Source organism: Carcharodon carcharias, chromosome 16 (assembly GCF_017639515.1).
Source record: "Carcharodon carcharias isolate sCarCar2 chromosome 16, sCarCar2.pri, whole genome shotgun sequence".
In the NCBI taxonomy this organism is placed as follows: domain Eukaryota; kingdom Metazoa; phylum Chordata; class Chondrichthyes; order Lamniformes; family Lamnidae; genus Carcharodon; species Carcharodon carcharias.
Window position 1 is genome coordinate 62,375,039 of NC_054482.1, and position 72,089 is coordinate 62,447,127.

Below are 72,089 nucleotides of genomic sequence, written 5' to 3' on the forward strand. Positions count from 1 at the left end.
TTTGCTTTGAGATTCAATGGAACACTGTAGGAACCCAAGGACATAAAGGTCAGAATGGAGTCCCCCAAATACAAGTACATTAGTTACCTCAACCAATTCCCACAGTAATGAGTACCACATTCTCACAGCTCTCTGGATAATGAAGTTTCTTCTGAATTCCCTTTTGGATTTCTTGGTGACTGTCTTATATTGATAGCCTCCAGTTATGCTTTTCCCCACAAGAGGAAACATTCTCTCTGTGTATCAGTTCCAAAGAAGAGTCATATCCAGTTGGAAATGTTAATTCTGTTTCTCTCTCCAAAGATGCTGCCAGGCCTGGTAAGATTTTCCAGCATTTTTGGTTATATTTCAGACTTCCAGCAGCCATAGTATTTTGCTTTTATTTTGCTTTGACTCTCTCAAACAAAATCTTTTGAAGGCCTGCCAGTGCATTGCCTGCTGCTAGTCAATGATTTTTTGTTGACAACTATCAGTGTACAGCTGGACTCGTAGAGGACTGCATCCTCTAACATAGTCACTCCACTGTTGGCCCTGATTCCACCATCTGCTCTTACTCACTTGGGCTGTGTGAGACTCTAGGTGAGAAATTAACTTTCTACCTTACTGAAGTGTGGGTATCTCAGCTGGAGTATCATCTGAATGAATCTGTGATGGTGCAAACTCAGAAGAGGTCATCTCCTCTGAGAACCCATCAACAGGTATGTCCACTGAATCCTGCTGCACACGTGATGGCTCAGAGGGAGATAAAAGACATGAATTAGTCCTAGCAATTTCAAAATGTTGCATGTTATCATCATGAAGATGATCATTTTCACTCGCTGTTGAAACCAAGTCAATGTGACAGAGTGTCATATGACAAATGGGTTGCTTTTATTAATTGTGTCAACAAATAGTTGGAGCTCCCCATCGCTGACAGCCAGAACTCCACCTATTTCCAGCTCCTCCTCCTTTCTTATTGATCTATTGGGGACATCTAGTTCCTTCCCTCTTCGTTGTGTTCAGTGCTGCTTCTCTTTTTTTTATTCATTCATGGGATGTGGGCTTTGCTGGCTGGGCCAGTATTTATTGCCCATCCCTAGTTGCCCTTGAGAGGGTGGTGGCGAGCTGCCTTCTTAAACCACTACAGTCCATGTGGTGTAGGTACACTCACAGTGCTGTTAGGAACGGAGCTCCAGGATTTTGATCCAGCGATAGTGGAGGAATGGCAATATATTTCCAAGTCAGGTTGGTGAGTGGCTTGGAGGGGAACTTGCAAGTGGTGGTATTCCCATCTCTCTGCTGCCCTTATCCTTCTAGATGTAATGGTCAATAGGTTTGGAAGGTGCTGTTGAAGGAACCTTGCTGAATTCCTGCAGTGCATCTTGTAGATAGTGCACACTGCTGCTAAAGTGCGTCAGTGGTGGAGAGAGCAAATGTTTGTGGATGTGGTGCCAATCAAGTGGGCTGCTTTGTCCTGGATGGTATCCAGCTCTTGAGTGTTTTTGGGAGCTGCACTCACCCAGGCAGGTGGGAAGTATTCCATCACACTCCTGGCTTGTGCCTTGTAGATGTTGGACAGGCTTTGGGGAGTCAGATGTTGAGTTACTTGTTGCACGATTCCTAGCGTCTCACCTACTCTTGTAGCCACAGTATTTATATAGCTCGACCAGTTCAGTTTCTTGTCAATGGTAACCTCCAGGATGTTGATAGTGGGGGATTCGGTGATGGTAATGCCATTGAACATCTAGGGGCGATGGTTGGATTCTCTCTTGGTGGAGATGGTCATAGCCTGACACTTGTGTGGCATGAATGTTTGTTGCCACTTGTCAGCCCAAGCCTGGATATGATCCAGGTCATGCTGCATTTGGACATGGGCTGCTTCAGTATCTGAAGAGTTGCAAATGGTGCTGAACATTGTGCAATCATCAGTGAACATCCCCACTTCTGACCTTATGATGGAAAGAAGGTCACTGATGAAATAACTAAAGATGGTTGGACCTAGAAGACTACCCTGAGGAACTCCTGCAGTGATGTCCTGGGACTGAGATGATTGACCTACAACAACCACAACCATCTTCCTTTGCTGGTTGGAGTCATGCCTAGCACAAAAAGTTTTCCCCCTGATTCCCATTGGCTCTAGTTTTTCTAGGGCTCCTCGATGCCACACTTGGTCAAATGTGGCCTTGATTTCAAGGGCAGTCACTCTCACCTCACCTCGGGAGTTCAGCTCTTTTGTCCATGTTTGAACCAAGGCTGTAATGAGGTCAGGAGCTGAGTGGCCCTGGCGGAACCCAAACTGGGCATCAGTGAGCAGATTATTGCAAGCAAGTGCTGCTTGATGGCACTGTTGATAACCCCTTCCATTACTTTACTGATGATCGAGAGTAAACTGATGGGGCGGTAGTTGGCTGGGTTGGATTTGCCCTGCTTTTTGTGTACAGGACATACCTTGGCAATTTTCCACATAGCCAGTTTTGTAGTTGTACTGGAACAGTTTGGCTAAGGGTGCAGCAAGTTCTGGAGCACAAGTCTTCAGTACTATTGCTGGAATATTGTCAGGGCCCATAGCTTTTGCAATATCCAGTGCCTTCAGCCATTTGTTGATATCACGTGGAGTGAATCAAATTGGCTGAAGACTGGCATCTGTGATGCTGGGGACCCCTGGAGGAGGCCAAAATGGATCATCCGCTTGGCATTTCTGGCTGAAGATTGGAGCAAATGCTTCAGCCTTATCTTTTGCACTGATGTGCTGGGCTCCCCCATCATTGAGGATGGGGATATTTGTGGAGAATCTTCCTCCAGTGACTTGTTTAGAAAGAGAGGGATGGATGTGTATGCGAGATAAGTGAGTATGAGGAGTGATGTAATGGAGTAGGTTTGACAAAGCAGAATGAGCGGGTGGATGATGCGCATAACAGGACATAGGAGGAATGTGCCACTGTACACACCTTTCATGATCTGCTTAGGTCATTAAAGTGTTTTCTGCACTGAATCCAGAAGCAGGCATCACAACCCTGCTGCCGACTGCCTGTGCCATCCTCAACCGTACATTCTTGGTCTCGACAGCAGGTTTCTTCCTCCTGTTGTTGAGCAAGTTTATCTTTGTCCTACTCGCCCCTGACAGATCCCAGCAGCACATTCATGGAGGGATCTGTGAAAAGGCCTTTGCCTGTCTTGACTTTATTCTGACACTTCCAGTTCTCTTTCTTTGAAACAAAGAGTGCGGTGAGCATGTGGACTTCATTTAAAACAGAGAGTGGGTGAGCGTGTGGACTTCATTTAAAACAGAGAGTGGGTGAACGTGTGGACTTTATTTAAAACAAAAAGTGCGGTGAGCGCTTGGACTTCATTTAAAACAGAGAGCGGGTGAGCATGTGGACTTCATTTAAAATAAAGAGCACGGTGAGCGGGTGAACTTCATTTAAAAAGAATGTGGAGAGGAGCTGATTGGTCAGTTGGATTAGTGAGTATTTCTAGTCTTTGGATTAAAATTAAGGTCTACAGTCAGTGTTTAGATCTCTAGTCTTTATTTTCTCTTTCTTAAAAATAGCTTGTTAAGTATAAGATCAATACTGGCGTAAATAATTAATTTCAGTAAAGTATAAAGAGTAGGGATACCAGAGTAATTAATTAATAAATTAAATAAGATAGTGATGGCAGGATGGGTGATGTGTTGTTGCTGCAGCATGTGGTGGACACCAAGGTGATCGGAGCAAACACCTGCAGAGGTACTTTGGATCTGAGTTGAGAAGCTGGAGTCTGAATTGCAGATATTGCGCCACATCAGGGAGGGGGAAAGTGACCTGGACACTTTGCTCCAGGAGGCGGTCACACCTCACAGGTTAGATAATTCAAATTTGGTCTGTGATCAGTAACAGGAGGGTGTAACTGCAGGTGAAGCAGGTGTGGGGACCCAGGGGATAGTGCTGAAGGAGCCTCAGCCCCTGCAATTGTCTAACAGTTACGAGGTTCTTGCAAGCTTTGTGGACGACAGCAGGGAAAGGTTTAAAAATCAACAGAAGATGACCAAAAAAATAATAAAGAAGGAGAAAATAAACTTTGAGGGTAAACTAGCAAGTAATATAAAAATGGACAGTAAGAGCTTCTTTAAATATGTAAAAAGGAAGAGAGGCCAAAGTCAATACAGGCCCCTTAGATAATGAGACTGGGGAAATAATAATGGGGGGAACCAGAAAATGGCAGAGGAGTTGAATAAATACTTTACATCAGTCTTCACAGTAGAAGACACTAATAGCATATCAAAAATACTAAATAATCATGGGGCAAAAGAGGGGGAGGAAATAAATACTATAACTAGAGAAAAGGTACTAGGGAAACTAATGGGGCTAATGGCCAATAAGTCCCCTGGACCTGATGGGTTGCATCCTAGGATATTAAAGGAAATAGCTGCAGAGACAGAGGATGCACTGGTAGTAATCTTCGAAGAATCCTTAGATTCTGGAAAAGTCCCAGAGGATTGGAAAGCTTTCAATGTAACACCCTTATTCAAAAAGAGAGGGAAACTAAAATCAGGTAACTATAGGCCAGTTAGCATATCATCTGCCATTGGGAAAATGTTAGATTCTATTAAAAAGGGTGTAATAGCAGAGCATTTAGAAATACATAATATAATCAAGCAGAGTCAGCATGGCTTCATGAAGGAGAAATCATGCCTAACAAATTTATTAGAATTCTTTGAGGAGGTAACAAGCAGGATAGATAAAGGGGAACCAGTAGGTGTAATATATTTGGAGTTCCAAAATAAGTTTGATAAGGTACCACACATAAGGTTACTTAATAAGATAAGAACCCATGGCGTTGGGGGTAGTATATTAGCATGGATAGAGGACTGGCTAACTATAGAAGACAGAGAGTTGGGATACGTCGGGGGGGGGGGGGGGGGGGGGGCATTTTCGGGATGGCACCTGTAACTAGTGGAGTGCCACTGGGATCAGTGCTGGGGCCAAAATTATTTGCAATATATTAATGACTTGGATGAGGGAAATGAATGTACTATTGCCAAGTTTGCTGATGACACAAAAATAGATGTGGTGAGGGTGACACAAGGAGCCTACAGAGGGATCTAGGCAGGTTAAGTGAGTGGGCAAAAACTTAGCAGATGGAACATAATGTGGGAAAATGTGAGGTTATGCACTTTGGCAAGAAGAATAGACGAGCTGAATATTATTTAAATGGAGAAAGACTGAAGAAAGCTGCAGCACAGAGGGATTTGGGGGCTCTTGTGCATAAATCCCAAAAAGCTAGCATACAAGTTCAACAGGTAATAGGGAAGGCAAATGGAATGTTGGCCTTTATTTCAAAGGGAATGGAGCATAAAAATAGGGAAGTCTTGCTAAAACTATACAAGGCACTAGTTAGACCACAGCTAGAATACTGTGAACAATTTTGGTCCCCTTATCTAAGGAAAGATATACTGGCATTGGAGGCAGTCCACAGAAGGTTCACTAGGTTGATGCCTGGGATGGAAGGATTTTCTTATGAGGAGAAGTTGAGTAGATTGGGCCTGTACTCAACGGAGTTTCAAAGAATGAAAGGCGACCTTATTGAAACATATAAGATTCTTAGGGGGCTTGACAGGGTAGATGCTGAGAGGTTATTATCGTTTGTGGCAGAGTCTAGGACCAGATGGCATAATCTCAGAGTAAGGGGTCGTCCATTTAAAACAGTGATGAGGAGGAATTTCTTCTCTCAGAGGGTAGTCAATCAGTGGAATTCTTTACCGCAGAGGGCTGTAGAGGCTGGGTCGTTAAGTATATTCAAGGCTGAGATAGACAGATTTTTAATCAGTGAGGGAATCAAGGGTTATGGGGAAAAGGCAGGAAGAGGGAGTTGAGGATTATCAGATAAGCCACGGCCTCATTGAATCGCAGAGCAGACTCGATGGGCCGAATGGCATATTTCTGCTCCTGCATCTTATGGTCTTATGGTCTGACAGCCAACTCCAACTCCTTTAACCTTTATTTGGATTGTCTCTTTAAATGCCAGAGTTGAGATCATGTCATGTAGTCAACACCAAACCTGTTGCCAGTGATTATATGGGAAACCTGGGTGAAGTAATAAGACAGCTGAGTTAAAAAGCCCCTCACAGGCCATACTGAACATACGTCTAGTATCAGCCCACCAGCTGGCTCAAATTTAAAATTGGAGATAACCTTTGAAAGAGAATTGGATAAATATTTGAAGGAGAAAAATCTGCAGGGCTAATAGTGTGGGATTGGATAGCTATTCCACAACCATGTTAGGCCAAAAGGACATGTAATATTCCGGTCTTGAGAATGGCTTTTGAAAACCTGCTTCTTACCATGCAATTATTTTGTTGGCTTACTAGTCAATTGATGAAGAAGAAATGTACCAGGGTGGCATAAGGATGTTAGTATTAAGGCACATTGTCAAGGGAGTTTGACTTCATAATTTACTGCACTTTATCTGACTTTGGAGTGTTGAGTTGGTGCCAAGACAATAAAACATCAATTCTGCAGTGCCTGACAATCTTCATTTTAATGATAATAAAAATGATCATTTTAATAAAAAAATTAAAAATATATTTCTTAGCTAACAAAATTGCAAATCTTTATGAAGTAGATTTGTCAATTATGCATGACTTCAAAACAGAGTACAATTTTACACTGTTAAAGAATATACATGAAAGTATTCTGACAGATTCAGCTCAGTCAGAAATCAATAGCACTCAATTAAATATTCTGATGACAAACCAGCCAGAATAAGAATGCATTTTATGTGGAGGATGCTGATTTTTTTTGTAATTCATCATCCCGAAGAACCTATTATTCTGTGATGTCCCACATCATTTTATGTCACCAGCCTGATATTTTGAGTTCCCATGTTACTTTGAATTATCACAACAGCAGCAGCAGAAAATAAATGGTGGCAGAGGTTAATAATAATCTTGAATTTCTCTTTTGCTACACGCATGATTGATAAACCAATTGCTGCAATAAAAATGGGCAACAAAAATTGCTAATTGGCTGGCTGAGATTTTCAAACAATAATTCAATCTTTGGTCCCAGGTGATGTCAATGGGGCTTCTTATTAGTTTATCGCTGTTCATATCTTTGCTTGAGAAACTCAACTTGAAGCCAAGTTGAAGGTGTCAAGTTGGAGGAGTGAAGGCTCAACTCACTGGTGTGCTGGCCTGAGGCGAGACCTAAATTCAACTTTGGGTATCATTTAAACAGCACCAGTGAGCTACATGCACCAAAGAGTGACCCAACTGTAGCTCAATGGTTGGGTAGCTGGTTGGGAAATTAGCTAGCTCCAATTCTGAGAGACATGAGAATCAATGGAATTTGGTCCTGAGCCTCACAAACGTTCCCGACCAGCTCCTCCACAGGCAACTTGCCTGAGTGATGTTATCGATGCCAGGCTACCTGCTTGGTTGGCACTGACCCATAGTTAAGTCCTAGGAGGAGGATTGGAGCAGATTACGGGGGAGAGTGGGGAGCAGGCAGGTGGTAGCGGCAGTGAGCAATCATGACTCCTGTGGTATCGGGAGAGCACTCCTGCTCCTCCTGGCTCCGCAGGATGGGTTTTTATAAACACATGATTTACCTGCAGTGTACCCATGGGGGCTGCTGAAGAATCCTAAGTGAAGTCAACGGAAATGAAAAGCATTGATTGATTTCTCAATGGGGTCCTTTAACTGCCATTATGTGCCTAATTTACACACTTCATGGACAAGTCAAAAAATGACCACATGAATTTAGTTGGGTGCAGACCATCCCACTTCTAAATTGGTATGTTTTGAGTCCATTTATGCCTGCAAAATGCCCAAATGAATACCAAGTACTCACCGTTGTAATACAGGAAACATGGCAACCAAATTGAGCACAGCAAGATCCCACCAGCAGCAATGAGATAAATGATATGATAATCTGTTTTCCATATGTCGGTTGAGGAATAAATGTTAGCCAGGACTTCAGGAGAACTCCTTTGTTCTTGTCCAAATAGTGCCATTCATCTGAGAGGGCAGACAGGATCTCAATTTAACATCAAATCTGAAAGATGGCACCTTTGACAATATAACATTCCTCCAGTACTGCAATGAGGTGTCAGCATACATTATATACACAAGTCGATGAAATGGAGCTTGAAAACACAACCCTCTGAGTCAGAGGCGAGAATGCTACCTCTGAGCCAAGGCTGACACCTAGACAGCAGCTTGTTTCAAAAATCAAAGCTTTCCTTTGCTAGTAATGATGACACCAGCTGGTTTTATTGCTACTGTGGCAGTCACTTCCTGATCCCAGGGTGCCTCTTGCATCAGATATGGTTGAAATCCTGTTTTTAGCAGGTCAAGGCTCCATCTGTTCATTGTATTGGTAATAAAACCAGAAAGTAACATCTTTCTAATTAAAAGTACTGTAGAAATATTATGCTTGGTTACACTGCCAATGAGCACCAGCCGGAATGCAGAAAATCCACCAGGAGGACAAAAGGCACTTTCAGAGATTGCAGAAGGAGATTTTTTTCAGAATACTCAGTCAAGGGAGCTCTCGGCTGCATCTAACCGCACTGTTCCTGACCTGTACTGTTTACAAGCACCAGGTAGCAAAATGTGGGAAGAGCTTCATTTCTCATCCTGACATTCCTCAACTTAATGAGCATAAAATTCCTCCCCCCACCCAAGAGCCTCAATTCCTTAGATGACATCTCCTTACTTCCCAACTGTTCTATATACTCACAGAACTACAAAATTAATATATATATTGAAAAATGCAAAACATCAAGGCGATGGCAAGATATATCTGAGCTTAGAAAAGATGAATTATTGCAAATGGAATGAAGAAAAAAAACACTTCTAAACTAACATAGCCAGTTGCCCAGCAACAAGATCCTTCACCTTGGCCGGTTGTAAAAAGCCTTTCTAAAAAAAACCTCCTGGCTTCTTTCTACTTTCTGGTAATCTCAATGCATGTTTTAAAATAAGCAGAAAGAATTCAGAATGATTTCATTTGGAGAACTTCACTCGTGTTGCTCCCAGAGTAAACCGTGATAGATTAATGTGTAAAAATACTAAGCATGGTCCCTCCAGTCATTGAACAGTCTGCTTAGTATTAATGGCAGCGTTTTGGCATCTTGAGCATCATGAAATGCAAATTACGCTCACAAAAGGATTGACTAACAATTCATGAAGTGCTTCAAAAACACTGCTGATCTTTCTGCCTTAAATCATTTCTGTTGGTAAGTACTTTTATTCAGCACTGTCTTCCCCATTCTCCTCTTATGTACTTCCAATAGAAGATAGAATAGATAATCCTCTGGAGAAGTACAGATGCTAAACAATTACCCCCTTATTTGGGGGGATTTATTTAATGGTCATTACCTTGCTTTCACAAAGCCCAATGAATTTGCTTTTATCTTTCAAAGAGCTGACTCAGGCACAATAGGTTGAATGGTCTCATTCCCTGCTCTAAGATTCTATCTGATGTACTTCCTTTTGTATATTCTGCTCCTTCGCTCTCTTCATTTATGTTTGGAATGTCTGTTGGAAATGCATGAAGCTTTGTTAAAATAGGAGATGTAAGTTATTGGGGGTGTTTAACCTCCAAATCCATGAGTCTGCACCCACTCAGTGTTAATTAGTTCTTTTCAGACTTTAAATGTTTCAGACAATAGGAGGCAATCCAGTGATATAACACGGGAAACATTTATTAAGAAATAAAGGTAATACTTAAAGTTAGGCAGCAACTTTAATGGCTTAACATAGTTCTTGCTTCCCAATTCAGCCTAGGGTGTAAGGCAACACGTGGTCTCTGTCAGTCCTGTGGTATTCAGCTCCCAGCTGGAAAGCAATCTTTCGTCTTCTGTTTCCAATTCAGTGCACCTGGCAGCCAGCCACAACCCATGTGCATGATCAGTGATGTTCCTGAACTCTGATTGGCTCGAGCAGCACATGATCGATCCCTGATTGGTTTAGGTGGCGCATGATCAGTTTATGATTGGTTTCTTAAGGAGGAATGATCCTCTACTGATGTCATTTCCTATTGTCTCCTGACTGGCTCTCTAATGTGTCAGCTACTTGTGGGACCAGCCTCTAATTATGGCTTTCCTGTTTTTTTTCCACTAAATTTTATGGCTTTCTACTGAGATTGTGAAGTGCCTCAAGGTATTTTCTTTGTCCGCTTATTTGAAATAATAAGAACGTGTGATATCAAGCTCCACCGTTTGACATTTGGATTCATTGTCCAAAATGTCTAACTGATGTATAGATATCCTGTAGAATTCTCATGAGGGCAGGCGCCTATCAATATGTTTTGGTTACAGGAACTGCTTTGCTAGTATACACTTTTGTCTTATCTGCCAGTGCTTTGGACAAGTTAACTAAAAGAATTCAAAGGGGTACATAGCCTTAAACTAATACAAATTGCAAAGTACATATAAAATGAATGCATAAAGATAATGAGTATGTTAACGTTGAGATAGCAAGATGCACTTACAAAATACAGTAGGACACATTCAATTAATGCATGTTCCTATGTTCCTAGTAATAAAAGTTGTGAGAACTACATAGTTGCACAAACTAATTACAAACTTAACTCTAAGCTTACGGAACCAAAGATTGTTATATATTGTGAAGGAAAGTGACTGCTTTTTTTAAAGTATTATAGGTTAAAAGACTAAACTAATTCTCTGGGCATAGAACTAAAGGTTTGAAGCCTCAGCTGTTTTACTTCACACAATAGGCTTCTGAATCTTAGGGGAATACAAATTAATAAGTGTCAATTTGTCGGGAGTATAACGGCACGATATCAGATCCAATCAATCTTGACTGACTTCATAGTACTTGCTCTGTGATAAAACCATAAAGATAAAGCAATGGGTCTCATGACATTTGTCCAGGAATCAAACCATAAAAGTAGAGCTTTGCATGAATTGGGGCCATGTGGTGTTTTTCACTTGTCAAGTGAGGATGTGACTACAAATGAAGAGCCAGTCATGTGATTCTAGTGTCTTACATTGTTTGCAATTAAGCAGAATATCATATTGGGTTAATTGATTAATATACGTATAACTAATCTACAAATTAATTGTAACTAATTATTAAACCTAAACTTCTGTACACAAGCAAACAACATTGCAACATTTAGAGCCAACATTGTGGTAAACGTAAAAGAAATTATGAGAATGGTGCACTTAGAATTAACCTGCGGCCCAGATCTGGCTTGGACAGATATGATGATAAAAGCAAAAAACTGAGGACACTGGAAATCCAAAGCAAAAACAAAAACACCTGGAAAAACTCAGCAGGCCCGGCAGCATCCGTGGAGAGGAACCCAGCCAATGCCTCGAGTCCTGTTCTGTTGAATTATGCGGACTCGAGGCATTGGCTGTGTTCCTCTCCACGGATGCTGCCAGGCCTGCTGAGTTTTTCCAGGTATTTTTGCTTTTGTTTCAGATATGATAATGTTCGGTTTTCCTCCCTTCCTCCCCTGAATGCACTGAGCCCAGATGCTAGTTACTCTTGTGCAAGTGGCGATTATGCAAGTATGAACGCCATTAACCTAAACCACCTGGCCTAAAATCAGGCAGTGTGTAATATGGGCATCGGGCCTGGTGGGTTAGATTAAAATCAATCCTTGGGTATTATCAGACTATTACGGCCAAGGCGTATCCAATCTTTACATGACACATAGAAACGGTCGCTAAATAGTAATAACCAGTTAGAACCTTGGTGTCCCGTGACTCAGGCATACAAAGCCAATTGTAGCATCTTTCTTGTTGCCCCAACTGAGATTATCTAGACAGGGAAGCTGATATTTCTGGTCCCTCTGCCTCAGCTACTGATACTGCACTTGTGAGGCTGGTGCCACAATTTTTATTTTGATGGTACCAAAAGTGCAATATTAAGCTAATGGTGCCAGCCCACCTTGTACTAAATGGATCATGGATAGATTACCAACTGGCATGACAGTGATTCTTTAATTTCTTTTGTTGAACTTCCACTGACTCCTCCATGACAATATATTTTCCTGTAATTGAAAAAAATGGATTGTCCCATCACCTCTTTTTAAGGCAGAAGAAAATGGAGCAATGGAATTTCAGGACAACACAAACTGGAGAACTTACATTATGTAGCTCTGTTACATCTCTTCCTTCTAAATGATGTGAGCAATGACTACAGTTCAATGTCCTCACTTATACCACAATGTAATGAGAACTGATATTTCAACAGCATGACTAATATTATGGGGATATTATTACACTGAGATCTGATTTGAGCTCTGGCCTTTGGCTTTGCCATGCCAATGTGGATTCAAGTTTTCACTGCAATTGCAGTTCAGAGGCCATATTGCTCATCCTCAGCGGTCTGACATGGGTTCTGTGATTAACCACAGAATTCAGAAAGATTCTCAGCTTTACTCAGAGGATCGAAGAACAAGTGAACAGAAGAATGAAGAGAAATTCAGAATTCCCTTCACAAAGTAGATTAAGATCAGAGCCTGCTGCAGAAAAGGCACAGCATCTCTGGCTGAGTTAACAGTTTCAGGGGAGGAGAAGAGAAGAAAATTGGAGCTAGAAATAAACCTATTTTAAAAGTGAAAAAGAAGTAAAAGATAATAATTCTGAATTATTAAATTTAAAGGTACAAGAGCTTATCTCACTCCAGCCAGCAAAATGGTGCCTGATACTCTATCAACCATTTCTGTCCGTTATCATGGTGCTGTGGCCCTGGATCCTTAGAAATAGCCACCTCTTGAAGTAGTGCTGCACACTGCAAAAGATATGGACATCATTACATTTATATTGAATTGTCATAAATATGGCACAGATAGGAAATGACTCCAAAATAGCTAATTTATCAAGTAATCACATTTATTTAGCCATTTTAAAACAGTAATACACAGCAGATCAAAATGAAATTTTGAAATAGCTTTGTAAATAAAATGAAGTTTAACTATTTAACACACACATCTTTAAATCATCTGCCTTTGTTTACTCCAATATTCAAAAATGTATTGTGTAGTTAATTAAAACTGCAATATTTTCAAACTGATCTAATTCAAACTATCAAATATTCTAATGGAATTTTGGCTTCAAAGCAGCTTTAGTATCCCTTTCAAAATTATATTTGCCAAACATCATATTTTTGATTGATCTTTCCTTGTTAAAACATAAGAAACTATGGATAAGAGAACCAATAGGTGAATCTATTAATATTTTCCTCATTTTGTACCATCATAAACTTCACGAAATGTATTTAATTTCTTGAGGGAGCTGATTAACTACGGGTAAAACCAGGAAACAAAAAAAAAATCAAACCATAGGATCCTGCTCCTAATCATTTCCAAGGGCAGGATTTTCCATCTGTCGGGGGCGAAGTTGAAGAGTGGGCGCGCTTCCGATCGGCATGGCGCCATTTTATGTGGGCGGGCCAATTGAGGCTATGGACTTCCTGTGCGGGTGGGAGGGAATCCCAAAATCGAGAGTGCGCTCTTTCGTGCATGCACACAAAAGAGTGCACTCATCTCCCTGAAGCTAAGTGCAGTCTCAGGGAGATCAGCTGTAAATGTAAAAAAGCTAAAAATAAAAAAATAAAATTTTCCTAACATGCCCCCTCATGTGACACTGTCACATGAGTTGGGACATGTCCATAATTTTTACAAAAACTTTATTAAAATTTTTAAAAACCTACATGAAACCTCATCCCGCCGGGAATGAGGTTTCATGCTTTTTCTAATTCGCGCCTGGGCTCCTGGACTGCCCGCCAACCTTAAGGTTGGAAGGGCAGGTCCTTTAATTACTTCATTGACTCTGTCAATGGCCTCAATTGACCATTGATAGGTCACGCAGCTGACTTTGCTGTACCCTCGTCTACCTGAAAATTCAAATGGGGCGTGGTGATGTCAGGAGTTCTGCCCGAAGTCACCGCGCGTCATTTTACGCGTCGGCGAGCAAGCCCCACCTGCTCGCCGACACGTAAAATCCTACCCCAAGTAGCCAAAAACCTACACGTGTGGAGACAGGGAGAAAAGGATCAAACTTGAAATATTTAGGCTTACAAGTGAAGAATGAAGAACGAGACTAGGAAAAATAAGACTGGGCCTTAGCCAGTGTCAATTTTTTTGCTGAAGTAAACCTTGTCCTCCTAACCACATTAACATGAACATCACAATTTTTGCTATTCTCAATTGGACTACTGCATCATATCGCTATTTTAGAAACATGTTTCTATCATTTTTATCTGTATTGAAATGCGGTAATGAATTTTGTTCCTTTTGTGCAATTCAGGTCTCTCCACATACTACTTGCCAAGATTCAGCTCTGAATTCACTGCCCTTGTACCTGTCAGCTTCATATGTTCCCTATTTACAGGAAGCATATGGAAGAATTGTTGTCACCCCCCAAGGCCTTCTTCCTGTCATCACTTCATGGCCCTGGAATGTGCACTTTTTCTCTGTTCTCTGACTCAATCTCCCAGGCTCAATGTGTCTCAGTTATTTGCTGGTGCCAGAAGGTCCTGATATTAAGTCAAAGACATGCTCTCGGTGGTATGGTTGGGTTGGGCAGTGGCTTGAATTGCATAAGCCAAGTTTAGAAGAAAACTTAGCAGCAGCAAAATTTGGTTCTATAACATCATTGGAGCCGATGCTATAGCGACTGGAGGCCCTAAAAATGATAGGTGTCAAGCTTCCAATCACTTCAAGTATGGCCCATATTGCACCCCATGCTTGGAAGAATGCTGTAGAGTGGCCGTGCATACACCAGAAACCTTGAATATGGACAGATCATGTCATCATGCAACCTCTCAGGCTGATTTGGTGTACATTCTGCAAACTTGGACCACACAGATCCAGTGAATGTCATGGACTAATCACTCACAACTGAACGTATCTTCAGTTGCACAACGGACCTTCAGTTAACACTATTTAAAGGACCAGCCATCTAACTTGCAGTGAGGGGCTTTTAACTTACTAAAGTACAATGGAAGTACTGTGATGTGGTCTTCTCAAAGAGTTCTGGTGACTTGCTGGTTTTGGAAGGGAGTGTTGCTATGTTCTGACAAGGTGGTCAGAGATGTTTTGTGACCTGTCCATAGAAAGGCTGCTGCAACAATGGAGGCTGTAATTTCAATCCCTCTTGTTCTACAACATGACAGTGAGATGAAGTAGAGGCTGTAGTGAGGGGGCACAGATGAAGGCGGAAGAGGGTTCTCCACGTACTGCCTTACCCCCCAAGGGTTTTCAGAGAGTTCTTCTCCTATCTCCACCTCAGCCAGGGACAAGGCTTGAGGCACCTACAATTCACCAAGTAGATGGTCATATAACTGTGCCACTTTCTTCAAAAGGACAGGCTGAGAGCAGGGCAAGGACGTCACTCCGAGTGGTTGTGAAGGTCATCATTGCACTCAATTTCGACACAACCAGATTCTTCCAAATGGGAGTGGGCAACATTTCCCAGTTCACTGTCCAGGTCTGCATCTGAGAGGTGAATTATAGGCCTAGAGAGGAGACTTCATCATCTCTCTAACCAAAGAGAAGCAGGAGGTGTGGGCTGATCACTTTGCCAGGGTAGCTGGATTCCCAATGGTACAGGGAGTCATTGAAATTAGCATTATGAAAGAGGAAGTATTAAGAGATTTAACATCTTTGAAAGTGGATAAATCCCAAGCTTGAATGAAATGCAGCCTAGGCTGTAAGGGAAATAAGAGAATAGCTGAGGCCCTGAACATTATTTTCAAATTAATTCTGTGTACAGGATTGGTGCAAGAGGACTGGCGGGAGCTAATTCTGTACCATTATTTAAAAAAGGGAGAAAGGGATAGATGGCGTAATTATAGACCAGTAATCCAGGGGTTTAACATTAACCAGAAACTGAACTGGACTAGCCATATAAATACTGTGGCTACAAAAGCAAGTCAGAGGCTAGGAATCGTGCGTTGAGTAACTCACCTCCTGACTCCCCAAAGCCTGTCCATCTATAAGGCACAAATCAGGGGCATGATGGAATACTCCCCTGGATGAGTGCACTTCCCACAACACTGAAGAAGCTGGACACCATCCAGGACAAAGAAGCCCTCTTGATTGGTACCACACCCACAAACGTTCACTCCATTCACCACTGATGCACAGTGGCAGCAGTGTGTACCATCTATAAGATGCACTGCAGGAATTCAACAAGGCTCCTTCAAAAGCAACTTCGAAACCTACGACCACTACCATCTAGAAGGACAAGGGCAGTAGACACATGGGAGCACCACCACCTGGAAGTTCCCCTCCAAGTCACTCATCATCCTTACTTGGAAGTATATCGTCATTCCTTCACTGTCGCTAGGTCAAAATCCTGGAACTCCTTTCCTCGCAGCACTGTGGGTGTACCTACACCACATGGACTGCAGTGGGTCAAGAAGGCAGCTCACCACAATTTTCTCAAGGGCAACTAGGGATGGGCAATAAATGATGGCCCAGCCAGTGAAGCCCACATCCCATGAATGAATTTTAAAAAATGAATAAAAAGTCAGCCTAACCTCGGTGGTGGGAAAAGTATTGGAAAAATTTCTGAGGGACAGGATAAATCTTCATTAACAAATACACTGATTAATCAAAGATGGTCAACATTGGTTTCTTGAGGTAACATTGTGTCTGACTAAAACGATTGAATTTTTTCAGGAGGTAACATGGAGTGTCAATGCATTTGATGTAGTCTACATTGATTTTAGCAAGGCTTTTGATAGGTTCCCACATGGCACTTGTCACAAATGTAAAAGCCCATGGAATCCAAGGCAAATTACCAAGTTGGATCTAAAATAGGCTAGGACGCAAAAAGTAAAGAGTAGTGGCCATTGGGTATTTTTTATATCTGGAAGACTGTTTCCAATTGGGTTCCACAGGGCTCAGGACTATGTCCCTCTCTTTTTGTTGTAAACTGTATATCAATGATTTGGATTTGAATGTGGGGAGTATGATTAAGAAGTTTTCTGTGTGGCTGATAATGAAGAAGAAAATTGTAGATTTAAGGAAAACCTCAATAGGCTAACCACTAGGCTAGGTGGAACAGTGGCAAACAGAGAGTTCAATCTGAAGAAGTGTGAGTAAATGCAGTTAGGAAAGGCTAACAAGGCAAAGGAATGACCAATAAATTATAGGATACTGAGGGACAGAGGAACCTTGCAGTGCATGTCCACAAATCTCTGAAAGTGGCTGAACAGGTTGATAAGATGGTCAAGAAGGCATACTAGATACTTGCCTTTATTAGCCAAGGCAGAGATTATAGGAGCAAGGAAGTTATGCTGGAATTGTGTATAATGCTGGTTAGACCACTGCTGGATATCATGTTCTGGTCACCACACTGTAGGAAAGATGTGATTGCACAAGAAACAGAACAGGGAAGATTTATGAGGATGTTGCCTGAACTGGACAATTTTAGTTATGAGGAACAATTGAAACACTACAATTGTTTTCATTGAAACAGAGGAGGCTAAGGAGAGACCTAATTGAAGTGTATAAAATTATGAGGAGTCTAGATAGAGTGGAAAGCAAGGACCTATCTCCCTTGGATAAGGGATTCAAAACCAGGGGGCATAGATTTAGGGTAAGAGGTAGGAGGTTTGGAGAGGATTTTAGGGGAAATATTTTCACCCATGGCGTAGTGGGAACCTGGAACCCACTGCCTGAAAGGGTGCTAGTGGCAGAAGCACTCATAACATTAAAAAGTATTTGGATATGTACTTGAAGTGCTGTAACCTACAAGGCTATGGACCAAGTGCAGGAACGTGGGACTGGGCTGGATGGCTACTCGTTGGTCAGCACAGACACGATGGCAGAATGGTCTTCCTATGTGCTGTAAATTTCTATGATTTGTTCTATGATCCTCCACCTCCTTCTCCCCCTCTAAGACCCCTTCTCTTCACAAAGCTTTTGGTTAACCACCCCCCCATATCTATTTTTTTCCCTTTTTACCTCTGTGAATGGTCTTGGGACTTTTAAGGACAGTATCTAAATGCAAATTGTTTTTGTGGTTCAATGTCCATTACACTCCTGGAGTTTGCAATAAATAAACTCTGTTGATTAACATTCAATTATACAAATTGTGCCATATGTCTTCCTCAGTCTTTACAGTTAGACTGTTAATATGTAAAATTTAAATAATGATGGTCATCTTCATTTCTTAAAAGCCATTTTTGTCTTAAATGGTTTGTGAGCTTTAATTAAACAATTTGACCCGTGGCTTTAACAGTTAATTAGTAAGGCAGTAATTTATTGCCTCATACATCTTAATCAAACAGAAGTTCTCCTATATAATTTCTAATCCCTCAGCGTCTCTACTAAATTACACGTTGATCAACTCTTGAGTCATTAGGAAGGGAAGTTTCTACAGAGCACTGCTGGCTTGTCCACCATTTTCCATCTTTTTGATAGCCTTCCGTCAAAGTTTGGTGGACAAACTGCAGCAGAAATTCACCCAAAGGAGCCCAAACAAAATTTAAAATGTCCAAGCGTTAGAAATTAGTTGCAGTCACTTTCTGGGTGCAGAGCATGCCTAGGCTCATTGCCATGGAGGTAAGCACCTCGCAAACTTAGTACTGCCTCTTTATTTATCTGTGTTGGTTCCAGCAGGGCCTGCACTGCTCGCTGCCTGATTGTTATATCTTAGTATACCTGCATCCATTCAGGCAAGTGGTGAATAATCAATCACACTTTTAACTTTTGGCGGTGGATATGCACTGAGAGGTCAGCTTGTGGGTCATTCATTGCAGAATACACATACTCAGCCCTGTTCTTGCAGCCAATGTGCTAATATAGTTGGAACAGTTCAATGGTGGCCCCTTAAAATGTTGATCATGGTGCCACTGAAGGTCTGTCTTCCTCTTATTCAAGGTGATCATTGGTTGGCACTTTCATGGCACAAATATTACCTGCCACCTGTCAGTCCAAACCTGGATATTACTCTGGCGCTGCTGTAGGCTGGCATGAGTTGCTTCATTATTGCAGGAACAGTCGTCATAGCTGAACATTGTGGAATCTTCAGTGAACAGCCGCACTCCTAAGCTCATGATGATGGTTGGGCCAAAGATTCTTCTCTGCAGAATTCCTGGAGTAATGCCTTGGGCAATGTTGACTGGCTGCTGATAACCACATCCATCATCTTTTGCCTTAGATATGATACTGAGCATGGAGGTTTCCCCCTTTGATCACCATTATTGACTTAAGTTTTGCTAATCCACTTATTGGGTCAATTGATGGCTTCACATTGAAGACAGCTATTCTGTCCTCTCCTCTGGCATTTAGTTCTTGAATCCATCTTTAGAGTTTCTCTGCTGTTGAGTTCTACAACTGCTATTACACTAATTAGAATTAATGCAACCGTGGACAGCAAAGACTTCAGAGTGAGTAGCATAAGTGAGTAGATGAATCGCAGAGGAGAAAAGCATTCTCAAAATTTCTGGGAATTAATGAGTTTGCAGAGTGGGGGGGTGGTGTTGGGGGGCAGGCGCGGTTGTGTCGGGAGGTAGGTAACAATAACCTTCTGAATTGTGCTGGTAGGGAGCACACAAATGTGGGCAGTTAGCTGTTATATCATGGTTTTCCAGCTCAGATTTCCTGTTGGATATAATCATCCCTGACTGAAGTTAAGAACAGTTGCTTGTACAATTTGGAGAGCTCTTCCCATGCCTAATTTCTCCTGGGCAAACATCAAAAAAACTGATGAGTTCCCTTCACAGACAATTAAGGGGTTGGGAACTTATTCAGGTATCACTCTTCCCCAGCTTTTCCTTTTATAATGATATCAGATTCAGGCAGTCACACAGGGATTATTCCGTTAAATATAATGGATTTCTTATCCTTCTCCGTTCATTTGGTAGAGCATTAGTGAATGTGTCTGTTTACCCACATCAAATTGGGCCTGTCCATGGGCTGCATTTCCCTTGGGTTATTTGTCATGAGTTTCCCCTAATTGCTGTCATTGATCTAGTTTGCCCTCAAGATCACCAGGCCTGATGATATTTCCATAAATCACCTTGGGTGAGATAGGTTTCACCGATTCCCCAGCCTCTCCTTGGTATGATTATTATTCCTTTTCCATGACACTCAATCACTAAATTTACAGAAAATTACAAGAGATGAAATACTGCTAACTAGGTTTAACTTTGCATGAAGGGACAGTGGCACTTAAATGACTGCATTGACATTTGAACTTTAGTTCCAAAGAACTAAAAATCAAAAGAAGCCATCAGTGGGAAGTGTTTACTGCTCCACTCTCTCCTCATCCATGATCAGTAACTTGTCCCAGAGGTATCAATATCTTGTACACCGCTTACCTAAAATGTTGTTATGTCTGATTAATGGTCACCTTTCAGCCTGAAGCAGTTTAATGCTTTCCCCAAACATTAATCTACCATGACAGCTCGGCTCAACATTTGGGTTAGAAATGGATTCAAGCCCCATGTCAGAGCTTGAACACATAATCTAGGCTGACACTTTACTGAGGGAATTCTGCATTTTCAAATGTGTTGTCTTTGAGAGAGATGTTAAACCAAGCCCTATCTGCCTGTTTGGTGGATATAAAAGTCTTATGGCAGTCCTTTGAATAAGACCTAGAGGTTCTCCCAGTATCTTTGCTAATTTTTGTTCCTCAGCCACTGGAATAGATGAGATACCACTTCATTGTTGTGTGTCGGACCTTTCTGTGCACAAGATTGGTTGCCATTTTTATTTCTACATAATTCATTTGTTGTAAGTGCCCTAAGGAGACGAGGATATTTTGGGGTAGAGAATATGAAACTGAACAAGCAGAGCAGAGGGTGCATAATGTTGAAAGAGGAAGTATTGATATCGTGGAGGGACTTACAAATGAGAATCAGGATTTTAAATTCAGTGCATTAGGAGGCAGAGAGACGAAAGATGCTGATGAGGACAAAGATGATAAGAGTGAAGGATTTAGTGCAGCAATAGAATTTTAATTAAAGTGGAGTGTTTATGGGATGGAAATCAGAAGCCTGAAGCTGACAAAAGTCATAGGTGATGATTGCAGGGAATTAGTGCAGAATGAGATGCAGATAGTGTGGTTTTGGAGTACATGATCTACAACTGAGGCCTTGTCTTTTGAAGATTTGACCAATGTTCTTTCCCTTTAATTTTTAAAGTGACTTCCTTTGTGAGGGGGGTGGGGTAGCGTGATCACAGGAAGACCAACATGTTTTTTATTTCTTGTGCTTTTGGATCTGTAGTTGCCCTTCGTCCTGATTTTTAACTGTTCTGGTGATTTTTAACAATGCTGTACCTGTAAGAATCAAGCAATATAATTTGCAATTTTAGAGAAATGCAATGACAGGTACATCATTTAGCACCAGATTTCTGCTTTTCTCCTTCTTTCTGTAAGGAATCACTTTACTCCTTATACTGTGATTTGTCCAAATTGCTCAGAGGATTTTATTTAAAAGATCCATTGCTGACTAATTCATTGCTCCCCTGAGGCACATGTAGATGGAACCTTGGGTAACTGTTCAGATTGTAAACTGGACAGCTTTATTCTAGGAATCCTTTTCTTAGCTAATCGCTAGCTGTGATCTTTCACTTGGGTTCTTCAATATAAAAAAAGAAAATAAATTGGGCAACCTTTCTCTTATCACATTCATCAAAGATTATTATGCAGCTTCAGGTTAGACTTTCGCCCTCTTGAAACCTTTTACATTGATGTATGTGTGGTAGTATTGGTTGCTCTGTCTAGTAGTATCTGGGGACATATACCTGTTCTCTTTAATTTTAGTTAACCAAACTTAGAGCAATTATTTTTAGTATAGATCAAATGCATGCACATGCTATGAATGAAAACTTGCTAAATCAATTTTTGATTAAGGCTCTAATAAGATCAATGTCATCCATCTCTGCCTTTTGATTTACAGAAATGCATTGCAACTTATTTTGAAGCTTATCAAAGCAGGTTACCAATTTTGCCACACTCAGAAATGCAGCAAGATAGACTTTTCTCTTTTGCAACTGGGAGAAGGGCTTGACAGAGTGAAAACATTTTTCTCATATTCAGGCACAAGCTGCTCATGATAATCTGCCCTGCAAGCTGTTATGCACGGGGAAAAATTTGCCCTTAATGTCATGACTCCTGGGGAAGTGCAACAATTCAGCTTTCAATAATTTACTATCTTTGTAAAGTTTCACAATTCAATTAACCTTTTTTCATGTTTGAAACCTTACAGAAAAAAGCCTAATGTTCTTAGTTTAGCAAAAGTGGATGTCAGCTGATCCATGGTGCATTTGAAAAGGATACTGGCACTCCATTACAGAAAAGACATTAAAGCCTTAGATAATAGCCAGAGTGAATGCAGCAGGATGATGACCAGAACGGAAAATTCTATTATGAAGAGAGGTACAAGTTTTTGAGACTCTTTCCATTGGAAAAGAGAAGACTAAAAGAAGGTATAATAGTGTTTTTTAAATCATCAGTAGTGCATTCAGGGAAAGTCTTCCTTTTAGCAATGGAGTCAGTGATAAGGTTTATTGTCAGTAAGGGTTGTTGGTGGATTAAATATTTTACCACAGAAGGGGGTGAGGAAAATTGAAATAAATATCTGAGGCAGAGGAAGACACAAGGCTATGGGGATGCTCTTTTTCTGTGCTGTAAGCTTCTATGGTTCTATGAAAATGTTGTTAGCAGAGCTTGGCATGTGGTACACTTGGGGAGCAGAAATGTTGACAAAGCAGCAGTTCTGAAGGGGTTTCATCACTCCATTAAAGGAAAGATTAAAGGTAACAAAGAGATTCAGACGGCACAGCTAAACCTTGTAATGGAGAGCCCCTATTGTAGTAAGTGCACAAACAGAGGGTGGCTCTATTTGGGCATAAAAATGCTTTCCAGTTAAAGGAAGGATGGATACACAAAGAAAGGTTTCCAACTGAGTCCAATCCATTGTGTCTGATTCCAAAAGGGGAAGAACTTTGCTAGTATCAGGAGCAGATTAAGGTAACTGTACTATTCCGTTTTCCATTTCTTGTGGAGCCTAACAATCAGGAATCTAAATTGGGATCAGGGAGGGTACCATTTGAAGTACTGTACACAATTGTTGTCTGCTTCCTGTTCCCTGGCTGTCATGTCCCCCTTTAAGAAACCTGGTTCGAGCAGTGTACGCAGAATGAAAGCATGTAGAAAAGGGTGATGATATTCAACTGAAGTTCAAGGTTTCTCAATGGCATCTGCAGCCATTAAGGATAGCCTTGTTCTCCTAAAAGCCACACAACTATTGTATCTTCTCCTTCAATAAATGCAGACACCATGAATTTCTCAGGTCAGATGCAGCTGAAATGCAAATGAGTGGAAAATCTCTCTCTTCATAAAGATCATGGACTTGAAACAAAAAGCTCTAATGACCACTTGGGTGCCACCTACAGCATCTTGCTCTCAAGGGAACCCTGTTACCCAGTGAAAACAGTTCTCCCTATGCAGCTGATGCTGCTTCTCCACAGGAAAAGTGATAAAATCATTACTTGTTAAAAGCATTTTGTCACTCACATATTACAGGTGACTACAGGCTGTCTGAGGGGGGCATGTGTCCCCTGTGGTGAATTAGAAGGATGTGGTAGGTGGAATGAAGGCTTAACATGATAGGAAACTCTCTTTTATGATTAGAGCTGTGGCTGTTCCATGGATACTTGAAGATTGCACTGTCGCAGCTAGTCCAATAAAGTGGACTAACTTATATTGTATTTGATCATCCTCCTCACTTTGTTCAGTGTAATTTAAATACTGACAATAATAACTTTGTAAAGTAGCGATCAACATGGATTCAGAAGGGAAATTTGCTTCTCAACCTCTTTAGCTTTTTTTTGAAGAAGTGATAATCCAAGTAGAGTGTGGAAAGCCCTTAAATATGATCAATGGACTTCTAAAAGGCACTGGATAAAGATGTGCACTAAAGGCTATTCATTAACCTTGAAGTTATGTAAATTCAAGATAATCCTTGGGTATAGAAATTGACAAAGTTCAGAAAGCAAATGAATAGTTGTTAAATGAGTTATGTCAGGCTGGAGGGCATGTACTGAACAGTGCTGAGTGCTCTGAGGTTAAGATCACTCCTGCTTCTAATTAATGCAAAGTTATCAAATTTTCAAATGTTGCCAAATCAGGTGAGGCATTAGGATCACAGAAGACCACTATTTTTTATAGCAAAGAAAGAGAGCCTATTGTCCAACTTCTCCCACCAGCTCTTCACTGGAACAATTTAATGCTTATTGCACAGCCCTTCTCTTTTCCCTATGGAACCATGAAATTGCAGAAGGCAACTTGGAAATTTTTAAAATTCATTTACGGGATGTAGGCATCATTGGCTAGGCCAGCATTCATTGCCGTTCCCTAATTGCCCTTGAAAAGATGGTGCTGAGCTGCCTTCTTGAACCACTGCTGTCAAGGTGATGTAGGTACACCCACAGTGCTGTTAGAAGGGGAGTTCCAGGATTTTGAACCAGCGATAGTGAGCAGCTTGGGGGGGACCTTGCAGGTGGTGGTGTTCCCATGAGTCTACTGCCCTTGTCTTTCTAATGGGTAGCAGTCATGTGTTTGGAAGGTGCTGTCTAAAGAGTTCCTGCAGTGCATCATGTAGATGGTACACACTGCTGCTACTGTGCATCGGTGGTGGAGGGAGTGAGTGTTTGTGAATAGGGTGCCAATCAAGTGGGCTGCTTTGCCCTGGACGGTGTCAAGCTTCTTGAGTGTTGTTGGAGCTGCACCCATCCAGGTAAGTGGAGAGTATTCCATCACACTCCTGACTTGTGCCTTGTAGATAATGGACAGGCTTTGGGGAGTCAGGAGGTGAGTTGCTTGCTGCATGATTTCTAGCCTCTAGACCTGCTCTTGTAGCCAAAGTATTTATATGGCTAGTCCAGTTCAGTTTTTGGTCAATGGTAATCCCCAGGATTTTGATAGTGGGAATTCAATGTCAATGGGCAATGGTTAGACTCTGTTATTGGAGATGGTCATTGCCTGGCACGTGTGTGACGTGAACATTACTCGCCACTTTTCAGCCCGAGCCTGGATATCATCCTGGCCTTACTGCATTTGGACATGGACCGTTTCAGTCCAAATGACATAATGGCATGAATTTTCATCTTCAAGGCAGGTTGCAAGAGTCAGGAAAATTCCTGGCTCGACCCACTCACCTCGGGAGAAAATGCCCACAAAGGCGGGATCTTTATTGCCAGGGACTGGTCTAGGCTGGATTGGGCCTAGCCAACCTAGGAAGAAGTTTGGAGGCAGCCAACAGGGGCTGCCAGGTGTGAAGTGGGCTGTTTAAAAAGGCCTGCTTTGATGCTCTGGGACTTAGTCCCAGTTAAAATAAAAACAAAAAGGCTCTCCAGCCCTCACCCTTCACACCCCCTCATCCCCCAAACACCCTATGCTTCGTCCACGCCACTTCAACCATCCACCCACTCGCTAGGGACCCTCATGCCCCCATGCCAAGCTCTGACCTTTCACCTACCCCTAATGGCTCCTCATTCCAAGCCAAGGCACTTCCATGCTCATTGGCCCTTGTTATGCTGAGGTATTTTAGTGAGGCTCAGTTGTTTTATTACTCTAATGGTTGTCTGGGCTCTCAGCCAAGCATATATAATGAGGCTTGGCTTAGAGCCCAGACATCAATTAAGTTTATTGAAACAGCTGTGTCCCAGAGAAAACATTGTTTGGTTAACAGCTCAGGCTCTCTGATCTATGCTGTCAATTCCACAATGTTTGTTTACGAAAGGTTAAGTGGTTTCAAAGGTTTATGGTTTTTGTTATTTATACTTTAAAAAGTCTGGATGATTGACACTTTTATCAGCTGCAGTAAAAAGACTTTTTTCAGCATAAAAGAAAGTTATGAATGAATTACTTGTTTAAAGCTTTTTTTTATTTACACATTCTACTGTCACTACAAGGTCCATTGGTTCCAGACAATGTATCAGCATAGAAGTGTCATAGCTTGGCATAGGGAGCAAGATGGGCCATGGGGGTGGATAGAAGGGCAAAGCTTAGTATGGGGCATGAGAGAGCATGGGGGTGAGTGGGGGCATGAGGAGGACCCTTTGAACTTCCTTTTAAAAAGGTGCCCTCATGCAGATTAGGGCTTCCGACTCCTCTGAGGGGCCGTGAACCATGACTCTTTAAACACCTGGCCTGACTCCATGAAAATTGTGAAGGAGCAGTACATGCTTATCTCCTCAATGGAGCTGGCCAGATTGGGAGTACCAGATGTGGGCTTTTTACTGGAAACAGCTCGCATCCTTTAAAGGCACTCGTTAAAATCAGACAGTCCGGGAATGGGGTCTGGAATGCCAGAATCAGGACCTGCCTGCCACTTTTAAAGGGCTGTCAAGCCATCCCAACTTGTTGAAATTCCAGGCCAATGAATGGGAGAAAACATAAACACGCAAGTAGACAGAAAAATTGCAGGTGAAATTCAATACATACAGATGTTAAGTACTGCACATAAAAAAAGCAACATGTACTACAAGAATGGTGTTTAAATAAATAAGGATCAAGCTGGAAGTGGTGCAAGCTTCTTTTTAAAGGGAGTTGACTCACATTGGGCATGTCTACTTGTGTGTTTGTGTGACCTGGGTGTAACAATAGTACCCCCTTGTGACCTGAACTGGATATTTGTTTCTTTTGTACATGTACTGCTTCAGCCTCTCCAGAAGTGTATCAAGCAAGGGCTTGGTGAGACAAGGGCAGAGACAAATTGTTATCCTGTTTTACTTCACAGTATGATTAATATACAGAACAGCATTTATCATTAGACTTACAGCACAATTTATCTTCCTGTATTAATAAAGGATTAAAAAAATGCCATGTTACCCTCAGTGAGTCTTTTTATATGACTTAAAGCAAAATTGATCTTTATTTGTCCTTTGGCATTTCTTATTTCTTCAATACAGAGAAATCCCTTAGAGCTTTCTCTTTAGAAACCTCACTGCCTTTTCAGCCTTCCTGTCTTAAAAGTCTCACTGCCTGTGTCCATCTCTATCTTATTGCCCTCTTGTTCAGTCAGTAGGAGCAAAGACTTTCCAATAGAAAGACTGGAATTTAATGCCCTGCCCCATGGTGAGTTGTATGGTGCAGGGGTCATTTAATCAGGTGGGAGGGTGGCGGGTGGGGACCTCACTGCCTCCCCACCTCCACCCCGATATGTTCATGGCAGGAAGGCTCGTGGTTGGCTTTCCTGCCCTGCCACCAATTGAGGCATTTAAGTGGGCAGTTAATGCCTGCTTAATAGCCTCATCCTGGTGCTGCTGTTATTAATGGCGATGTGGTTGGAGGATGGGGGGGTTCTCACCATGCAGGGAGCACGACAAGCAAACCCATATGGGGTTTCTTGTAGGATCCTGGGCTGGGTTCCTCATTCAAAGGCACTCAGTGACTTATCAAGGGACCTGGCATTGTGAATGGGGAGCCGCTGAGAACCACCCCCTTCTTTTGATGCCAAACCCCCTCCTGCCATCACTCAGCTGTAATCTGGGCTCTGGCAACAATACTAAGTAGCAGGTGGGTGTCGTATTGACAGCAGCTGCTGTCTCTCCAGTGGCACAGCTGTTCAACAAATTTGCTAGCCTTTGATTGGCCAGCAACTCTTGGTGGATGAGACTTGCACACCACAGGTCCTTGATCCTGGGGAAGGCCCGCTACTGTCCAGTTAAGTGCCTGTGTGGTGCTTAATATGGCATGCCTTCCCTAAAAGAGCTGACATGGTGCCCTCGCCGGCTCTCCAGCTGGCAGACGAGAACCTTATTACCTCTGTTAAATACCGCCCAATAGATTTGAGGTTTTTGTTGATGGCTGGATTATTCTAACAAATGGTTTATTATTTATAGCCTATGGGGAAATAATATCAAATGCTCATTCAACTTTTGTAAAGAGCTAAGATCAAAATAATTCCACTCTGAAAATCTTTTCTGTTGAAAAAATGGTCAAAATAAATTAGCAGTATCCCATCAAGAATCTTTCTGTGGCCTACTTCACACACCAAACTCAAACCCATTTTTGCTTCACTTGGAAAATCAGGGCTCTATTACATCATGAAAAATAATAACTTAGAGGACCTGTAAAACTAGATCATTTCAGATGTTAGTTCCTTCAGGAAAGGAGGAGAAAACCAGAAAAAAAGCTAAGAAAAACCCTTTTTTGGTCTTTCTTTGATCAAATCTAATCAAAGCCTGGATGAAGAAAATTGCAGTTTATATCACAGAAAATGGAAAGCAATTTCAAAACATATCATTTGACATTATTTTAACTGCAATTAATTACTTTGTCTTTATAATGAATGTAAAATTAAATATAAAATACACACAAACTGTTAATATTGAATCGCATTAAACTAACTCTTTGCAACTGTATTAGTGATTATTTAATTGTTTAAGAAGTAAAATCAAAGCATAAAACAACAGGAAAAACCAATTATTACACAATACGTTGATGAGCAATTGTTTACTTATTAATAAAAATGTAAACCCCTTAGGGAATTAAGATCCCCCTATTAAATAATAGAAAACAAGGATCAGAAAATATCATCTGACAACCATCACCAAACATTTGGATTTCTAATTGATGTTGGCAAAGGCTGATCAGATTCTCCAACACATTCATTTCCATCTCCTGTAAATGTCTGCTTTTAAAACAAATTGACTGTCTAATTTGCATAAAACGTCTATTTTTGGCTCTAATACTATTAACCAATAATTTTAATTTTTACAATAGCAGCTGATGCAGCTGTACTTTGAATTGACATTGTTTAGGATGTAATATTTCACTTGAAACCACACGGTGTAAATGCTTCTCTTTCTGGTGAAGGCTGTGGGGTTACAACAGGATTCTGTCAAATATTAATATGCTTCACAAAGTTTTTAACACAACATGTCACCCTTAATTTTTCTGCAACAATTAATGAGTTCTGATTCAGGACTATTTTGGAGCCGGTTTGCTAATTGGAATCATTTTAATTTCATACAGAATGACACTCTGCCCAGTTATACTGCATTTTTCCTACTCAATCCCGTCTCCAGAAGGTGTTGGTGATGACAGGATATAATTCCACAGGCACTAATTACCCAAGTAAGTGACCACTCTTCATGTATGAGGCCAGAGTGTACAACAAAGATCTTATGCCATGTAAAACACTATTTACAGTCACTGAATAAATCAAATTGTGTTTTTGTTACATGTGTTCTGTACTTTTAGCAACACTGAATTCCCCATTTCAGTACAATTTTCCATAAGAACAGTCAAACAGCATTGTCTTGGTCATTATTATGGCCACTTTATCTATGTACTCGATTTTATGTCTAACTTTTGTTTTAATCCAAGCTAGGACCCACAACAAGATCGGGAGATGGTGCCATAGAGGTAATGTCATGGGATGAGTAATCCAGAGGCCCAGGTTAATGCCCTGGGGACATGGACTCAAATCCCACCGCGGCAGCTGGTGGAATTTGAATTCAATTAATAAAATCTAGAATATAAAGCTAGTCTCAGTAATGGTAACTATGGGCAGAATATAATGCTATGCATGCCCAACACACCTGAGGATGTCAGATGAGCGTCCCGAAGTCATTGTGCAGTCTTGCGATATGTTATTTGGTGGGTGCACGTCGGAGTTGGCTGAGCGCCTGCCAACAATTAAAAGACCTATTAAGGTCATTAAGAAGCTAATTAAATTCAAATTTACACTGCCCATCCAACCTAATGTTTGACGGGCAGGCGAAAAGACCAAGCGGCCTTTGCACTTTTTAGGAAACCTCATCCACGGGCGGGTGAGGTATCCTAAAGCAAATAAACATCAAATAAAAATTTTATTTTTGAATTAAAAACATGTCCCAGCTCATGGACACACAATACTAGAGAGCCAAGACTGGTGGAGGCATCCCTGACCCCAATGGAGGAAGCACCTTGGAACCGGCTTGGTATAAGGGCAATGTTCAGTTGCTGATGGGGAAAACAGGATTGTCATCACAAAAGAGTGAGTGAATGAGTACAGGGGTGGAAAGATGCAACAGGTTAATGCATGAGCTGCAGTGCTCATGTGTCCAATACGGACAAATGAAACTCGACATCAGACATTGTGGGAATGAGGAAATGGGGAACACTGAACCCCTCAATGTTTGTGTCCTCTTATGCTGGTCAGAGTCATCGCAAAGGACATGGAACTAAAGAGTCTGGGGGCCAACCTGGCACCTCCGAGGAGGAGGAGGGATTCTCAGAGAGTGCAGTATCACATCATTCCCTTCCACCAGCGTAGATACTCTCATACCAGTAGGTATGCAATTGTGGCTAGGTTCAGGGTCCAAAGCTGGTTAGTACATCACAGATGTATCCAAGCAGCTGATGAAGGACTATGACAGCCAAGGCCAATGACATTTTAAGCAACCCAATGACCTGCTTGATAGTTGCTCAGGTGAACCAATAGCAGCCATTGTACTTCTTCTCTGCTGCAGTATGTGGGTTCCTTACAGGTGCGAATAGCCATGTCTTCAATGGGTAACCCTTAACTTCACGGATGAATCCTAAGGAACATGCAGGGGTGAGGGGGAGCAGAAAATCTATGACATCTAGGATTGCCTTAGTATATAGGCATTGTGACAGCATACCAGAAACCATGCACATGCCTGAAAGACCTGTTTTCACATCCTGCACCTGTGGAAACCCAGCAATGGCCCTGAAGCTAATGGGCCTCTTCACCTGACAGTCCGTGTCAGTCCGTAGCGCACAATACCACTGTCCCTCTTTTTTTTACCACCCTGATACACCAATAGGTTTCAGCCTGGGAGATCCCAAAAATGTCCCCAGTGGATCCCTGGAAAAATCCAAAGGTGTAAATGTTGAGAGCCACACTGATCTCCAGATTACAGACATAAGGTGTCCACCAACCCCCACGAGTCTCAGTTCGTCCTGATGCATGGCACAGATTTGCGTGATGACCTCCATGGAAAGTCTCAATCTGCGCTGAAAGTGCTGCTCAGACATCTAGAGATAGTTGAGCCATGTACATTAGACCCTCTCCTGGGGATAGGCCCTCCTTTGCACAGAAGGCACTTCTGCCCAGAGGATGGCCCTCTTGCTGCTTCTAATGTTCCTGTTGTGCCCTGGCTGGTACCTGGACCTCCATCATCTGAGCTGCTTTTCCTCCTTGGAGATGGACATGAAAATTGGGTGGATTAGGCTGATGGCAGGCTAGGCTCTCTTAGTCCTGCATGTATTGTCCAGCTGATCTCCCCCAGACCTTTCCCTGTCTAGTCACTTGGGAACAAGAGCCACTGCCCCTGTGACCCTTTCAGCACAGCCCCTTAGTGCTGGCAACTTTACACTCCCAGCCCCATTCTGTTATTGTCCTGCAATGCCCTCACCCTTCCTTCTATGGCACATTAGCTCGCTGGATGGTTGGCTGGCAAAGGCATCAGTGAACTCTCAATTTAACCAGGTGGGGCTTTGAAGCCTCATGGTTCCCATGTGCCATTGATAAAATTAGAAATGCATTATAAAATGAGTTAACTGGAATTTTAGATACCTTAACTGATGTCCAGTCCCATTGTCAGAAGTCCACCCTCCAAGGTTCCTGCTGTGAAAAAATATGGAACTGATGACATCATAACATCAGGCTTCCAGCCAAACTGCATTTTGCAGCCGACAAGCTCACTCCTAGTGGCTCAACAAAAATTCCAATCTATGTTCCTAACGGTGGCATCCCAGATGTCAGAAAAACAGAATGTTAAGTGCTGTAATATGATTTCATTATGCCACCTGACAAAAATTAGGGGCACAATTGACTTAATAAAATGCATATTCCATAGCACAGTCCTTAGTTAATTTCTTTGCAAACAATGACTTATCAAACATTCAGAAGCATTTTTTATGCTATTCCATGTGTGTGCTGATGCTAGGTAATGGAGAAGGGATGCACATCTCTTCTGAAAGAAGTTGGAAAATAATTAAAGCTGTGCTGCTTACAGAATTCATGTCACGGAAGTTTCCATTATAAACAAAACAGAGGACAAATGCTTTAATCAAACTAGGACAGAGCAAACTCTGCTAGTCTCTGTCTTTTTCAATTAGATTCTTCTTCTGAAGTGTTTTATTTTTTGTTCATTCTTGGTTATTGTGGGCAAGGCTGGCATTTATTACCCTGATAAGGTGGTGGTGGGAGACTTCTTGAACCATTGCAGTCTGCAATGGTTGTTTTAAATGGCTGAAAAAAATAACAAATTGTCTCATCAGCTGTAGCCATATCTGTGAAAGAAGCAGTTATCAACTCATAACAAAAACAGAATTACCTGGAAAAACTCAGCAGTTCTGGCAGCATCGGCGGAGAAGAAAAGAGTTGACGTTTCGAGTCCTCATGACTCTTCAGCAGAACTGGTTGAATTTCACCCCTCTCCTTAGATTCAACCAGTTCTGCTGAAGGGTCATGAGGACTCAAAACGTCAACTCTTTTCTTCTCCGCCGATGCTGCCAGACCTGCTGAGTTTTTCCAGGTAATTCTGTTTTTGTTTTGGATTTCCAGCATCCGCAATTTTTTGTTTTTATCTTTTTGTAGTTATCAACTCATGTCCATTAACTGGCATGTGTTCAATCCTTTGAAGAGGAATCCTGGGTCAGAAAGTATGGTCATCCTGAAACAAAATTTTCTAATCTGCCCTGTCTTCTGTCTTAATCCTTTGTGCACAGCATTCCTACAGGATAACTACAGAGCTGCAAGACAAAGGAACGTGCATGCTTGTTTTTTCGTCAACCACTTTTCACGCCTTTCATATCAGTGTTTGTTTCTATTATTCCATTTTACGGGGTAAAAGACTACATTAATAGTAAAGGAAGGGTAGGAGAATATAACACAAGACTGAAACAGCCCCTTCCTCAAGCAAAGGATTGCCAATTATAGCCAAGAATAAAGAGCTACAGGTGGAGGACTACCTTTCTGTTACACCCACAAAGAAGAGGCTGTCAAGATCCTGGGCACCATTTCAACCCAAAGTGTGGGACGGTAGAGTTGGAGAGCTTGGATGAGTAGGTCCTTTCTGAGCACATAGATGTTGTATGGTGAAAGCAGTGTAAGTGTTTCCTATATTTTCCTATCGGTGGTTGCAAACCTCAGTAGAGCAGACTGAAAGAAATCTGATCCTTAATTCCTTTTTACTTCTGCAAATGGAATACAAGCTCAAAAGTAAGAAGGCCTCGAGATACAACTACTTGGGGCCTCAGAAGAAGTGAGTGACCCAAAAACACCTGCCACTTCATCATAACCTGCCCCCCAACCCTCTCCGCTACCTTTCACCAGCATGGAGAGGCAAACACAGAGTGAATTCATTTAAATGAGAAATTTTCACTGATGAGTCACAGAACACAAGGATGCCAGAAGATGTGGGAGTGTAAAAATGATCATACTGTTTCTGAGTGGAATGCCAGGATTAGACCCTGCAGATCTGGAGCATGCCAACATGCTGAAATGATCTTGTCGGGGGAGGGAGTTGGGGGCACACTGTATTGAAGAAAAGAATGCTTGTAGGTACATCATGGATCTGCAGGGATATCTGCACCTGTCCCCAGTTATAGGGAGCACTACAGGCATTAACTGCCTTGTTACAAAATATACAATTTAAAAAATATACAATTTCTAATTGTCCTTTTTCTGGCTGGATTTAAAATACAACCAATAAACTGTAATCTTATTAATATAATGGAGGACTGCCAGCCGATCAGAAAAAACAACCTGTATTCGACTCACGCAGGATGAAAATGGAACAGACACCCAACCATCCCCCCATCTCGAGAAGTGCGAAAGACGTCATCTCCTGTTGGCTTTCATACTATCTTGAAACTCTTCAAAACTTTGAGATGAGCCATCAGAATTAACTGTTCTACAAACAATGACTGCAGCAGAAATGGTAATTGAATTCCTCTGGAATGTATAACCAGCAGGGCTTTTAAGAACTGTATCACCAAGTCAGAGAGAACGCAAGGACAGATCAGAATGCTGTACTGAAAAGCTGCAAGGCAGCTGTTTTTCTCTCTCTCTTGAAAGTACTGTGCCTGAAAAGAGGAATTTACTGCAAACTGAGATCTTTTGGGGGGAGAAAACTGCTCAATACAACTACGCCAGGAAGACAACTGAATAAGATGTCCGCAAGGTTGGCTCATTGTGTTAAGACCAGCCAAAGGACAGTTAACAGTATATTTCTTTGTTTATCTTCTTTACAAACTGTAAAACATCTTTAAGCCTATCTTCTTATGCTAGCATCTGTACTAGTGTATGTTTGGGCCTAGGGAATATGTGTGATTTATGAATGGTGTTTGTGATTTACCTATTTTCTTAATTCAGAAAGCAGTGTCAATAAAACTTATCTTGTTCTGTATTTAAACTTAGAAAACCTGTCTGGCCAATTCTTTATAATCTGAAAACGTATCTAGTGGGACTTCTGCAGTACAGGCAAAGCACATCTCTAAATTCACAAAAAAACCCTGTTACAATCAAACATGGAGTGGTATGATAGGGGAGTCATTTTTATCCCTCCCCACATTAAAGCATTTAGCGATGACTTGTAGACCTTGGAGAACTGAATGGAAAGGTCAATCAGTGTCAGAGTCCAATTTCTTGAGAGCATCACTTTTAAGGGTTTGGGGTACATGCTCTTCTAAGAGTTCAGGGAAATAAGTGACTCAATTAAATCTGTTCGCCTGTAATTTAGTAAGCTGCATTATCCTATCGCTGCTTCCACTAGGCTTGCAGGGAAGTGCGTGGAGGAGTTTGCTCTTCTTTATGAAGACAATGCAATAGACATCTCTGAATTGCTCCCACAGAGGATATCCAAAGTGAAAACATGCATCTAACCAAAGGCTTCTGATGACCTAAGCTTTGAGATACCACCTACGACAAAGTTGCTCTGAGAAAAGGGTCACTCACATCCAAAGAGGCTGAAAGGAGAGGGAAACAACCAAATGCACAAATATAGTTAAAGGTTCACTCCTACTCTTGTGAAGTGGCCAGTCTTAAGACTGGGACGCAAAAGCCTTAATGGAGATTTATAAATATACATAAGCTAATTAATTCATTAGGTAAATGTAATCATGTTTTGTGGATTATATAACTTGTGATTTTTTTTTTGTTTTATGTAAAGCCTTATTTTGGACATTTGTCCAAAACAAGCACTAATAGGCATGACTGTAATGGAGGAAATAATTTCAGAAAGAAACCTAATTTGCACCTTCTCAACTTGTCAGGGAAATTGTGCTCTCTCTGGGTGGTCTTTCTGAGCTTCAGCTCAGTTCTCTAGGGCATTTGAGAGGTTGTTGATGGGCCTCTGAAATTCTGAGAGCAGGCATGGGAGCTGTTTTGGGCCTGGTGTAGGCCTCAAATGGAAAAAAAACACAAAAGTGATTGATCATCTGCTGTATGATTCTATACTAGAAATCTAGAACTATCAGTATTTTTATGAAATGGCAGTGCCATTGACTTGAACCCAAGGAGAAATATTATACATCATGCCGCAAGCAAGATGCCTCTCTGAATTTCCAATGGGTCTGTGGGATAAGCACCCTTGTTCAGTGGATTCCCATCCCAAATATTCAACTGACTGCATCCATAGGATTTGCTATAGAGTCAACATTAGACCACAACGGTGAGCAGATATTATACCCTGCCAAAATTCTACCTCTCCCACCTCCTCTAAATGGATACTGCGGTTACTGTCCATAGAAATTCCAGTTAGTGATTACAGAAATGCCTTTTGAATGAGTTGATCAGTTAATCAACAAAAAAATGACATGCAATTGTTTACATTATAAAAATATGGATTTCCTATTATTGATGTTTATATCTATTCTAACACTTTACATGTGAGGTGTTACAGGAAGCTGCAACTGTGGACAGAAAGGGCATGCCAACTTTGGCATGCAAGGTTTTTATTGAAACACTGGATTATTTATTGCCCTTTTAGAACCTCACTGCCTCCAGTGCAGAATATGAATAATTAAATCCGTTAAGATAACTCCGTTAGATTCAAGGTTGTTATGGAAAAGGATAAGGATGAGCCAGAAATCAGTGTTCTAAATTGGGGGAAGGCCGATTTTAATAAGATCAGATATGATTTGGCCAGAGTGGACCGGGAGCAGCTACTTTTAAGTAAATCTGCGTCAGAGCAGTGGGACTCATTCAAGAAGGAAATAGGGAGAGTACAGGGCCATCAAATTCCAGTAAAGACAAAGGGTGGGACCCACAAATCCAGGGAACCCTGGATGTCGAGGGATATACATGATTAGATAAAGGAAAAAGGGAGGTTTATGGCAGATACTGAGGACTCAAAACAGCCGAAGCCCTAGAGGAGTATAGAATATGAAGGGGGGAACTTAAAAAGGAAATTAGGAGAGCAAAAAGGGGGCACGAAAAAACATAAAAGAAAATCCAAAGTTATTTTACAAGTACATTAAGAGTAAGAGGATAACTAGGGAAAGAGTAGGGCCCATTAAGGACCATAGTGGTAATTTGTGTGTGGAGCCGAAAGACATAGGTAGGATTCTAAATGAATACTTTGTGTCAGTGTTCACAAGTGAGAGGGACGTCGTGGGCATGGAAATCAGGCAGAAGGACTGTGATATAATTAAAGAAATTAGCATAGAAAGTGAGGAGGTTCTAAGTGGTCTGGCAGCCTTAAAAGTAGATAAATCTCCAGGCCCGGATGCAATGTATCCCAGGCTGTTGAGTGAGGCAAGGGAGGAGATAGCAGGCGTACTGGCAATAATTTTCAACACCTCTCTGGCCACAAGAGAGGTGCCAGAGGACTGGAGGACAGCCAATGAGGTACTGTTATTCAAGAAGGGAGGAAGGGATAAACCAAGGAACTACAAGCCAGTCAGTCTAACCTCAGTGGTAGTGAAACTATTGGAAGCAATTCTGAGGGACAGAATTAATCTACATTTGGAGAGGCAGGGATTAATCAAGAACGGTCAGCATGATTTTGTTAAGGGGAGCTCATGTCTGACCAATTTGATTGAATTTTTCGAAGAGGTGACCAGGTGTGTAGATGAGGGCAATGCATTTGACGTAGTCTACTTGGACTTCAGGAAGGCTTTTGTTAAGGTCCCACATGGGAGACTGATAATGAAGGTAAGAGCCCATGGGATCCAAGGCAATTTGGCAAATTAGATCCAGAATTGGCTGAGTAATAGGAAGCAGAGGGTGATGGTCAAGGGGTGTTTTTTGTGACTGGATGCTTGTGTCCTGCGGGGTTCCATAGGGATCGGTGTTGGGTCCCTTGCTGCTTGTGGTATATAGAAAGGATTTAGACTTGAATGTAGGAGGGTTGATTGGTAAGTTCGCGGATGACACGAAAATTGGTGGGTGGTAAATAGTGAGGAGGATAGCCTTAGATTACAGGAGGTTATAGATGGGCTGATCAAGTAGACTGATCAGTGGCAAATGGAATTTAATCCAGATAAGTGTGAGGTGATGCACTTGGACAGGACAAACAAGGCAAGAGATACACGATGAATGGTAGAACCCTGGGAAGTACCAAGGATCAGAGGGACCTTGGTGTGCATATCCACCGGTCCCTTAAGGTAGTGGGACAGGTAGATAAGGTGGTTATAAAGCATATGGGATACTTGCTTTTATTAGCCGAGGCATAGAATATAAGAGCAGGGAGGTTATGCTGGAACTGTATAAAATGCTTGTTAGGCCACAGCTAAAGTATTGCATGCAGTTCTGGAATCCATAGGAAGGACGTGATTGCACTAGAGAGAGTGCAGAGGATATTTGCCAGGATGTTGCCTGGGCTGGAGAGTTTTAGATATGAGTAGAGATTGGATAGATTGAGGTTACTTTCCCTGGCGCAGTGAGTTGCAAACTGCACACACCAGTTCCAAGCTGCAGCTATCTCTCTCAGCAAACACCTAGATAATTTGAAACCAGAGAACTTCTCTAAGCTCCACCCTTTCCGTTATGACATACCATGTCCTGGGCTGTCCTCAGACTAACCTTTAGATTAATTATCCTTCATTTACAATTCCTTCTTTGATTTGATGAAGTAAATGGGTATTACAACCTTTCAGGGTTCACCAAATTCTTTTACACTAATTTAGCTTTAACTCCCAAATTAAAACATCTCTCTGAATATCCTTCTTTGCAAGCATTGTAGACATCACATCTCCACCTCTTTAGCTAAGTAAATTCACCTGTTGTTTTATAGCTCTCTCTTTTCTATTCTGACCTTATTAACAAACATGGGTCACCTTACAACAGCCATTTCTTGAGATGTTTTGTCAATCTTAAGCCCAACATTTTAATCAACTTATCCTTTACAACTTTACTCATCCCAGAACTAAAAATTACATTTAAAATATTAACATGAACCATGAACTAGATATTCACAACAACATGGAGATGGCCTTGACTGCAAGAGTTCTGATCAGGCCACCCAATCCTAGTCGTGGGTGCTATAGATGCAATTCCCTTTGAACTGCAGAACGAGGGGGATATGGAGCAGAGGCAGCAAAGAAGAGAACAAGCTGCTCAATATAAAGAGGAGGCGGAGAAGGGTTTTCAGAGGGAGGCCTTATCCACCCGGGGATCTTCTCAGAGCATTTCTCTTATTTCCAACTAAACTAGGTCTGTGCATGTCTGTGGGCTATGGAAATCTGCCACATTTTGCACGTTGATCTGCAGCCTCAGTGCAGGACAAGGACGACACTGCCTCTGGCTGTGAAGGTGGCAGTGGCCATGAATTCCTTTGTGTTGGAATACACCAGTGATATCTCCCGGTACCCTGCCCACTGCTGCATAAGGAAGGTGACTGACACTCTTTATGCCAGGAGAGGGGAATACATTGTGTTCAATCTGACCAGAAAGAAATAGGCAGAACATGCATGTGGCTTTCCATGAAAGCTGGTTTCCCCATGGAATAGGTGCCATCGACCACAGACATCGCTTTGTGGGCACCAGATCTCAATGTTGAGATGTACCGTAGAAGCAAAGGGTTCCACTCCTCGCATGTGCAGTTGGTGTGCCATCATACTTAGCGTATCATGCAGGTTACTGTCTGCTATCCTAGCAGCAATCATGAAACATTTACTTAGCACTAGTCCGTGGTTTTTCTCATTATTTGAACCACTATGACAAACCAGAGGGTGGCTGCTCAGCAATAGGTGTGATCAGCTAAAAAACTGGCTCATGACTCTGATGGGGAACACAACCACACTTGGCCAGCATCTAAGTTTTGACAGCCATGCTGGTACACAAACATCATGGAGCAGACTATTGGGCTGCTCAAGAATGGTTCCACTAACTGGGCTGCTCAGGAAGAGCCCTGCAGTATTTGCTAGAGTCTGTATCTGATTTGCCATGGTCTGCTGTGTCTTACACAACCTTACCACCAATAGCCCTTGTCATCAGGGATAAGATAAGCAGCTCAGGAAAAGGAGGAGGAGAAAGAGGAAGAAGAAGAAGAACAGGAGGAGGAAGGGAGGAGGCATATCGGTTTTCCAATTGGACTGTCTGGGGATTTCTTCATCTGACTACACTGAATACAATTTGGAATCCACCTTCTCAAGGGCATTTAGGGATGGGCAACAAATGCTGGCCTTGCCAGCAATGCCCACATTCCATGTGAAAGGATATATTTAGAAAAATCCCCATTCTGTAGTCACATATCTTGCCTTCGCTCTGTCACTGATCATCACGGTGTCATCTTGCCCACAGTGTTGAAATAGTAACCATCACAAAGTTACCATTCCATACCAATTTTATCAAACAAACATCCAATACTCCAAAATTACAAAGATCAATCAATGACCCTTGTGCATTCTCTTAGTTCCTGACTTGCAGGTGCCTTTGCTTGGTCTATGTGCTCCTATGTAGTGCTACCCTAGTGGCTACGGCAAGACGAGTGGAAGGCGGCTGGCTTTTAGTGGTGTCTCTGCAGATGGCCTTGGAGGACTCCCTTGAGGAACTCTGGGCCTTTGGGCTGAACAACCTTGCCATTTGTTGCAGCAGTCTGGGCTGGCTGGCTGGCTGGCTGGCAACAGCAAGGGCACTGGCAAAGTGGCAGCGGTCAGAGCACAGATGCTGTCATTCTGAGGGAAGAAAGCAGTATCATGCTCAATGGAGCTACTGCAACTCCCCCAGGACATCCCTTCAGAAATCCTATTAATCGACTTAAGGACTTTTTAGGGAGACTGTCTCAAAGTAGAATGCCAAAATGAGCACAGCATGGCCTGTTGCCTGTCTTCAACCTATCAGAGACACTCACTTTTGTTCTTTTTCACACCCTTGCCCCTTTCACTTGCTGAAATTCTATGAGATATCGAACTTTTCCCAGTTCTGATGGAAGGTCACTGACCCCAAAAAGTTGAATTTCTAGGGCCTTCCAAGGTGGAAACAGAGGAGCCCCGGAAATATCGTCATCAAGCAGTGTATCAATTTCAAGGTACCAATCTTGGTGCCAGTAATAATTACCAGGGCAGGAGGGGGCAGGGACAGAACAAAAGTCATGCTCTCCTACCAATTGAGGCCCATGATACTGGTTAAAAAGCTCATTTAGAGTTTGTTGAAGGGGGAGGATAGAATATTTGAAGAGGCACATGGCTTCAAAAGCTGTCAGTCCCTGAGCAGCTGAGGGGAGGCAGATACATAGTGGGGAGGAACAAATCAAGGCTGTCCCAAGTTGTCATATCCTAAGCATCACAGGGGCAGAAGGGCAGGGGACAAGGCTGCCAATTACAATAGGACAGCCACCACTCAAAGGAACACTGCAGCTGGCATTGGGAGCATGACTGTTAGATTTTGGACCCAGCAGTGATGAGGGGCAACACATTCTGCAGGAAGCGTGGAACCCTGGACATTCTGGGAGAAAAAACAGGGCAGGAAAGGCAACAGAGGCCAAACCCCCCAACACAAGATCAACCAGTAAAGATTAAGATACCTGGGATCTCAAGACCCAGTGCTGCAGGAGATTGACTCTCCAGGAAGATGGAGACGGATGTCAGTGTCCTCATCGCCGAAGACCTCATAACTCACAGCAATGATCACTGGAGGGCTGCTTTGAGCTTCATTAGAGTGCTTCAGTTGGAGTTTGGTGGGAGAGGGAGTCCGTTGAAGAGGGCAGGAGGTGATCCTTTCATTTTCTACCTTTCCTCAGTGAGAAGAGCCGGGACCTTGGTAAGTAGGACCTGATAAATATTTCTTGTGTCCTTAATATTCTCTAAACTAGAGGAAGTGAAAGTAAAGGGAGTAATTTAAGGGTAAATGATGGCAGGATACCTCGACTAAGTGTAATGCTCCTCCTGTGCGATGTGAGAAATCAGGGACGCATCCAGTGTCCAGAGCGACCATGTGTACAGGAATTGTCTCCAGCTGCTGCTACTTGAAATCCGTGTTTCAAAGCTGGAGCTGCGCCTGGAGTCATTGTGGAGCATCTGCAAGGATGAGATCTTCATGGGAAGTATGTACAGTGGGTCACACCGCAGGTAAAGAGTGCATAGGCAGAAAGGGAATGGGTGACCGCCGGACAGAGTAAAAGCACTGGGCAGGTAGTGCAGGAGTCCCCTGGGTCCATCTCCCTCTCTGACACATGTTCCGTTTTGGATACTGCTGGGTGAGGGGCGAGGGCGGGGAGATGGTTTCCCAGGGGAATGCAGTGAGAGCCAAGTCTGTGGCAACACGAGTGGCTCAGCTGTACAGAGGGAAGGAAAAAAAGAGGGGGACAGCAATAGGGATCAGGGATTCTATCATAAGGGGAACAGATAGATGTTTCTGCAGCCGCAGATGTGAAACCAGGATGGTATGTTGTCTCCCTGGTGCCAGGGTCAAGGATATCAGTGAGCGGCTGTAGGACATTCTGAAGGAGAAGGGTGAACAGCTAAAGGTTGTGGTCCATATCGGTACCACCAACATAGGTAAAAAGAGGGATGAGGTCCTGAAAGCAGAACATAGGGAGTTAGGAAATAAATTAAAAATCAGGACCTCAAAGTTAGTAATCTCAGGGTTACTCCCAATGCCATGTCCTAGTGAAATCAAGAATAGGAGAATAGACCAGATGACTAAGTGGCTTGAGAATGGTGTAGGAAGGAGGGATTTAGATTCTGGAGGCATTGAGGCCGATTGTGGGGAAGATGGGGCCTGGAAAAGCTGGACGGGTTGCACCCCAGCAGGCCTGGGACCCCTATTCTCACAGGGGTATTTGCAGGTACTATGGGGGAGGGTTTAAACTAGATTGGCAAGGGGATGGGAACCTGAACGGGGAAACACAAGAGAGGGAAACAAAGAGGAATGAAAGAAAGAAAAGTAGAAAGCAAAAGTAGAAGGCAGAGGAAACAAGGGCTTGTGGCAAATAGGGCCATAGTACAAAAAATGTGTAAAAATATTTTTAAAAGTCTAAAGGCACTGTATCTGAATGCATGGAGCACTTGCAATAAGGTAAACGAATTAACAGCACAAATAGGTGACATGGCTGTTGAGTGACCAAGGCTGGGAACTGAATATCCAAGGGTATTCAATACTTAGGAAGGATAGGCAAAAAAGGAAAAGGAGATGGTGTGACGTTGTTACTTAAGGATGAAATCAGTGTGATAGTGAGAGATGATATTGGCTCAGAAAATCTAGATGTAGAATCAGTCTAAGTAGAGCTAAGAAGCAACAAAGGGCAGAAAACATTAGTGGGAGTTGTCTATTGGCCTCGAAGCAATATGACAAGGTAGTGGATGGCATTAAACAGGAAATTTGACATGCATGTAAAAAGTATGGGTGCTACAGAAATCATGGGTGATTTTAATCTACATATAGACTGGGCAAACCAAATTAGCAATAATATTGTGGCAAATAAATTCCTGGAGAGCGTACAAGATGGTTTTTTAGACCAGTATGTCGAGGAATCAACTAGGAAACAGGCTATCCTAAATTTGGTTTTGTGCAATGAGAAGGGTTTCATTAATAATTTTTTTGTATGGCGTCCTTTAGGGAACAGTGACCATTACATGATAGAATTCTTCATTAGGATGGAAAGTGAAGTAGTACAATTTGAAACTAGGGTCCTAAATCTAAACAAAGGAAATGACGAAAGTATAAGGCATAAGCTGGCTAAGATAGATTGGGAAATCTATCTTGGTTAATATTTAAAGAGAGAATGTATGTATTGCAATAGTTACACATTCCTTCTTAGCCCAAAACACAACAGGAAAAGCAGCTCAACCATGGCTAACAAAAGAAATTAAAGATAGTACTAGATCCAAAGAGGAGTCATATAAAGTTGTTAGAGAAAGGAGCAAGCCTGATGATTGGGAACAGTTTCGAATTCAGCAAAGGAGGAGCAAGAGATTGATTGAGAGGGGAAAACTAAAGTATGAGAGTAACCTTGCAAGGAACATAAAAGCAGACTGTAAAAGCTTCTATAAGTATGTAAAAAGAAAAAGATTAGTGACAGTCTGAAATGGAGAATTTATAATAGAAATCAAGGATTTGGCAGTGCAATTAAACAACTACTTTAGTTCTGTGTTCGCAGAGGAAGACACAGATAACTTCCCAGTAATACTAGGGAACCAAGGGTCTAGTGAGAAGGAGGAATTGAAGGAAATTAGTATTACGAAAACAATAATGCTGGAGAACTTATTGGAACTGAAAACTGATAAATCCCCAGGGCCCGATAATCTACATCTCAGGGTGCTAAAGGAGGTGGCTATGGAAATAGTGGATGCGTTGGCTGCTATCTTCCAAAATTCTGTAGATTCTAGAACAGTCCTGGCAGATTGAAGGTTGGCAAATGTAACCCCACTATTCAAAAACAGGAGGGAGGGAGAAAACAGCGAAATACAGGCTGGTTCGCCTAACATAAGTAGTAGGGAAAATGCTAGAGTCCTTTGTAAAGGATGTGATAACAGGACACTTAGAAAATATCAATAGGATTAGGCATTGTCGACATAGATTTATGAAATATTTGACAAACATACTGGAATTGTTTAAGGATGTAACTAGCAGAATAGATAAGGGAGAACCAATGGATGTGGTGTATTTAGATTTTTAGAAAGCTTTTGATAAAGTCCCACATAAGAAGTTGGGGTGTAAAATTAAAATACATGGGATTGGGGGTAATATATTGGTATGGATTGAGAATTGATTAGCAGACAAGAAACAGAGAGTAGGAAAAATAGGGGGAGGCGATGTTGTAATGGTACTGTAGCTAGACTAGTAATCCAGAGACCCAGGGTAATGCCCTGGGAAGCTGGGTTTGAATCCTGCCATGGCAGCTGGTGGAATTTAAATTCAATAAAAATCTGGAATTAAAAATCTAATGATGATCATGAAACAATTTTTGTAAATGCCCTTTAGGGAAGGAAATCTGCTGCCCTTACCTGGTCTGGCCTACATGTGACTCGAGACCCACAGCAATGTGGTTGACTCTTAAGTACCCTCTGAACAAGGGCAATTAGGGATGGGCAATAAATGTTGGCATGCCAGCAATGCTCACATCCCATGAATAAATTTTAAAAATGGGTCTTTTTCGGAGCGGCAGGTGTGACTAGTGTGGTACCGTAGGGATCAGTGCTTGGGCCCCAGCTTTTCATAATTTTTATTAATGATTTGGCGGAGGGAACCAAATGTAATATTTCCAAGTTTGCTGATGACATGAAACTTGGTAGGAATGTGAACGATGAGAAGGGTTTTAAGAGGCTTCAAGATGATTTAGACAGGTTGAGTGAGTGGGCAAATACGTGGCAGATGCAGTATTACTTGGATAAATGTGTAGTAATCCACTTTGGTAGGAAAACAGAATGGCAGAGTATTATTTAACTGATGTTAGATTGAGAAATGTTGATGCACAAAGGGACCTGGGTTTCCTTGTACACCAATCACTGAAAGCAAGCATGCAGGTGCAGCAAACACTTAAGAAGGCAAATGGTATGTTGGCCTTCATTGTGAGAGGACTTGAGTACAGGAGCAAGGATGTCTTACTGCAGCTGTACAAGGCCTTGGTGATACCGCACCAGGGGTATTGTGTCCAGTTTTGGTTTCCTTACCTAAGAAAGGATATACTTGCCATAGAGGGAGTACAGCAAAGGTTCACCAGATTGATTCCTGAGATGGCAGGATTGGTGTATGAGGAGAGGTTGGGCCGACTAGACCTGTATTCCCTGGAGTTTAGAAGAATGAGAGGGGATTTCATTGAAACATTTAAAATTCTGACAGGGCTGGATAGACTGGATGCAGGGATGATGTTTCCTCTTGCTGGGAGGTCTAGGACAATGGGTCACAGTCTGAGGATAGGGGGTAGACCATTTAAGACTGAGATAAGGAAAAACATCTTCTCTCAGAGGGTGATGAACCTATGGAATTTTGTACCACAGAAGGCTGTGGAGACCAAGTCACTGAATATATTTAAGAAGGAAATAGACAGATTTGTGGACTGTAAAAGCATCAAGGTAATGGGGAGAGCTCAGGAGTATGGCGTTGAGATAGAGGATCAGCCACGATCATATTGAATGGTGGAGCACCAAATGACCTACTCCTGCTCCTTTTTTCTATGTTTCTATGTCCACCCCATGGCTGGCAAAGTCACAGTGGTCTTGAAATTCTTCGCTTCTGGCTCCTTCTAATGATAAGCCATGGTTTTTGATGGCATCTCACAAACGGCTGAACACCACTACATCTTGCTGGTCAATGATGCCCTTTACTAGAGTTGGACAGTACATTCTTTTACCGACAGATGTGGCCTCACAGGGATGGTGGGTTCTGTCTCCATTGCTGGATTCCTCCAGGTGCAGGGTATTATTGATTGCATCCATGTGGTCATCAAGGCACTCAGTAACCGAACTTATTTTAAAAATTCATTTATGGAATGTTAGGGCAGCATTTATTGCCCATTCTTAATCGCCCTCAAGAAGGTGGTGGTGAGCTGCCTTCCTGAACTGCTTCATCGATGTGGTGTAGGTACACCCACAGTGCTTTTAGGGAGCAAGTTCCAGGATTTTGACCCAGCGACAGTGAAGGAACGGCGATATATTTCCAAGTCAGGATGGTGAGTGGCTTGGAGGGGAACTTGCAGGTGGTGGTGGTGTTCCCATTTATCTGCTGCCCTTACCCTTCTAGATGGAAGTGGTTGTGGGTTTGGAAGGTGTTGTCTGAGGAATCTTGGTGAGTTCATGCAGTGTATCTTGTAAATGGTACACACTGCTGGCACTGTAAGTTTATGGAAGGAGTGCCAATCAAGCAGGCTGCTTTGTCCTGGATGATGTCAGGTTTCTTGAGTGTTGTTGAAGCTGCACTCATCTAGGCAAGCGGAAAGTATTCCATATTCTTGACTTGTGCCTTGTAGATGTTGGACAGGCTTTGAGGGCAGGAGGTGAGTTACTCACCACAGGATTCCTAGCCTCTGACCCACTCTTGTAGCCACAGTATTTATATGGCTAGTCCAGTTCAGTTTCTGGCCAATAGTAATCCCCAGGATTTTAATAGTGGGGGAATTCAGCGATGGTAATGCCATTGGATGTCAAGGAATGATACTTAGATCATCTCTTGTTGGAGGTGGTCATTGCCTGGCATTTGTGTGGCGCGAATGCTACTCGCCACTTGTAAGCCCAAGCCTGGATATTGTCCAAGTCTTGCTGCATTTGGACGTGGACTGTTCCAGTATCTGAGAAGTAGCAAATGGTGTTGAAGAGTGTGCATCATCAGCAAACATCCCCACTTATGATGGCAGGAAGGTCATTGCTGAAGCAGCTGAAGATGGTTGGGCCTGGGACACTACACAGAGGAACTCCTGCAGCAATGCCCTGGAACAGAGGTTCTGACCAGTGCAAATCTATCCGCAGGAAGGGCCTCTGGCCCCCTCAATATCCAGAGGAGGCAAAGGGAGATGACACTGAAGAGAAGGGTGCCCAGATGCCTCCTGCTGCCACCGTCCGGGAGAGGACCTCCCTCCACTTCCTTATGGCCTCCAGCATTAGATCTGGGTTAGCATCGATGAAGCAAGGGGCTGCTCTGCCCTTGGTCCCAGGTTTCCAGCTCTCCTTGACACCTCACTTCCCCCTGATGAAGTGGAAGGCTTTGCCGCAGATCGCAGATCCCTCCCTCTAGATAGCCAGCAGCTTCTGTTACGTCTGTCATGGGTGTATAAATGTGCCCCACACTTCATCTGACCCACCTCAGTTTCTGTCCCCACCGGCTCAAAGCAGATAGGAAACTGCCACCACATGAATGAAGGACTTATCCCTGTACAAATCTGAACTTTAACTAGTTTCCATGACCACTCCACCCAACCCCCACCCAAGGCTGGTTTCAGTGCTGAATTCATACACAGCAACTGCTTCTCACCTCTGAGGCAAAAATTCAGCCTGTTAATTCGTCCTCTCTTTTGCTGCCTGACCTGCTGAGTATTTCCAGCATTTTCTCTTTTCATTTCAAATTTCCAGCATCTGCAGTATTTTATTTTTGCTCTCAAGGCTGCTGTAACCTGAATTCCTTTATCTTCAATGCTTTAAGGCCTCCAAAGGCAATTTCAGCCACATTAGTCAGTCTCTGGTTCAAACCTGCATTAAACAGATGACTGATGCCACAACTCCAAAAGCTTTCATCACTTTCCCTATGACCATATGGGAACAGCATGATAGGTCTGGGTCCGTTACAAACACTGGATTTTATAAGACATTTTAACAGTCTCCTTTAACTCGAGGTAAAATGGCATCCTTTGGCGAGGGGGATGTGACCTCCTAAGGAATCTGTACAGAGACAAGTCCATGTGGCCTGCAGCTCAATCAAAACTTGTTGAAAGTAAGGTGCAAGTTTTATTACAAAGGGGAAAGCAGCTGATGCTGTTTCACACAGACTCACAGAGTCAGACAGACAGACAGAGAGATTTGGGGAAGTCGACCCACAACTGACACTGTTATGCCAGACAGAAGGAAAGGACCATTTTTGGGTTAACCACCAGACAGGGTGCTGGTTAGGACGGATTCCCGGTTTTAAGAAACGAGGCTTGTGGAGAGTTAAAGACCAAGGATCTACCAGAGGGTGCCTTGTTACTGGTGGTCCATTTGATTGTGCTCAGAAGATTGAGTGGAGGGACTTTGTTTAAAAAGACCGGAAGATTCACCCTGCTGGATTTCAACCCCCCGCCCCATTCAGCAAGCTCTCTATAAACAGCATAATTAGCGCTGGCAGCATACCTAATCAATGCAAATTAGGTTCAACCATGAAAATTGTTTGGGCTTTCCATCAATGTCATCAGGGAGGCACAGCATCCATTGCCCGTTCTACCTATGCCATGGTGGAAAGTTGATTCCTTTTAGTTTTAACCACATGAAGTTGGCACAAGCACCCATTTCAAAAATGCATTTTATAGTTAAATATTTCACACATCTATATTTATTTGTTTTTATATAACATGCACAATTTTTAAGAAGTTAAAAATAACAATTTGCTTTCCCACCATCATTTAGACAGTTCTGTTCATTCTGTGATATTCAAAAGATGATATAAACCATCCTTCTAATGCTACTACTTCAGTATTAGGAGAAGATCATTTGCAGCAGTTTGCAGGAAGCTGTAATACTTGCTTTATATAGCAGTATATAAAATATAAAAATAAAACAAGGTGCTTTACCCAAAGAACTACTTTTTGAAGTGTAGTGAACACTGCTTTGTAACCACAACATGAAGCCATTTGGTGAGAATGTTCCCAAGAAGATCTAACAATCTACTGCAATTCAAAGCAAATAATTGGTAATATTTAAAGCTGCAATTAATTTTATGAAAATATTATATTGATTAGTTTTCCATTTGTTTTAATTGCTATTAGTTTTCCCTTAATCAGCATTACTTTGTAATCATAAATGTCAAAGAGATTAAACGTACAGAGTTCATTAAAATTCAAGTGTTTGTGAACTCCCTAAAACACAAACAACATTAACAGCCTTACAAAATAATTTCATCTTGTTACTCTTTGCAGTTATTTGCAGTAAAACATTAGAATTTTTTCTGGAACCTTTTGACACTTTGCTATGGGTTGAAATAAATGGTTTTATCAGAACCATTTAATCAATTATCTAAAACTGAAGTGAACACAATCGCATGTTAAAGAAATGTATGAAGTGGAGGTGCTGTCATGAGCTAGTCTGTAAGGCTAGGAAGAATGCATGTTAAAAGGAAATGCATTGTACAGGTTATATCAAAGGTGCCCACAAAATATTGCTGGATCTGGCCATTTTAAGTAGATCTGTTAAAACCAGGAAGCAGGTTTTTTGATACAGACAGGAATAATTTGATACAGATAGGAATAATCTTTGGTATTTTTAATCTTCCTCTTGTTGCATTTTGCCAGACATTCTTCAGTTTTTGGATTTTTGACGTTCTTCTCCATTAATACCTTTAATCATTAGTCATCACATCACACAAAAATATGAAGACAGGTATCCCTTGTCTTTAGAGGTTCTGAATGCACATATGCAATAATATTTGAGGCATTTAGGCCTCACCCATTATTAATCAAGCATTGTACCTGATAATGTTGGAGGAATCCTCTCTTTGCCAACTCTGCTTCACAGTACAGGTTGTCAGAAGATTGTGCCGTCTGTTGCATAGTGACCTATTCACAACATTTGGATCAGGGACAACTCTTCACTTAGAACTAAAGATTACCACAGCATGAAGTTAAAACGTATTGGATACCCAATAAGCCCAGGAGATATTTTCCTCATAAGGAAGTCTGCAATAACAAGCATATATCAAAGAAGTGACAAACTCTACAGAAGGAATTGTAACTGGGAGCTGGATTCAGGCAGCTGAGGTCCAATATCAGTAGCATGAGGCCCAGGCTACTTTAACTCTCGGACTTTATCTACATGTCATTGGTAAACTGCCGCACAAATAGGTGGGAAGCGAAAGCTGGCCACTGACCAGCACCAGAGTAAGCTCATTCACAAGAAGATGATTCACAGCAATAAGGTTTTGGGAGGTCATCACAGGAGGCAGGAGGGGAAGGACAGCCAGCCTCAGGGTGGCCTAAACATTCCTTGTAGGGCCCCCGAGGAGCACTCCTGTTCCCTGGCCCCACAAGTAAATTATTTTTCAAAACTTACTTTAAATGGCCTTGAGCTGATTCAGGAGCCTTTTCTCACCATCTTCACCTGACAGGCAAATCACAGCAACTTTGCTGCTCAGAGCAGAGTTAAAATTGCATTCAGGCCTGATCAAACCAAGATTTTCATATTTAAAGAAGGTTTCACGGGCTTCAGGTAGGTTTCTTCACCTCATGCTCAGGAGGAGGTTAAAATGGAAGGTGGGGTCAAGGCGGTACGTTACTGGTATGTCACCTGGCCAATTTCAATTGCTAAAATCACCCCCTTTTGTTTTCCCTGAACTGCTCTGCTTTCACCAGGCAAAAAGGTGCCCTCAAATGCAGAGTCACATATAGGCATCTTAGGCTTTTCATACCAACCACATGATCTTTATCAAAACCCAAATTTGCCTGTGTTCCCAGCCCACAGAAATAATATATGGCATCATTAATGGTCATTAGCCAAAAGCTGCCATGGTTTCTTCATTGTGCAATATTCCACTATGCTTGCATTATTTGAAGGAGAGAATCAATGGATGGATAATTCACAGGAGAACTGAATTATCCCTTGTTGCTGACCTCAGTTAAAAAAAACCAAGAGCTGAGTGACACATTGGCAATCGAGAGAGTGCAGGAAAGATTCATAAAAATGGTTCCAGGGATGAGGAACTTCAGTTACGTGGATAGTTTGGAGAAGTTGGGACTGTTTTCTTTGGAGAAGGTTGACAGAAGATTTGATAGAGGTATTCAAAATCATGAGGGGCCCGGACAGAATCAGCAGAGAGGAACTGTTCCGATTGGTGGATCTGAATGCACTGCATGGGAGTGCAGTAGAGGCAAAAGGGAATTGAATTATTATATGAAAAGGAAAAATGTGCAAGGCTACAGGGAGAAGGAGGGGGTGCCAATAGGTAAATTACTCCTTTAGAGAGCCAGCACAGACACTGGGCCGAATGGCCTCCTTCTATTCTGTAACCATTCTGAGATACTTTCACATGTGTTTGCTCTGGCTTGATAGCCATATCTAACATCAAGACAAGTGTGACATGCAGTTTCTGCATAAGATATTGTGCAAGAAGAGCTACAGCTGTGCAATTAGTTCAAATAGCTTCTTCCCAGAGGGTGAGCCAGTTTCCAACTGAAGTTTGTGCAATTGATCAAGTAAGAAATGCGTGATGAACTGGGTAAAAACACTCCCTTTATTGTGCTCCTAATACCAGTACACCTTTTCATCAGTTGGAACCTCAGTAAAGGAAGCAGAGTCACTGCCTTCAGATGTTCAATGAACCTTGCTCCATTCAGTGTTGCCAAGCCTTTGTGAACAATTAGTCGTTTTTTCCTGCAAGCACTGCAACATTTCCTGTCCTAGTCAATTCTGGCCTTTAAGACAAACTGCCTCATTAGATTTTGTGCTCCATGCCCAGGTGTGTTACAAGCCAATTTCTTTGGGCAAACTCTTCCCGTGTCTGTATCATATTTAGAATAAGAGATTTTAAAAGAGATTTTAAAAATTCAGCATGATCAATTCTAACACTGCTTTTTGCAGCTGCATTTGTGCCACAGGTGTGTGCAGTCCCAATTTTATTGAGTCCAAAACCTTGTTTGTAATCTCAAACTGATTGATTCCCAGCATGACACTGTTTTGCTGATGGTTCTTTGATTGCTCGATTGCTCTAAACAGCCCATCAATTAAATCGTCAATTGCATCTGCACTTGTATCCTCCAGTATAAATACTTTGAGGAATTTGAGACAATTCATTTAATTATGAACAATAAAAGGACTTTCCAAATCTACAAAAAAAAACCTTACGAAGTGAATTTACTGAATTGAGTTAGAATTATGAAAAGGCAATGCTGGCACAAATCACAGGCAATTAGTCAATTACTTCAAAGTTAGTAAATCAACTGGAAAGCAAATGCAATTATGTTACAGCATAGGAAGAAAGTGAATACAACTGGGAAGTTTAAAGGTTTGTGTGTAGTTAACTTTGACATTGACCATCTGTGCTGATAGCACCAAATCTCTTACCATTCCAACAAGCATAATTTAGTTTGCAAAACCAGCTAGTTTCACATAGGGGATCATTTTTAATCTAATTCATGGAGTGGGAGATGGGAAATGGCCACTTATTTTATTTTGGACCTTCTGCCAAGTCCTCCAAAGCATGAAGCTGTTATTGATCCAGTTTATGCCACCTTTTTCATGCTGACTTTATATTTTCAGAGCTTTATTTAGCATCAAAGACCTTGCATCATTACTGTGCTTACTTCTATTTGCATGACTTCATCCTTAAAAAACAATGCGGCATTCAGATATTTTCTCCCACTGGATAATGATCTGGAATCCAGACGATATTTTCTTCCCTAACTCAGAGGTTCTGTCGTACAAACTGAGATCAGCTAACATGGCACAGACTGGGGATTGAAACTAGGACCTTTCATCTCTGGATAATTCAGTTGCTGACTGCCCTAACTAGATGAAGCTCTGAGGGAGGTTGCGGGTTTGCTTTTTATGCTTTTCCAGTCCTTTTCATTTTTCTCTTCTCTTCACTCAACCATATTTTTATAGTACAATTCTCTGTCAAACTAAGTAGTTAGCTATCCCATTTTATTCAATATGTTGTTGACTAATATACCCTTATACTCCTCAACAAGGCCTATTTTCAGCCATTTATTTCTAAAAACCTTGGACATGAAGAATTCAGTATAATCCTAAAAAAAAATAGGAACAGCCTTTGTGCTGCAGATGTCGAATCAAGATAAATACAGAGAAAAGAGATTATTTGTTCCTTTAAACCATCTGTCGTAATCATAGTTTTGATAAACGTAGGACTGTAGATTTAAGAATAATCCTGTGTTATAAGACCACATGATCTGTGTTAACCAATCAGTTTACAGTGCAGGGAACATCTAGGAGAGAATTCTTCTTAGTTATAGAGCTTGATGCACATATGTAGTTGTTACTGCTGTCTTGTAAATAAAGTTAAATGTGTCCACCAAGAAAAGTTGCCTGGCAAATTAACTCTATAGCAAACTGGTGAAGAGTTTAAATCAGATCCAGTGCTATCCCTCATCCAGCGATTGTGAGTATCTAAGATAATTAAAAGGAAAGGAAGGTATACTTATCCAAGATGCCACAGTTTGTCAGAATCAATCTCTTTGAACCAGCACTGGTGTCAACATATAGAACACCTTGTGTTCTATTTTCAAGCCAATGAAATCATGTGGGAGGAAAAGAGGAGAGCAATTCCCCTAAGTATTTGTGGGAGCAAAGCCTACAGTTTAATTCAAAGATTGACGGCACAGTGCCCCTGATTCGAGGACCTTCAATGAATTAGTACTTGTTAAGGAACATTTCCAACCCAAGACCTCAGTCACAAAGCAGAGGTTCAGGTTCAATTCACAGAATAAAACCCCGGGGGAGACCATTGCTACCTATGTGAAAAAATTATAACAACTAACAGAATATTGTGATTTCAGTGAAACCTTGAATGACATGCTGAGGGATCGTTTGGTATGTGGCATGCAAGAGGATGCTATTCAGCAAAGATTGCTGGCTGAAATGGATCTTGATTTTAAGAAAGCATTAGAAATAACACTTGCGATAGAAAGCACTGTAAGGGATTCACAAGCGATTCAAGGGACACAAAAAAGGCGCCATTCTCCTAGTTGAGTGGGGTCAGCCGAAAGTGGCACAAAAAGCTGGGACCCCACTGCGAAGCGGGTAACAGCAACCACTTACCGAAAACATAGAGGAAACAGCTTAGCAACAAAGTCAAAAACTAATTTTTTTTGATGTGGAAACAATCATACTCCTAATTGGCAATTTAAAAGGGTAGAATCTTATTTTTGTCACACAAGAGGACACATATTGAAACATTACAAAGCGAAATTTAAACGGTCTTCCAGGCAGCAATTAAAGTCCATTGATGTCTATAGTGTAGAAGAGCCAGAAACAATCAATTCTGACATTTATTCATCATTCAACATGAAAGTTGGGAAGACAGAGCCAATTATTGTCACAGTACCAGTGAATGGCAAACCCTTAAAAATGGCAGTAGACGCGGGTGCTTCTACCACTGTAGTAGGAGAACAAACTTACAGATATATAAATAAAGGTGCTCAAAAATTAAATTTGGAACAAATGTACACAGGTGAAGAAATCCAGGTAAAAGATATCATCAGAGTAACTGTTCATCATAGACACCAATCGGCACAACCACCCGTCTAAGTATTAGAAGGTAGAGGACTAAGTTTTCCAGGTTGAAATTGGTTGAGGGAAACTAACCTTGATTGGCCAGTGAGATTTCAAAAGGAAGCAGGAAGAGTTCCTGAGTTGGAAAAGGAACAAGGCGAGGTACTTCAGGAAGAACCTGGAGAGTCCAAGGACTGCAATAGGATGAAAAAGGAGTGTGTAGCCATTCAGCAACCTGAAGAAATGAAGACTGTCCTAAACAACAACATGGAAAAACAACAGAAGAAACCCAAGAAGACTCTGCTGAATTACAAAATTCAAGATGAAGTGAATGAACTTCGCAAAGAAAAGAAAAACCTGTTGAAAGACCTTCACACACTACATGGATCTCTCCAATCAAAGTTTGTACCTCTGAAAAATTATGAAGAGAAAAACAAAGAATTTAAAGTCATTCTTAACAAACTGAAGAACCAGTTGGCAGAGAAGATGCAGCAATGTTCAAGGTTCCAGGAGGAAGCCAACAGATACAAGAAGGAGACAGAAGAGCTGAAGAATCAGCAGAATGAAACTAAAGAGGCTTTGAAAGCAAAAGTCATAGAACTTTACAAGATTCGAGTAGATATCATGGGTAACTCAGCTACTGAACTAAGACAAGTTGAGATTGCATCTGAGAGGAGTCTGGTTGACAGTGTAGTCAAAAACCAGGCCGAGACTAAATTCTGCGGTAGAAAGAAGAAGATACATAGAAAGAGGGCGCAGAATTACTAATGAGGCACTGTCTTCAAACAAGACTAAGCCTGATACTTCCCAATTTTGAGGGGAGGGTGAAGAAAAGTTAAGGAACCAAAAAGAGTCTCATGATTTGCATAGTCGTGAGCAACAATTTACTGTTGGAGAAGCAGTATATGTGAAGAATTTCGGTGGAGGACCGAAGTGGTTACCTGGTAAAGTAAGTTCGGTGACCGGACCATTGACCTACCACGTAGAAGTGGAGGGCCGGATCACCCGTGGATCGTTTATGAAAAAGGGAGATACCCCAACAAAATGATGTTCCACCTGTAACCATTGCTGAACCAGTGGTTCCTGTTGAAGTTGCTCAACCAAGGACAGACAAGCCTGACGTCTCTGTCAGAGTGGAAGGCACTGAACTGCATGTGCTGAATGAGGTACCTGATGTTAATGCAGTTCCAGAGAATGTGTTTCCTGTCAAAGAATCAGAAGTCATGGAGCTGTGACGTTCCACATGGATCAAGGAACCACCTGAAAGACTGAACTTGTAATTTCATGACTTGTGTAAATATTGTAATGTCAAGAGATAAATATCCTTATGAATACAGAATGTCCAGAAAAGCTAAAGGGAGAGGAATGTAGTAATTATAGTTTTGATAAATGTGGGAAAAATGCTTTAGGAATAATCCAGTGTTGTAAGATCACATGGTCTGTGTTAACCAATCAGTTATCAGTGTGGGGAACCGCTAGGAGGGAGTTCTCCTTAGTTACAGAGTTTGATGCACATATGTAGTTGCTGCTGCTCTCTTGTAAAGAAAGTTAACTATGTCCACCAAGAAAAGTTGCCTGGAAAATCTACTCTATAACATCATCCATCCACAAAGGGAATTATAAATTTTTCTACCACAAAATCCAAATGGCTCTGGAAAAACTCGCAGGCTTTTACCTTCACCGGAGTTGTCTATTCTTAGAGAAGTTATGCTATGTGAGAATGTACAGCTTCCATCTCGTACCGAGGCCTCTATTTTGTGATTCAAAGACAATTTCTGCAAAAACTACTAGAACCAAGCAGTATTTAAAACAGACCTGATATCATTTCAGACCTTCAAGGCTCTTCTTGGTTGATACAACCTAGAATTATAAAGTTAGTTGTTTGTTATTAATATAGTACTGATGTTCTGGTAGATAAATATATCTGTCTTAGTTGCTTTTAGTCTTTTCCCTAGACGTAGTTAAGCAGGACATACGGGCTTTCATCCACTGATACAAAGGGAAAACTGCTATTGATTTTACTTTATATTGTAGTAATGGTAGCTTTTACCCTTTGCTTAATCAGGGAACTATGACTCAATTTTAAAATAATAAGCAATGAATTTTTGAACTGAAATTGACCCTACAGCTCTTGCAAGGTCCAATATGAAGTAGTCACCTATTTACTGGAAAAAATTAATTAAGAGGTAAGTGGATTTGTAAAGAGTAGGTGGTGCCTGACAAATTTAATTGAATTTTTTTGAAGAGGTGACTAATGTCATGGGTGGGGGAATGGCTATGGATGTTCCTTATATGGACGTCCAGAAATTACTTGATAAAATCCCTCCTGTTAGGTAAAGTTGAAGCTTATAGAATTGAAGGTAAACTATTGACCTAGTTAGGAAAGTGGCTCAGCGACAGGAGACAAAGAGTACTGATAGTGGGTAGGTACCAGCATTGGCAGGATGTGATTGGCAGTGACCCACAAGGTTCTATATTGAGTCCTCAACTATTTGCCATATTTGTTAATAACTGAGATGATGGGATAGAAAGCAGCATATCCAAATTTGCCAATAAGACAAAGATAGGTGGTATTGTAACACTGGCAAATGGATTTTGATTTAGACAAATGTGAGGTTGGTCATTTGGAACTAAAATGAATAGGACAGGGTATTCTAAATAGGGAAAATCTAGAAACAGTGGAGGCCCAAAGAGACTTGGATTTCCAGGTACATAGATCATTAAACTGTAAAGGCCAATGGAATACTAGTCTTTACATCTACAGAACTAGAATACAAGCAGGTAGAAATCATGCTGCAATTATACAAAACCCTAGTACAAGCACACTTTGAAGACTGTGAGCAGTTCCGGGCATCACACCTTAGGAAGGTTATCTTGGCCTTGGAAGAAGTGCAGCGTAGATTCCAAACATTAAGGTCCAAGGATAGATTAAACTAACTAGAATTGTATTCACATGAGTTCAGTAGGTGAAGAGGCTGTTTGATCAAGATATTAAGGGGAGCTGATAGGGCAGATCGAAAGAAATATCTCCACTGTTAAGGAGTTTAAGAATAGAGGACATAGTCTAAGCATTAGAGTCAGACCTGTTCAGGAGCGAAATTAGAAAACAGTTCTTCATGTAAAGATTGGTATAAGTTTGGGATCAGTATAAGTAAGAAGTCTCTCTCCGGCAAACAGCAATTAATGCTAGATCAACTGTTAATTTTAAAAACCTGACGTTGATAGATTTTTGTTAACCTAATGTATTAAGGGTTATAGTGCAAATGTGGCTATATGGAGTTAGGTCATAGATCTCGCTGAATGGCAGAACAGATTCGAGGGACTAAATGACCTACTCCTGTTCTGAAATTCTGTATTCCTAAGGATATGCCATTGAACTTGCCCTAAGTTTCAGGGGGTCGTAACCACTGATAATGGGTGTAAGGACAAATGTTAGTTTTGCAAAAGGAAAATCTCTAGATAAATATTGGACCAGGAATTGCTAGGATTATAATTATGCATTAAGGCACTTGTTTTCATTAATTTGTAAAAAAAAAAGAAATCCAGCAACCTGTGGTCTAAAAGAGATATGCCATGAAATCTGATTTTCTACAAATTGCTGAATGATTTATGTTGATCCATTATTAGTCTCGCCAAAACCAGCAACAGTACTTTCTCACTATGAGGCTCCACATTGAACATCATGGTGATCATGAAATTGCAGGATTTACAAAGCTAATACAAATTATTCCCATCGCAGCCATTTAGGGCTAGTAATTAGTGCCAAAGAGGACTTTGTTAATGATGTGATTTATGATCCTGACATTACACTTATCCTTGGAGATCCAAAACAAAAATGGGGGAAAAATTGGATAAGGCTAGTAATCGAGCCTGGATTCATGATGCACGATTAATCCTTGCCTGTTTGTTGTGATGCAGGCAGCACACAAACTGAATGCTGCCTGGTAATTTAACTAATGCAGCCATGGAGCCTGGCACTAAGCACATTGCTGAGTGGCTGCATGCCTTAGCAGGGGGCCCAGGTTCATACAAAGCCAGCACCACTTAAAGTTTGAAATACTTGAAACCAGATTGCACCTTTTAAAGGCAATGTGCATTTTGGCTGCAGCAGGAGCTGGAAGTGGCTGAGGAAGCATTTGTGAACAGAAGGAGGAATGGAAATAGCAGCACAGGCCAGCTAGCATGTTCCAAGGTTCTCTGATGTAGCACTGGGCTCCTTAGTGCAGCAGCTGGATTGGAGGAGAGAAGTCAACTTTTGTCAAGGGGTCAGGAGGCCCTCATGACCTGATGAAGGCAGTGGGAGCAGATAGCTGTCATGGTCAATGCTAGCAGTCTCACCCTGAGCACCTGGTTGCAGTGCCACAAAAAATTTCAATGACCTCACACAAATGAGTTAATACATCTCCACATGCCATATCCTTACAGATAAATCATTAACACCGTGCTCAATTTACCACCTACTCTCCTTCACTCACCTCTCAGCAGTTTCTGTCAAGTATGACTCAAACACAACATTTGTTTCCTCACCTTACCCTCAGACACTTAGCACTGCTGTGAGCCTCACACTCCACCTCAAAGCTTGCACAAACTGCCAGCTGTTCAGCTGTGGCAGGCACATCATCTGAACACATTGCACTACACTCAGTGACACAGTACTAACTCTCCAGAAGGTGAGTCGCACATGAATTCTGTTGTAGGGGCCTCAGAAGAAGACTTCAATTGGGCAGGTACAGAATAAGACTGCTAGGAATAAGCACAGAAAAGTTTGATGTATTGTCAGACCTGCCAGAAAGCCTGATGTCACAAGGAGCATGCAGGAACCCTGTTTCAATTTGGCAAGGGTTTTGAGCAGAGCTTGGAGTCCTTTCTTTCCAGAATGGATGTGGTGGCCAACTCCATAAGAAAACTTGTAAACCTGGTCATGATGCAGCATTTCATGACTAATGTCTCAGCTTTCATTGGAACACAAGCAGAAACCACCCATCGCCTGTGTGCTGCAGTGGAAGCTCAAGTTCAGGTCATGAAATGTCAGCTTGCAGTCATGCACACTAAGACTGCTGCCATCATGGTTTTCAATGCAAGTGCTTAAAGAGGCTTGCAGGGCCTCACAGCAGCCCAACAATCTATCCTCCAGCAGCTTACTAGGATTGCTGAGGTGCCGTCTCGGGATGTGACAGTAGCTTCACGGAGCGCAAATCTGCTGTCCTGTCTCATGAGGACAGCATTTGTCCTCCCAGTTCTGCCATTCTGCCAGTACCCTTGGTGTTGCCTGTTAACCAGTCAGCCCAGATTGCTGCCATCAATGCTGAGATGGTGCAGTCTGAAGTTGGGCCTTTTAGGTCAAGAGCTACTCAACAATGACCTGTAAAGCCATCTGCAGCATCGTCTGTTGAAAGTCAGCGACCCCCACAGCAGCCATGCTGCAGCCATTGGGTGGCACCGCATACAGGAGCACCCTAGGCCAGGGAAAGGCACATAGAAGACAAGAATCACAAGGGTGATTAGTTGACTTTAGTATGTAATATTGGAATTTATCATTAAAATTTATTCAGAATGGTTGTTATGTGGTGGCCTTTATTTTAGCATTGTGGCCAAGAGGATGCTGTCATGGTCTATAACAGGACTTGTGTGACTGTTATACAATGGGGATTTGGGGGTTGTGTTCAGCAGAACTGTAATCAACTGAGGTGATCATAGACAGCCCAGCCAGAAAGGGATGTGATGGTTGCCTCCTCCATTTCTCTTTCTCCTCCTGCTCCTGAGCTGCTCACCACATACTTGGTGGCAAAGGCTATACCCTCATTATGGCCAGGTTGTGGATGATAAAGCAAACCACCATGAATTTGGACACATGTCCAGTGAGTACCACTCCACTGTGTTGCAGGCAGCAGAACTGATGCTCCAGCACCCCCATTGTCTGATGTATGACATTTCACTTAGGAGCATGGAGGCTCCCATTATCAACATGCTAACCACATGTGGTTGGGTTATGGAGTCATTAGCCAGGTGAAAAGTAGACAGCCCTTTTCACCCAACAGCCATCCTTTTATTTGACTCAAATACCAAGAGACTGGTGCAGAATGGTAGTGGCATGACTAATGCCAGAATACGAGCATTCACCAGCAGGATGTGCTGAGCATGGTCACACACTAAATAGATATTCAGCAAGTGGTAACCTTTGTGGGTATGTACAATTCTGCATTGAGAGGCAGTCCCTCCTAATTCCCTTGTGAACAGTTAAAAGCAGCCTGAACAATGATTAACACAAAACAAAAACAGAATTACCTGAAAAAACTCAGCAGGTCTGGCAGCATCGGCGGAGAAGAAAAGAGTTGACATTTCGAGTCCTCATGACCCTTCGACAGAACTTGAGTTCGAGTCCAGGAAAGAGTTGAAATATAAGCTGGTTTAAGGTGTGTGTGGGGGGCGGAGAGAGAGAGAAGTGGAGGGGGTTGGTGTGGTTGTAGGGACAAAGAAGCAGTGATAGAAGCAGACCATCAAAACATGTCACCAACAATAGAACAAAAGAACACATAGGTGTTAAAGTTGGTGATATTATCTAAATGAATGTGCTAATTAAGAATGGATGGTAGGGCACTCAAGGTATAGCTCTAGTGGGGGTGGGGAGAGCATAAAAGATTTTAAAATATTTAAAAATAATGGAAATAGGTGGGAAAAGAAAAATCTATATAATTTATTGGAAAAAAAAACAAAAGGAAGGGGGAAGTAGAAAGGGGGTGGGGATGGGGGACGGAGCTCAAGAACTAAAGTTGTTGAATTCAATATTCAGTCCGGATGGCTGTAAAGTGCCTAGTCAGAAGATGAGGTGTTGTTCCTCCAATTTGCATTGGGCTTCACTGGAACAATGCAGCAAGCCAAAGACAGACATGTGGGCAAGAGAGCAGGGTGGAGTATTAAAATGGCAAGCGACAGCGAGGTTTGGGTCATTCTTGCAGACAGACCGCAGGTGTTCTGCAAAGCGGTCGCCCAGTTTACGTTTGGTCTCTCCAATGTAGAGGAGACCACATTGGGAGCAACGAATGCAGTAGACTAAGCTGGGGGAAATGCAAGTGAAATGCTGCTTCACTTGAAAGGAGTATTTGGGCCCTTGGACGGTGAGGAGAGAGGAAGTGAAGGGGCAGGTGTTGCATCTTTTGCGTGGGCATGGGGTGGTGCCATAGGAGGGGGTTGAGGAGTAGGGGGTGATGGAGGAGTGGACCAGGGTGTCCCGGAAGGAGCGATCCCTACGGAATGCCGATAGTGGGGGTGAAAGGAAGATGTGTTTGGTGGTGGCATCATGCTGGAGTTGGCGGAAATGGCGGAGGATGATCCTTTGAATGCGGAGGCTGGTGGGGTGATAAGTGAGGACAAGGGGGACCCTATCATGTTTCTGGGAGGGAGGAGGAGCCGTGAGGGCGGATGTGCGGGAGATGGGCCGGACACGATTGAGGGTCCTGTCAACGACCGTGGGTGGAAAACCTCGCTTATGGAAGAAGGAGGACATGTCAGAGGAACTGTTTTTGAAGGTAGCATCATCGGAACAGATGCGACGGAGGCGAAGGAACTGAGAGAATGGGATGGAGTCCTTACAGGAAGTGGGGTGTGAGGAGCTGTAGTCGAGGTAGCTGTGGGAGTCGGTGGGTTTGTAATGGATATTGATGGACAGTCTATCACCAGAGATTGAGACAGAGAGGTCAAGGAAGGGAAGGGAAGTGTCAGAGATGGACCATGTGAAAATGATGGAGGGGTGGAGATTGGAAGCAAAATTAATAAATTTTTCCAAGTCCCGACGAGAGCATGAAGCAGCACCGAAGTAATCATCGATGTACCGGAGAAAGAGTTGTGGAAGGGGGCCGGAGTAGGACTGGAACAAGGAATGTTCCACGTACCCCATAAAGAGACAGGCATACCTGGGGCCCATGCGGGTACCCATAGCCACGCCTTTTATTTGGAGGAAGTGAGAGGAGTTGAAGGAGAAATTGTTCAGCGTGAGAACAAGTTCAGCCAGACGGAGGAGAGTAGTGGTGGATGGGGATTGTTTGGGCCTCTGTTCGAGGAAGAAGCTAAGGGCCCTCAGACCATCCTGGTGGGGGATGGAGGTGTAGAGGGATTGGACGTCCATGGTGAAGAGGAAGTGGTTGGGGCCAGGGAACTGGACTCCACTACAGCTCCACACACTCCGCTGCACCCTGCTCTCTTGCCCACATGTCTGTCCTTGGCTTGCTGCATTGTTCCAGTGAAGCCCAACGCAAACTGGAGGAACAACACCTCATCTTCCGACTAGGCACTTTACAGCTTTCCAGACTGAATATTAAATTCAACAACTTTAGGTCTTGAGCTCCGTCCCCCATCCCCACCCCCCTTCTGCTTCCCCCTTCCTTTTGTTTTTTTTTTTCCAATAAATTATATAGATTTTTCTTTTCCCACCTATTTCCATTATTTTTAAATATTTTAAAATCTTTTATGCTCTCCCCACCCCCACTAGAGCTATACCTTGAGTGCCCTACCATCCATTCTTAATTAGCACATTCGTTTAGACAATATCACCAACTTTAACACCTATGTGTTCTTTTGTTCTATTGTTGGTGACATGTTTTGATGGTCTGCTTCTGTCACTGCTTGTTTGTCCCTACAACCACACCAACCCCCTCCACTTCTCTCTCTCTCTCTCTCTCCGCCCCCCACACACACCTTAAACCAGCTTATATTTCAACTCTTTCTTGGACTCGAACTCAAGTTCTGTCGAAGGGTCATGAGGACTCGAAATGTCAACTCTTTTCTTCTCCACCGATGCTGCCAGACCTGCTGAGTTTTTCCAGGTAATTCTGTTTTTGTTTTGGATTTCCAGCATCCGCAGTTTTTCTGTTTTTATCTCTGTGTTTAATTGACTGCCACTGCTCTTCAAGAAATGTCTACCTCCTTGAAGAAGTTCTGTTCTTCTCTGCGACAAGATTTCCGTACCTCTCTTTTGCCTTGCTCGCCTTCATTGCTTTCCATTTCCCTCCTGGTGTTTAACAAGATGTTTACGAAAACCCGCTTTCACAGCCATATCTCCTTTCTCAGTGACTGTCTCCGTCTCCGACTTACCCCACGTGGATTTCAACTGAAATTCCACCCCTCATGTTTCGAACCCACCCAGGATTACAGGTATCTCCGGGACATAAAACGTTTCTCGGACTGCTGTTCCCGTCACATTCTGAAATCCACACTCAGTGCCATGCGCCGCCATATGAACACATTCGACCTCTCCCTCCAGCAGCACCGCCGTACCCTTTTTCAAAGCTGCACGTGCCCCCAGTTTCATTTTATTCTTCGTCTCATCCGACGCCTCAACAAGAAACTTTTTCTCTTTCTCTCAAGTGCTAAGGAACGCAAGCTCCAACAACTCATCGACACCAACACCCATCTAGGACACTCCACCCCTGCCTGTCCCACCGTCCCCACCCCATCTTCCAATCCCAGCCCCAGCCGTGTATTCACTATACCTCCTGACCTTCCCCTCTCCGATGCTGAACGTTCAGTGCTCAGCAAAGGACTTAGTTTCATACCCTTACGCCCTCACCTCAATGAATTTCAGGCTCGGCATGATGCTGAACTCTTCTTCCGCCGTCTTTGTCTCCGGGCTCACTTCTTTGGGCAGGAGTCCTCTCCCCATTCAACGGATCCTTTCACCCACCTCCAATATTCTCCCTCCACCTGGACCCCTCCCTCTGGATTCTTACCTTCTCTTGATCTTTTCATTGAGAAATGTCGGCGCGACATTAGTCGTCTCAATTTCTCTGCTCCTCTCACCCATTCTAACCAGTCTGTCTCTGATCTTACTGCACTCCATTCTCGCAGGTCCAACCCTGACATTGTCATCAAACCCGCTGACAAGGGTGGTGCTGTTGTTGTCTGGCGCACTGACCTCTACCTCTCAGAGACTGAGTGTCAACTCGCAGACACTTCCTCCTACCTCTCCCTGGACCATGACCCCACCACTGAACATCAAGCCATTGTTTCCAGGACTGTCACTGACCTCATCTCCTCTGGGGATCTTCCTCCCACGGCTTCCAACCTGACAGTCGCCCAACCTCGGATGGCCCGCTTCTATCTCCTACCCAAAATCCACAAACAGAACTGCCCCGGTAGACCAATCGTCTCAACTTGCTCCTGCCCCACAGAACTCATTTCTCATTATCTTGACTCCCTTCTCTCTCCCCTTGTCCAGTCCCTTCCCACCTACATCCGTGATTCCTCTGACACCTTACGTCACATCAACAATTTCCAGTTCCCTGGCCCCAACCGCTTCCTCTTCACCATGGACGTCCAATCCCTCTACACCTCCATCCCCCACCAGGATGGTCTGAGGGCCCTTAGCTTCTTCCTCGAACAGAGGCCCAAACAATCCCTATCCACCACTACTCTCCTCCGTCTGGCTGAACTTGTTCTCACGCTGAACAATTTCTCCTTCAACTCCTCTCACTTCCTCCAAATAAAAGGTGTGGCTATGGGTACCCGCAAGGGCCCCAGCTATGCCTGTCTCTTTATGGGGTATGTGGAACATTCCTTGTTCCAGTCCTACTCCAGCCCCCTTCCACAACTCTTTCTCCGGTACATCGATGATTACTTCGGTGCTGCTTCATGCTCTCGTCGGGACTTGGAAAAATTTATTAATTTAGCTTAATTAATCTCCACCCCTCCATCATTTTCACGTGGTCCATCTCTGACACTTCCCTTCCCTTCCTTGACCTCTCTGTCTCAATCTCTGGTGATAGACTGTCCATCAATATCCATTACAAACCCACTGACTCCCACAGCTACCTCGACTACAGCTCCTCACACCCCACTTCCTGTAAGGACTCCATCCCATTCTCTCAGTTCCTTCGCCTCCGTCGCATCTGTTCCGATGATGCTACCTTCAAAAACAGTTCCTCTGACATGTCCTCCTTCTTCCTTAACCGAGGTATTCCACCCACGGTCGTTGACAGGGCCCTCAACTGTGTCCGGCCCATCTCCCGCGCATCCGCCCTCACGCCTTCTCCTCCCTCCCAGAAACATGATAGGGTCCCCCTTGTCCTCACTTATCACCCCACCAGCCTCTGCATTCAAAGGATCATCCTCCTCCATTTCCGCCAACTCCAGCATGATGCCACCACCAAACACATCTTCCCTTCACCCCCCCTATCGGCATTCCGTAGGGATCACTCCCTCCGGGACACCCTGGTCCACTCCTCCATCACCCCCTACTCCTCAACCCCTCTTATGGCACCACCCCATGCCCACGCAAAAGATGTAACACCTGCCCCTTCACTTACTCTCTCCTCACCGTCCAAGGGCCCAAACACTCTTTTCAAGTGAAGCAGCATTTCACTTGCATTTCCCCCAACTTAGTCTACTGCATTCGTTGCTCCCAATGTGGTCTCCTCTACATTGGAGAGACCAAACGTAAACTGGGTGACCGCTTTGCAGAACACCTGCGGTCTGTCTGCAAGAATGACCCAAACCTCGCTGTCGCTTGCCATTTTAACACTCATCCCTGCTCTCTTGCCCACATGTCTGTCCTTGGCTTGCTGCATTGTTCCAGTGAAGCCCAATGCAAACTGGAGGAACAACACCTCATCTTCCGACTAGGCACTTTACAGCCTTCCGGACTGAATATTGAATTCAACAACTTTAGGTCTTGACCTCCCTCCCCCATCCCCACCCCCTTTCTGCTTCCCCCTTCCTTTTGTTTTTTTTTCCAATAAATTATATAGATTTTTCTTTTCCCACCTATTTCCATTATTTTTAAATATTTTAAAATCTTTTATGCTCTCCCCACCCCCACTAGAGCTATACCTTGAGTGCCCTACTATTCATTCTTAATTAGCACATTCGTTTAGATAATATCACCAACTTTAACACCTATGTGTTCTTTTGTTCTATTGTTGGTGACATCTTTTGATGGTCTGCTTCTATCATTGCTTGTTTGTCCCTACAACCACACCAACCCTCTCCACTTCTCTCTCTCTCTCTCTCCGTCCCCCACACACACCTTAAACCAGCTTATATTTCAACTCTTTCTTGGACTCGAACTCAAGTTCTGTCGAAGTGCCATGAGGACTCGAAACGTCAACTCTTTTCTTCTCCGCCGATGCTGCCAGACCTGCTGAGTTTTTCCAGGTAATTCTGTTTTTATTTTGGATTTCCAGCATCCGCAGTTTTTTTGTTTTTATCTCAATGATTAACACAATCCTGGCAAAACCACATGTACACTCTGCCTGCTTCTCTCTGGTCAGATAGAACACAATGAACTTCCCTCCCCTGGCAGTAAGAGCATCTCTCACCTTCCCAATGCAGCAGTGGACAGTAAACTGTGAGATATTATAGATGTCGCCTGGAAGGAGACCAACATGAAGGAAGTTAGCTCCACAGTTAACTTTGCAACCATTGGCAGCAGCAACCCTGTTTCACTCTGAGGTCGCACAGCTCTGTGAGCACCTCCTTTGTAATGTGCAGATAACGCACACATTTGGCTTTTGCCTTAGGTTGAGGTAAGAGAATTGCTCTCAGAAGACCCTCGGTGGACAAGGCCTCATGCTGAGAGCCCTTGTTCCCCTCCTCCTCCCTCTATGTGCAGCATGTCCTCTTCTTTTCTGCCTCCATTCCATCTCCCTCTCATGCTGCAGTCCACCATAGAACCCCTGACTGGGAGCAAGTGTCCACATCAGAACTCTTGCAGCCACATTCAAGATCTTCTCCACATTCTTCACCACTCATTGTCAACATCACACTAACTTTAACCATCTCATCAAAACACCACGCACTTGTTCAAGCTCAAAAAAGTAAAAGTTGATCAGCAACTCAGCTGAGATCTGTTGGTGACCCTTTTGAATAGCATTCTTGGGAGATTCCTCCTGCTGCTGAACACATGCCCAGCTCCCTGTGTTTAAGAGAGGGTGTTATTTGGAACAGTGAGATTGAAAATGGCAGCACTGGTGGCAAATCAGTGTTACACACAGACATCATGATTTGCCTACTCTTCATACTTTTTGGCTCACGCTCCTAATGCCCACACTAATGCCCTCACAAAAAGACAATGGCTCAGTAATGTCACTGCACTAGTAATCCAGATTTCCAGACAAATGCTCCGGGGATATGGGTTCAAATCCCACCATGGCAGCTGATGGAATTTGAATTCAATTAATAAAATCTGGAATATAAAGCTAGGCTCAGTAATGGTGACCGTGAAACTATTATTGATTGTTGTAAAAATCCATCTGGTTTACTAATGTCCTTTAGAACCATAAAAAAGTTACAACACAGAAAGAGGCCATTCAGCCCATCGTACCTGTGCTGGCTGAAAAAGAAAAAATTAAAAAACAGTCGCCCACTCTAATCCCACCTCCCAGCATCCGGTCCCTAGTCTTTCAGGTTACAGCACTTTAGATACAGACTCAGGTACATTTCAAATGAGTTGGGGGTTTCTGCCTCCAGCACCAAAGCAGGCAGCAAATTCCAAACACCCACCACCCTCTGGGTGAAGAAGATTTTCCCCATATCCCCTCTAATCCTTCTACCAATCACCTTAAATCTGTGCCCCGTGGTTAACGACCTTTAGGGAAGGAAATCTTCCATCCTCACCTGGTTGGTCTACATGTGACTCCAGACCCACAACAATGTCGTTAACTCTTACCTGCCCTCTGAAATAGCCTAACGAGTCTTTCAGTTCAAGGGCAATTGCCAAACAAATTGTTAGCGATGCCCACATCCCATGAAGGAATAAAGAAAAAAGATGGCAATCAGTGCAGATCATGGTAGAAGCGTGTGCTTGCACTCTGAGATGCTATTTTAGTACTCAAACAGCACCCATAGTACCAAAACTATGGGTGCTACAGAGTCCAATTTTGCAGCTAAAGAGCCTTAGTCTTGCAATTAATTGTTTCTTTTCTTTTAAAACATTTTCTCTTGATAGTATTTTGTGCTAGATTTAATTGCCATCCACTCTCGTATTAGTACCAACAGACAAAAATTATCAAAATGCAAAGTTGTTTTGACACTTAGAAATGCAAATTAAATAGATTTTTGTCTGAAAAAAAGCAGCCTGGGATACAGAATATGTGTAACTTGAAACATGATGTTAATGTATCATGGTTGGGAAACACAGGTTGACTTTGGAGCTGGTTCACAACGCTCTCCATCACTGAGGTTTCTTCATATCATATTTGGGTCTGTTGTAGATTCATTGATAGAGATTAATTGCTATAATTTGTCAAGAGCCCCATTAATATGTACCTTGTGGTTATCAATATGGTAGAAAGCTAGCAAGAGTGCAAGGAAATTGGCAATCCACCACTAAGAAAAACTGCTGAGAGAAGCATCAGGATGAAACATAAGCAGACAATGAACCAACGGCCCAGATTTTCACCATGGCAGAGAAGCTTTCTGTCATGACGAAATCGCAGATATGGCTAAGAATTCTAAGTCACGACTCCGAACATGGCATGTTCAATTTTCACGAGGTGGGTGGTGGAGTGGGAAGTGGAGTTGGACCAGGGTTTGTGTATGTGCAGTTTACCGATGCAGCTAGCCATTTACCTCACCACTGAAGTGGTATTTTGGAAGGCTGGGAATGTGAAAACCGAAGTGTGAAGATTAGAACATGTAAGACGTGGTCTGGACTTGGTGGATTCATTTGGATAGCCAGGGTACATGCCCCTTTGGCGAAGTAAGGTACCCCTTTGTATATGGTCCCAGGATACCTTTGGGAGAGGTAAGGCACCATTTGGAGTTGTTAAACATGAACATGATTATGCACTTTTTACACACAAACTCATTGAAACAATCAAGCTGTCAAGGAACTGTCAAAGAACTGCCCAGCTGTCAATGAAGTGTCAAAGTTATTAAAGCTGTCAAGAAACTGTCGATGGTTACTAGATGAGTTGGCATGGATGGGATAAGGGCAAAGGGTGGTGAGTGGGGTCATGGATTGGCATAAGTTGGCATTAAGTTGGCATAGAACTATAAAGTGCCATGGGGATGGGGGTGAATAGGGGTTATTAGGGGCCATGAGAGGTAGGTAGAGGGGCATGGGTTGGCATGGGAGTATGAGGAGTCATGGAGATTGGTGGAGGGCATGAGGTGGCATAGGTGGTATTGATGGGGCATAGGGGGGAAAAGGTGAGGGGTGGATGAGAGCAGAGAGATACTTTTTGATTTTTTACAATTCATTTATTTCAACACAGTGCTGGATCACAGAGATAGGCCTTCCACCCAGCCTGCCTTTGCATCTCACAGTCTCAGCATTCATTGCAGGGGCAGCTTCCAATTCAGCCCATGCACCCCTAGAACAAAAATCCAATCTGCGGGTGGCCATTTCCAAAGGTCAGGTTTGCAGAGCTGGGAATTATCCCTTCTCTGCACACCCAACATGGGAGCAAAAATCTGGGCCAAGGACCTGCCTTCAGGCAGAGCACACATGAAGAAGAAAAAGAGAAAGCATGTTCCTTTTAATGGAGTGCAATGGTGTACACACTTGGTGTTCCAGTATTCTTAATCAAGGTGGATGGGATGTCTGGTTCTATACTTCACGGGCCAAGAATGTCTGTACGCCTCTTACCTTGCCATTCACTCATCAACATTTTATACAGCAATACAGCAATTTCTAAAAAAAACCTTGTTGCAATATCCTCTTTTTCTGTTCTTCTTTATAATTTTTTCCTCATTTTGCCTTTTCACTTTTTTTCACAATCTATTCTCTTTCCCTCTGTTTAATCCTCTTTCTGTCTCCATAAGTTTAATTTGCCGTTAATTCACCCTATTCCATTCTCTGTTGTTTTTTCTTTCTCTATCCTCTACTTGCACTGGTTACAAAGAGAAGCCATTGGCCATGACTTATATGAGGCCTTAGATACAGTGTTGGTATGTGATCTGCCATTGCAGCAATTTCTGGCCTATTATCTTTTTATTTGGGGTATCTGTGGAATGGGGGAATTAAGTGGTGCTTGACGGCACAGGATCGTTGACAATGACAGCAATGATTTATAATTAAAGGTTTCATTTGGTACAATAGCAATTATATGTAATGAGAGCAAAATTATTGATAAGATAACCCAGGAAGTTACCCAAAAATTTTATGCAATGGACAATGAGCTCGTTGGTAAAGAAACCAGCTTATTAACTGATGTAAAAGCACAGGGCCAATAGATTCTCCTTATATGGAGTTATATTTTATCTTTTCGTATAATCATGTAAAGTAGAAATGCATGAATTGTCATGTAGTCAGGATGAGAAAAATGTCTAAAGGTGTCCATGAGTATGTAACTTAATAAATGTTTGATCAGGCTAAAATATTATTAAAAATCACCCACTCCAATGAGCAGATTTTTAACCATGGCACTGTGTTTGTGACAGCAGAACAGGGAGTGGGCACCACTTGCTTCTTCTTGCTTTTGCTGGTTCCCAAATGAAAACAATTAAAATTTAAAGTACTGGTGGCGCGCAGAGGAGACACATGCAATCATGCAGTGGGGGAAGCTTTTCATTAGTGAAACCCACCACCAGCTGACAATACAACAGGTACAGGAGGGCTATAAAAGAGCTTCTTGGACAAACAGGGAGGCTGATCATCACAGCTACAACTTGCCTGCCCAACTCCAATGCTATTAATATAAGATTTATAGAGAGAACAAATGTGGCGTGGGCATTTTGTCAAATTTAAATGTCAATTGTAAATATCCCACATTAAACTGGTTTCACTTTATTCATTTATTCATGTGTGCACCATTGTTAATTGTTGAGATTAACTTAGTCAGAGAGGTAAATGTACATGCCTCATGGCTGACATGCTTTGATTGTTATAGGGGAATTAGGGACATTTCTTTATTGTGGGAGAAATGATGATGTGTTTTGCGTTCACTCTTTATTCAATGTTCGTGTTAGTGTTCAGTGTTTTACACGCAACTCTGGGACGTGGCTGAATTTTCAGCTGACCCTCCCTTCCATACATTGTAAAGGATTGTCCATGATCACTCTCAGCAGGGATAATTGAAATGTTTAGGTGAACTCAAAGCCCTGTAGGGTTTTGAAAGCCCTGTAGGACCCACATATGGAGTATACTGACACCGCCCTTTAGGCCTCTCATTTTCTATCTTTGACTGACTGTTCCTACCAACCCGCAGCACACCCAGGACATTCCCTGATCCACTCCTACAGGCCCCCTGACCGCAATTCACACCCACCTCACCACTGACTCACCCTTACTAGGTCCTGAGTCTCCCATGCAAGTTGCTATTCTCCTGCTCCCCTACTTTATGCTAAAGAATTCAAGAAGAAAAACTGCATGGCACATTTAAATGAACTTGAACCAGGAGCCACAACATTCTTGCGTGCTGCTGACTTTATTTTGAAGGTAGGACATCATTTTTAAAAAATTTATGCTAATGAGTATTCATAGCATGCAGATGTATTACCAGTGGGAACCTGCCACAGCACGGTGTGAGGCTCAACATGTGATAAACATGTTGCTGATTTAATCTCTGATTTCCAATCCACCATCTGGAAATTGAAATTTTGACTCCCTCCTAATTCGTTTACCCCACATTTCCTGCTCTTGCAGGCTTCTTAAAATTTCCCCCCTCCAGATACCCCCATACTTAGACTTCCCATTCCTGGCTTCTGAACAGACACTGGAGGTTTTAACTATTCCAACAATTTGGCACCCAGATGGAATGCAAATTCTTGCACATTATCGATTGAGATGAGGGCTTCTTGAGGAAAGTGCTACCTGAATGCCTTTAAAAGGAAGGGGAAATGTTTCAAGCCTACTGCTAAAAATGACTAATAGTCTCCACATTACAGATATTAACATTTAAGTATCAAGACACTTTTATGTGAGTCCAGAATTGCTTTGATGAAGA

At 42.5% G+C, this 72,089-nt stretch overlaps 1 long non-coding RNA gene across 2 annotated transcripts; it reads left to right on the top strand.

Moving 5' to 3' along the window:
- The first annotated feature begins 10,034 nt into the window (after nt 1-10,034).
- LOC121289314 lies at nt 10,035-34,304 on the top strand. 2 transcript variants are annotated; one of them, XR_005945536.1, is made up of 3 exons: nt 10,035-10,126; nt 28,948-29,049; nt 32,525-34,304. It is a non-coding gene; the product is annotated as an uncharacterized LOC121289314 (long non-coding RNA). The 2 variants fall into 2 exon arrangements; XR_005945537.1 differs by having other exon boundaries at nt 32,656-34,304.
- Nucleotides 34,305-72,089: the final 37,785 nt, after the last annotated feature.